The 72089-nt window shown below is 31.9% G+C and overlaps 2 protein-coding genes and 8 long non-coding RNA genes across 11 annotated transcripts; 5 read left to right on the top strand and 5 right to left on the bottom strand.

The window, feature by feature from the left end:
* The first annotated feature begins 26427 nt into the window (after positions 1–26427).
* On the top strand, positions 26428–29295 carry LOC146907697 (uncharacterized). The gene has a single exon (XM_085725408.1). It carries the CDS (start codon positions 26862–26864, stop codon positions 27519–27521), a length of 660 nt encoding a protein of 219 aa, XP_085581534.1. The 5' UTR covers positions 26428–26861; the 3' UTR covers positions 27522–29295.
* A 1324-nt stretch (positions 29296–30619) lies between these two features.
* LOC146907696 (uncharacterized) lies at positions 30620–31068 on the top strand. Its single transcript, XR_015019668.1, has 2 exons — positions 30620–30728; positions 30827–31068. It is a non-coding gene; the product is annotated as an uncharacterized LOC146907696 (long non-coding RNA).
* Positions 31069–33077: 2009 nt separating this feature from the next.
* Positions 33078–33969, bottom strand: LOC146907695 (uncharacterized). The gene is made up of 2 exons (XR_015020651.1): positions 33673–33969; positions 33078–33592 (listed from the first exon to the last, which is right to left on the bottom strand). It is a non-coding gene; the product is annotated as an uncharacterized LOC146907695 (long non-coding RNA).
* A 70-nt stretch (positions 33970–34039) lies between these two features.
* On the top strand, positions 34040–40101 carry LOC146907694 (uncharacterized). 2 transcript variants are annotated; one of them, XM_085730834.1, is made up of 4 exons: positions 34040–34268; positions 34373–34459; positions 38337–38440; positions 39671–40101. In XM_085730834.1, exons 1-4 carry the CDS (start codon positions 34178–34180, stop codon positions 39722–39724), a joined length of 336 nt encoding a protein of 111 aa, XP_085586960.1. In that variant the 5' UTR covers positions 34040–34177; the 3' UTR covers positions 39725–40101. The 2 variants fall into 2 exon arrangements, 1 of the variants encoding a protein (XP_085586960.1); XR_015020650.1 differs by lacking the exons at positions 34040–34268; positions 34373–34459; positions 38337–38440 and adding an exon at positions 39193–39574.
* A 9506-nt stretch (positions 40102–49607) lies between these two features.
* Positions 49608–50843, bottom strand: LOC146907693 (uncharacterized). Its single transcript, XR_015018255.1, has 2 exons — positions 50209–50843; positions 49608–49794 (listed from the first exon to the last, which is right to left on the bottom strand). It is a non-coding gene; the product is annotated as an uncharacterized LOC146907693 (long non-coding RNA).
* Positions 50844–54218: 3375 nt separating this feature from the next.
* On the top strand, positions 54219–55329 carry LOC146907692 (uncharacterized). Its single transcript, XR_015018678.1, has 3 exons — positions 54219–54360; positions 54531–54636; positions 54985–55329. It is a non-coding gene; the product is annotated as an uncharacterized LOC146907692 (long non-coding RNA).
* A 729-nt stretch (positions 55330–56058) lies between these two features.
* LOC146907691 (uncharacterized) lies at positions 56059–56481 on the bottom strand. Its single transcript, XR_015018254.1, has 2 exons — positions 56343–56481; positions 56059–56239 (listed from the first exon to the last, which is right to left on the bottom strand). It is a non-coding gene; the product is annotated as an uncharacterized LOC146907691 (long non-coding RNA).
* Positions 56482–57606: 1125 nt separating this feature from the next.
* LOC146907690 (uncharacterized) lies at positions 57607–58070 on the bottom strand. The gene is made up of 2 exons (XR_015018252.1): positions 57948–58070; positions 57607–57843 (listed from the first exon to the last, which is right to left on the bottom strand). It is a non-coding gene; the product is annotated as an uncharacterized LOC146907690 (long non-coding RNA).
* Positions 58071–59049: 979 nt separating this feature from the next.
* LOC146907689 (uncharacterized) lies at positions 59050–59793 on the top strand. Its single transcript, XR_015018253.1, has 2 exons — positions 59050–59411; positions 59557–59793. It is a non-coding gene; the product is annotated as an uncharacterized LOC146907689 (long non-coding RNA).
* Positions 59794–59964: 171 nt separating this feature from the next.
* LOC146907688 (uncharacterized) lies at positions 59965–60831 on the bottom strand. Its single transcript, XR_015018251.1, has 2 exons — positions 60290–60831; positions 59965–60196 (listed from the first exon to the last, which is right to left on the bottom strand). It is a non-coding gene; the product is annotated as an uncharacterized LOC146907688 (long non-coding RNA).
* Between the last annotated feature and the right edge of the window lie 11258 nt (positions 60832–72089).

Below are 72089 nucleotides of genomic sequence, written 5' to 3'. Positions count from 1 at the left end.
TCAGTGCTAACTCTTGAATGTGTTCTGTAAGTACATCCAAAACTAAAGTAAAAAGATAAGGACTTAGAGTTGAGCTTGGTGCAATCATATCATTAACAGAGAATCTTTGATAGCCCCATCCTGCGTCTTCACACTACTCGAAACTCCCTCATACATACCTTTGATAGCTCTAATATAGGCAATCCTAACCCCTTTCTTCTCCAGGGCTTTCTGCAACACCTCTCTAGGCACTCTATCATATGCCTTCTCGAAATCATTGAAAACTAAGTGTAAATCTTTTTTATTCGTCCGATATTGCTCCATCACACATCGAAGTAAGTAAATCGCTTCCATTGTCGACCTCCCAGACATAAATCCAATGAATAATGTCCGATCTTTGACTCAGAACGATACTCATATTTAATGTCCGAGATGCCTCAAATGAAATTATATATTAGTGTTCTTAATTTTTATGTTTGTCTATCACCACACTTACAACGCCTCAATTTAAAATTCCTTTTAGGCCTACAGCTGCATTGAGCTAGCTATGTCTCATGGTCTCAGGTTTGAAAAAACTGTAAAAAATTATTATTTTCTGGGTTAAGTTTTTGAGTTTCAGATCCTAATCGTGTAGTGTTTTTTAATATGAATGAATTGAGTTTGTGGTTGAAGGAGCATTGTATATGTGGTTGAAGGTGATGAATTTCATAAATTGATGGTAATTTTGATTCTTATTTGGAAGATGACGGTGGTTATAATTATTGACTTTGTGCTTTTTGAAAGGAAAATTTTTGAGTTTTTTTATTTTATTTTATAAAGATGATGAAAGACGAATGAAGATGAAGATGGGGAAGAACATGAAGAAAGTAAATAAATCAGGTGTTGGTGACACACTATGAGATCTGGTAGACCTCCTTTATCCAACGATCTTCTTTTTGAGGGAACCACAGTGATTAACAACAGATGAGTTGAGAGACCAGTTTGTAAAAATTAAAAGTTATGGGACCAAATGTTAACAAAGAAATAAGTTATAGGACCGGTGGTTCAATTAAGCCTTTATTTTTTTATTTTTCTTTGGTAATAATTGTCGGTTCTAAAATAAATTGTTCCAACATAAATTGCTTCTCCCGGTCATAGTTCTCTGATTTCTCTGATAAATTCTCTGTTTTAAATTTTAGTCCCTCATTTTTTTTACAAATTAAACATATAAGACAATATAATATCAATAATTCAATAATTTAACTTGTAATCTTGAATTTAATAATTTAATCTTCAATGTGAATTTATAGATAAATTAATAAGGTTTAAAGATTAAATAGTTAAATTATTAAACTTAATGATATTTTAATGTCTTATCAATTATAAGTCGTAAAAAAAAATCCATCCGGAACATGAAATATGAAATTTTGTAAAAAAAAAATTGGTTTTAAAATTAAAACCATATAATTTAGAAGGGCCAAAAATTGAAAGACGATTTTAGAGAAACTAAAACTTAAATTTTTATATTTAAAGTGATAAAAAACATATTTAACACTTGTAATTTATAAATAAATGTGTTGTCACACTTTTATGCGTTATTTATCAACAAATTTATTTCATCATTAACTACTATTATTTACATTTTCATATTTTTCTCATATCTATTACGAAAGGCTGAAATCTCTATTATATATATTTGCCTTATTTTTTTTTGAAAAGTACACTTGGCACTCCTTCTTGCTTCATCTCATTAATTGCTTGATCAAAGATTCAAATCACCATATATTTACTCACATTTTATTTATGTGATTTGCATCACTCACACAAATTTAATTTATTTCAATTAATTTATTAAAAAGCAAAATGGAAATTATAAACATTTTAATAGCCTTATCATGAATATGTTTTGTATTATCAACCAATAAAAATTGACCATGATTCATAATTTAAATTATCAGCCAATCATGATTCATGATTAAAATTACCAACCAATCAAATTTGAGCATACATGTCATCCTTTTAACTTTTACTTAGGTTTTTTCCCCTTCTATATAGTCAATATGTCTATCATGATTTTCATCTTCATCATACCACACATCCTTTCTCTCTATCTTCATTGTGACACACACCTTCTCTCTCTCTCTCTCTCTCTCTCTCTCTCTCTCTCTCACTCTCTCTCTCTCTCTCTCTCTCACATATGTTTATAATTTTAGTTGTTTTCGTTTCCTTTATTTTTCATTTTTTATTACAACAATTCTTTTTAAATACGAAGAGACAACTCTCTAAATTTTTGTAACGCCTTCCATAGTTTATGCAGCATGAAAGGAATGATATGGTACATAATATGTTTATACACATTTTTAGTTTTTTTTGTTACACATTGAAATTAAATAAAAATATATTTGGTCAAAAAATAGTGTGCGTACGTAGATGTCAAATATATGGTTATCAATAAAATAAAATTGTCAAAAAAAAAAGTTATCAATAAAATAAAATCATTTGGTTTGAATTACTACGATTTTGTTTCTAAGAACAAATGCACCAATTGATGAATATAAATGTACAATTTTTTTTTTCCGTTACAAGATGCATGAATCAAGCACTTGATTATTTTTGTTACTTTATGTCTTTGGCTATAAATATCTGTTTTGACTCACACTTTTCACACCACTCTCTATTCACAAGAAAGTCTTCTATGAACCTCTATTTTCTCTCTTTGTTACAATGTCAATTTTTTACATATTTCTCTTATTAATGTACATGACCCATGTATTGTAACAACTTATTTGATTTCTTTGATATATGTAAGAGAAACACGAGTTTTGGTAATTCATATTATTGAAAGTCTTTTCTGATTATGTTTTTCTTTCTTTAACAAATATAATGTAGTTTTTCTTCTTTGGTATAAAGTTGTGTTGTTGAATATTTTATAACTTTTTTGTTTGTTTTGACTTTTTAACTTGCAGAAATTATTCATGAATAGACAATATTCATGAAGATTGAATTATGGAAAGAAAAAAAAAGTATAGTTGAGATCCAAAGAGAACAAAAGACAAACGTGCTTCTTTATTCTTTTAATTGGAATTTTTCTTTGGCATTGAAAGAGATAATTATGATAGTAGCTACACTACCTTTTCGGTTGTAAGATAGATGTCAATTATAATTATAATAGGTGATGACGTTATAAATTGAATCAATATTCTATATTTTTAGGAAATTGTCTTAAGGATGTATCTAGCAAGGGCAGGAACAAGACGATAGAAGACAATACTACTATTGTAATTGATCACACATTAATATGACAATTGATTCTTGCACTTAAATTCATGATCAGAATAAAACCTATTTACTACGTTGACTACCTTGCCTTAATTATATTAGAGTAAATAATTGTAATTACTGTTTATTAGGGTATTAAATTATTTTGATATTGATTGATTTACATTTATTAATATATATCTTTTCATTAATGTGCACTATTTTTTTTAGAGAAGGAAATTTGTATTAATGATGTAATTGTGTTATTATCTTTTTTTAAGCAAAGAAAATATATTAAATAAAAGCAAGTATAAATGCTGAGAGTATATAAACCTGACCCAGCAACCACGAAATCAACCTTAAAAGGATATTAAAACATATGATAAACAACAAATTGTATTGCTATCAATATTGATTAAACTCATAAAAATAAATAATGTAGAATAAATTGATTTTGATATATCAGGAACTAAATTAAAAACTAATTATTAACATGATCGTAAAATAAATCAAAATTAATCAATTTAAGAGTAGTACTCATCGCTTTAAAAAAATGTAGCACAATTGCCAAAAACAAATGTAACATTCATCTGGCATATGGGAGTATCCTTTTTGATGGATAATTTTCAAGTATTTGTATAAACGCTCTTTGAATCATGAGACATGTTATGATCCCGGTGAGCAATTGAGAACCAAACTCATCTACATTTTTTATCTTAAAAGAAAATGTATTGTTTAAATTTAAAAATTTAAATTTCAATATTGGTCATTGAAAAGCCTCAATTTTTTTATCCAAAATGAAAGCCTTAATTTTGATATTCTAAAAGAAAAAAGATTACTCAAGAACATAGAAAAGTCATATAATTATAGAAATGTAATAACAACAAGAGTATAAGGAAGAGTTGAATGATACCCAAAATTAAATTTAAACAATAAATCCATTAATTTTTCAAATTCCAATTTTAGTTTTTTTTTTCTAAAAAATTGTCTTTAAAAAAAAAATCAAAGTACATCGTGTCTTTTAGTAGGATTTGGATTCTCTACATTGAAAATTCTCTCAAATTTTCTCCAGTGTAATCTCAACAATTAAACACGAGAGAGAAGTTGAGAATTAAATTATAAAAAAATGGTTTTTGTATTTTAATCGTGTAGATTGGAAATGGATAAAAATTGAGAAAAATTTCAATGGAGATAATCCAATTCCCTTTTAATAGCACAGTGCACATAAAAGTCTTTTATAATACAAAAAAATAATAACACATTTATGGTTAATTTTATAAAGAAAAATATAAATGGAATAAAACCTTAATGATCTTTGCGCTGTAATGATTTTTGAGGTTTAACATTTAATGTCGTTATTTAAATAAAATCAAAAACCACAATGAATTTATTTCTACCAAAACCATACAAGACATTAGTTATACTAGTATGGATACCCGTGTCAAGCACTGACTAGAAGTCAACCATACTTAAGTGAAAAAATGTTGTATCTATCAAGTGTAAGTTACATTTCAACATTGAATAAAAGAGTGGAGGTTGGACAACATATAAGTTGGAAGACTCATATATTTAATACCTTAAATATTCGGTGAAAATGTAATATCATTTTCACTTGGATGATTGCTCCAGCTTCAATGGATGGATCCACACCACCGTGAGTTCTGCCATAAATTCCAACGGTCGTAACAAAACTCAGTTCGACTTTGTAGCAGAAGCGCGAGTGGGAGAGTTGTTATTGTGTCAAATGTGAGTAAAAGTTCAACATTGAATTCAAGAGTAGATATTGAGCAACATAATATATCTATTGTCTTAAGATTTAGGGTGAAGATGTGGTGTCAATATCACTTGTGTGGTTTCTTTTAGTCTAAAGTGATGATTAAACTAAATGTATGATCCCCGGTAGTAAGAAAATTATGAACTATTTTGTTTGTTTTTTTTTTTTTTTTTTAAGTTTTTAGATGTCATGTATTTCTTTCAAATAATTCTTAATTCATTCTTTCAAACATTAATTTTAAATGAAACATGAATTAAATTTGTATGAATAAAAGCTCTCGCCAATTTGAGATTTTGAATGAGTCGCTTATACACATTACTCATTAATCTTTTAATAATAACACTTAATAAGAATGTAATTTCTTCAACAAATGAGTTCCACAAATAACTATATTGTTATATTCCAACAACACTTATTTATTTTAAAATAATTTATTTAATTAGATCTGTATAAAAGTGAAGAGAGTCGTTTCATAAACATTATTCTCTGTTAGGCCCACCATTGTTTATTATGGTGTTAACCCTATGGCTTTAAAGGTAAAGGGGTCCTAGTAATCTTAAGTTAAGTCGGGAGGTTAGTAAAGTTTGACCATTAACTGTTCCACCTAGAATCAAACTCATGTTCTCCATAATAATTCGTCGTTGATGGAGCTAATTAACCACATGAACAAAATTTCTTGTTTTATTTATTTAATTTTTTAATTTAACATCGTGGTGATTTTGTTTGAATCTACAACAATTACTAATCAACATTTATTTATCCTCTGAAAAAATTAACATTTATTTTTCAATATTGGTATTAGCATTTTCTTTCTATTTTCATAAACTCCTAAAACATACAACACTCATGACATTCATATTTAAAAATGGTTTCCATTTTTTTTGGAGAGAATATCCTTTCCATTTATATAAATTAGAGCAATTAGAAAAATATACTCATGAGATATTTTGTGTTTTTTCTCTCAAATTAGAGCAATTAGAAAAATATACTCATGAGATATTTTGTATTTTTTCTCTCAAGTACTCCAGTGGTTAAATTCACACAATGAGGGGTATAAGTTTGAACATTGACACATGCATATCAATATGAATGGAGCTTCCAACCAAGTTGCAATTATAGGACTGTAAAATTTATTTGAGCATTAATATGAATTATGAAACTATAATTATTTGAAATATTTTTACTAAAAAAGCATTGATTGTAATGTGATTGAACTCAAGTGGTTAGTGAGTTCCAAATTAATCAGGAAACCCGAGTTTGATTTTTCAGTAGAACAATCTTTCGATCAAACTCTGGAATACCTTTACAGCAAAAATATTTTTTTTTCACAAAGAAAAAAATTCCTATTTTGAGAGGTAAAAAATTAATTACTTCACAAATGTTTATAATTTAAATTTAATTTCAATTGAATACCGGTATTAATCATATTTATGTGGTTAAAGGTCACTGCATGAAATATATTAACAATATAAATATAAATATAAATTCCATATTAATAAAAAATGGGAATACTTTTAATTTCAAAGTAACTTTTTAAAAATTAGCAACAAATTTGCTTAATTTTTTTTTGTAGCAATTCTCATGGTCCAAGACAAAAAATTGTAAATTATAATTAGTGATGATGGTGCTATGAATAAGAAATTTCTATAATAAGCTGAAAATTTTTAATGTATATAGTATAATATTTAAGGCTTTAGTAAAAAAATTAAGACATTTTTTTACAAAAGTTTAATGCATTGTTGTATACTTAGAAATATTTTATCACAAATTAATTTTAGCATATGTGGTCATATCAATGAACAGAGTTCATTTGATTAAATGTCATAATATTTTCGAATGAAATTCAAGATGATAAAAACAACAATTGGGACAAAGACTATCACTGTAATGAATAGAAAAGACCATGTGGGCTCTTTTTTTGGATTCGATTTATGTTCCTAATTTTTTATCGGGTTAGATTTACGTCCCCTACTTTTTTTTTCTCCATAAATTTTATTTTTATCTTAAAAAAACTTGTTAGTGTAGATCCTTAAAATGTCAATTATTTTTTATTTTTAATTTGCAAAATGTCTTTTTTTAGGGAATTAGCAAAATGTCTTGAATACTATTTAAAATGAAAGACATAAGATTTTATTGATTATCATAGTTTAAAAGTTATATATTTAATTAAGAAAAAAGATATACTATAAAACAAATGCTTTTTTAATGTTAAATGTTAGTAATTAGTTGTTACATTTTTTTTCCCGAAACAAAATTAATTGTTTTCTTCTTCATCCAATTTTGTACCAAAAACCTATAACATCATGGAAAAACACATTCAAACCAAATCAATAAATACATTGAATTAGACAATTGATATAACATTAAATTCTTGCATGGTTTTGCATCTTTTGTAGAAAAATAAAAGAAAAAAATGTCATATCAACATGCTATGTTATGGTTGAAAGTTGAGTGGAAAAACATACATTTTGTTAAATCTATTTGGTCAAAAATTAAGACAAAGGGTGGATGAATTCATTTATTTGTTGAGAAATCAAACAATCATAATAATTTGATGGTTGTCATTGAAACATGTTTTTTTTTTGAGGGGGCAAAGTGCCATTGAAAGATATTAATAAGAAATCAAAAATTCATTTAGTTTTACAACTTTGCACTTATAAATAAGGTAGTTAATAATAATATTAATGCAGTTTTAAAGCATATGTGATTATTAATTTTAATAATAGAATGAATGATGGATACAAAAATATGACGTTGAATAAAACATAATATTTTTTCACTTAAAAAACATAATAATTTAATAATCTTTAATTAGGATATTAATTTTAAAAATAGTATAAACTCATTTAAATATTTAATTAGGATGAAGGAAATAAAATATAAGTGATTGTATGGTTTACTATTTTTTTGAAAATGCACTTAAAATTTTAGGGTAGCACATTGCTCCCTTTTAGTTAAAGAAAAAGGAACTTTTTGACTCAAAAAACAAAAATCAAAGGTGCCATAAAATCGGTTTTCTATTATGTATTTCTTATCTTTTTCACTCCAAAGTTATCGATTCAATCAATTTTTTGAAAATATGATGCATTTCTTCTTGTCTATTGACTGGTTTCCATCTCAAGCATAAAGTCGCAAAAAAAAAATTCAAAAACCAAAATAACATATAAAAGAGCAAGATATTAAAAGTAAAATAATAACATAAGAAACATAAGAAAAATTAAACAAAAAAGAATAGATAGATAGAAAAAGTTTTGAGTATTGAGGGATTAAAATAAAACAAAAGGGGGATGAAAGTGATTATATTTGAACGTGGTAATAGAAATCCTTCGTATATATTCTAATTTATATGTGATGCATTTCTTCTTTTCTCTTGATTGGCTTCCATGTCCAAAATAAAAATCCGAACAAAAACAAAGAACATATAAACACCAAAAGAAAATTGAAAAGAGAATATGAATAAGAAACATCAACCTAAGAAATCACATAAAAAGGAACATAACAATAAGAAATGTTAAATAAACAATAAAACAATAAAAAAAATAAAACAAAAAGATAATGAGGTTGAAAGTTGTGATTTTTTATGGGAGGAAGAGGTAGATGAAAATAAAAAAAAATCAAATTGTCTATATATAGGAAAAAAAATCATATCATGATCAATTTTGATTGGTTGGTGAAAAATAAGTGAGTCATGATTCAATTTTGATTGGCTAATAGAAAATGAATGAGTCAAGATCCATTTTGATTGGTTGATGGAAAAACATTAAATGAAATGGGGAGTATGAAGATGCCACATGTACTTTTGCTCAAAGATGTAAGCTTTTGTATTATATAAAGATTGGTCTCCTCACTTATATGTTGTTCAAAATATACTTTTGAATTTAATGTTGAAGTTTCTCATACTTGACACGTCAACATCTTTCCCTTCAGTGTGAGACTCTTTATGTTTGTGCTATAAAGATATGAACAAATAAGATCAGACAGAGACACAACATGCTAAAAAAGGTGGGTTAGTTGTGTTTTCATGCAAGAAGATTTCCGTTCCTTTCTTTCATGAGAAGAGGGAAATAAACTTAGAAAATATAACAAAATGACAAATGAATTTACACCTAAGAAAAATGATAAAGGAAAAAAAAGTGTGTGATATGTACTTAAGAGTATAGGAAATAGCGTGAGTTGATGGTAATTTTATGAGTTTGTCAAATAAGCTGGAGATTTACGAGTAATTATTTTAACAAAAAAATTAGACTCATTTAGAAAATGCGACATCATTTTGAAATATCTAATGAGCATGTATTTCGTTAAATCAACATCATATATATGCCTCTTTCTATTTTCACATTCACCAAAGACAAAACGTGAAAGAATTTGAACTAATGGAGGTTAAATAGAAAAAATAGCATAAAAATGAATGACATTGAAAGACTTCATTTTAAGATAAATGAAGTAAACAAATGATATACAATCTCACTAAGAAGTCATAATGTTGGGGCTTCACGGGGAGTCTCGATCATCATATGAGGCTAAGAGCAATCACACAAGTGAGATTAATACCACATTTCACCTAAAATGTCTTATAAACATGTATTTGTGAATTCAGCACAACACAACTACATTTTGCCATTGTCAGATCCCACTACATATTAATAGTGAAGAAATTTGAAATAATATAGGTTGAATAAAAAAATAGCATCAAAATCAATGACATTCAAAAGCTAAAATTAAGGCGATCAAATGGAGCATGTTCAAAAAGGTGGGCTGGTGGTGGTTTAAAGGAGGGAGGTTTATGTTCATTCTTTTCAAATTAAATGAAAATAAACAGATAAGAAAAAATAATTTAAACATGAGAGAAGATAAGGGAAATAAAATAAGTATTGTGCGTTTTGTTTGTAAGAGTATAAGGAATAATGTGAGTTGCCTGTAATCTTATAGGTCTGTCGAAGGAGTACGAGATTTTTAGGTAATTATTTTACCAAAAAATTAGATCTAATTAAGAAAACCTCACATTATTTTTAATGTCTAATAAGAATATATTTTGTCAACTCAGCATAACACGTCTGCAATTTTCCACTCTCATTTGCCACCAAAGACAAAAATTGAATGAATTTGAAATAATAGAGGTTGAATTAAAAAAATCACATGAAAGAGGAAGACATCAAAAAACTAAATTAAAAAATAAAATAAAAAAATGACATCCGAAAATAAAAAATAAAATACCGTTCATCATAATGCTGAGACTTTCAAGGGATGCTACATTGAATTTGATCATTACATTAGACTAAGAAAACCCACTTAAGTGAGTTTGACACCAAATCTTCATCCTAAACCTTAAGACATTAGGTATATAGATCACATCACTTATGTGCCGCTCAACATACACTCTTACCTCCAATATGAAACTTTAACTCATACTTGACACATTAACTTAAATCCCTCAAGTATGAAACTATCCATTTCAGGGATCCACCACCAGGAACCTCTTCTGCTTCCTCATAGTCAAATCGGGATATAATGCCATCGTTGAACCTTATGGGGTAGTCAACACTGGTGTGCATTTATCCATTGAACAAAGATCAACCACACAAATGAAAATGATACTACACTATGTTTGGCGCATGTGTTCATACTAAAGAATAAACATTTAACTTACCAAAAATTGAGGCTCGATTAAAAAAAAAAACATTTAAAAGTGTCTAATAAACACGTATTTTGTTAACTCAACAAATCACATAAGAGTTTATCCATGATTAAATCCATCAAAAACCAAGAGTGAATGGATTTAAATTACTAGAGATTAATTAAAAAATATTGCATGAAAGTGAACAACATCTTAAACCTTAAATTTAATATAAAACTTAAACATCTACTCTTATATTGGTTATCTTTTTTTTTTTTTAGCAGAAAGAGGTAGCAAGATGACTGCTAACCTCTAAACTTCATTAAGAAAAGAGAAAAATACAAAAAAGAGACTTGATGCATCAACTATGAAACTTTATTGGTCATCTCACTTATATGTTTGTCAACATCTACTCTTGCATCAACTATGGAACTTTAAGTCAAAATTGACACATTAACATATTTCCCTTATGTGTGAGACTTGATGCATTTGTGATTTGGTGACATAGGCACAACATGGTAAAAAAGGTGGATTGATGGTGGTTTATGTAGGTTTATGTTCCCATATTTAATGAAAAGAGAGAAAGGAAATTAGAAAAGGAAAGAATATGAAAAAGCAATTTGAACATGAGAGAAATGATAAGGAAAAAAAAAGGTTTGTATTTTGTCCGTGGAGGTATTAGGAATAGAGTGAGTTATTGGTAATTTTATGGGTTAGTTGAAGAAATTGGAGATTTATGAGTAGTTTTTACCCAAAAAAAATAGATTCAATTAAAAAAGTCCCACATCATTTTAAAATGTCTCTTTGTCAACTCAACATAAAAAATTTGTATTTTTCATTGTCAGATTCCACGAAAGACTAAAAGTGAAGGTGCAATAACAACCAACAACAACCAAGTCTTATCCCCACGAAGTGGAGTTGTCTATAGAGATTCAATTTTTTAATTTTTTTTTATGTTTGTTGTAGATGCTGACACAACCTTCTTTTATTTTATTTGGGATTGGGACCAAGGCTACCATAAACAAGATTAAAGTTCAAAAGTGGATGTATTTGAAAGAACATAGGTTGAATAAAAGCAATTGCATGAAAGTGAGTGTCATCCAAAAACTTTTATTTAATATAAAAAATTAAGCAAAGAACATCCAAAAACTAAGATAACAATTTATCATAATGTATGGAGCTCCGAGGGAGCCTGTAATGACTTGGATCATCACATTTGGCTAAGAGAAACCCCATAAGTGAGATTGACACCACATCTTCATCCAAAACCTTAAGACATTAGGTATATTTGTCATTTAACTTATTTGTTGCTCAATATATACTCTTGCATCCAATGTAGAAGTTTTACTTACAAATGACACATTACCATCCCTCCCTTAAGTGTGAGATTCTTTGTGTCTATGATATGGTGAGATAGCAAAATAAGATAAGAGGAACAACATGGTAAAAAAATGTGAGTTGGTGGCTATTTCATAGAGAGGTGTCTTTGTTCCTTTCTTTAATGTGGAGATAGAAAGTAAATTAGAAAAAGAAAGAAGAAAAAGGAATTTGAACAAGAGAGGAATGATAAGAAGTAAAACTAAGGAGAGTGTGTTTTATCTATGACAATATAATTAAGAGATTCAATTGTTGGTAATTTTATGAATTTATTTATGGAATTGGAAATTACTGGGTAATTATGCTACCAAAATAATAGATTCATTAAAAATGTCGCATCAATTTAAAATGTCTAATAAACATGTATTTTGTCAACGTAGCAGAACACATCTAAATTTTTCCATTGTCAAATCATACCAAAGACCAAAAGTGAAGGAATTTAAAATAATAGCGGTTGAATAAAAAAATTCTTGAAAGAGAATGACATCCTAAAACTAAAATTTAAGATAAAAATTAAACAAATGACACCCAAAAACTAACAAAACAAATCATTATAATGTTATGACTTTCATTGGAACCAACATTGGGTTGTATCATCATATTAGTCAAAGAGCAACAACACAAGGAGATCGACATCACTTCTTCACCCAAAGTCCTAAAGCATTAGGTATATGGATAATCTCCCTCATATGTTTCTCAACGTCTACTCTTGCATCCAATGTCAAATTTTAACTCATAATTGACAGATTAACATATCTCCATTAAGAGACTCTTCGTGTCTGTGATAGACCACCAAGAAGCACTCCATCCGCCGTCCACAATGTTGAACCGGGATATGATACCACCTCTGGGCTTTATAGTGTTATACCCTAATTTTGGACCTAAAAATACTTGTTCAATTCTTCTTTTCTTGCATTATAAGTCATCTGATATGTCTCTGATCAATTGCATCTTTCTCTGCATTTTATTTCAATGTTATTTGCAAAATTCATGAAAAAGGGTATTTTAGTCATTTCCTGCATTCAACTCATTTTAATCTTTGAAAATTGTTTGGGTCTTTTAAATTGGTTTGTATAAGTCCTTGTTTCAGCCTCATGTCAAAATTCATTTCAAAAAATATCAGTTGAGTCATTTTCTAGTCAGTTTAGCCCCTAGGGGCATTTTAGTCATTTCCTATGTCAAAATTTCTTTCAGTCTTTTAAAATTTTGTTTGAGTCTTTTCAAGTAGTTTGAATAAGTCTTTGTTTCATTCTATGTCAAAACCCTTTCCAAAAATTGCATTTGAAGTCATTTCGAGTCAATTTTGCCCCTAGGGGCATTTTAGTCTTTTCATGTGTTAAAACCCTGTTTAAATTCTAAAAATTGTCTCTGAGTCTTTTAAGTTGTTTGTATAAGCTCTTGCTTTAGTTCCCTGTTAAAAATCCATTTTTAAATTGCATTTGAGTCGTTTCGAGTCATTTTAGTCCCTAGGGGCGTTTTGGTCATTTCACATAATATTTCTGATTCGTTTTAATCTGCTTTGTTGTTTTTAATCGTCTCGTTTTACGTTAATTTTCAATTTACTTTTTCAATTCGATTTTAGTTTTAATTTTCATTTTAGTCCGCGCACTTTTGTTATTTACGTTTTAATCCCTTTTAAGTTTGTTAGAGTCCAAGTGCCATGTGTCCAAATGTTATTGGTCCTTAAAAGTTTGTTACAAGTCAAGTGCCACATGGCATTATTTCATTGGTCCAGGCTCACCACATCACCTATATAAGTCAAACTTGTGGTCAATTTTTCAACACTAATCATTTTTCACAACTAATTATTTCAATCATTTTTCACAAAAAATCACAAAAACTCTTTCTCTCAATTTTTCCCTCCCATTCTCTCTCCACCATAACTAACTCTTCAACCACCACTTTCTCCACCATAACCAACACAAAAACCATTCTAACAAACTCCATAACAACCTTCCTCCACCACTCAACCACCCTAACAACCTTCATAACCACCTCTAACCACTTCAACCACCACAAAACCATCATCTTCAACCTTCAATTCACCACCACAATCCATCTCTAAACCTCCATAACCACACCTTCAATTACCTATTCATCCCAATTTTCCAATTCATGACGTAAATGCTTCTTTCGAATTCGCCATCGCAATCATTATCCACACCCACCTTCTCCAACACGATTATCCAAAAAAGCCAATCGGAAAATTAATCATAATCGGCGATGAGCGACCAACTACGGTTGCACAACGTGCGTTCCACTGCACAACTTTTCAAACAAGCAACCTCATCATTCACCTCAAATCTCTTCACATTTCTCTTCCTCTCTCTCTTAATTTTCTCTTTTCGCACCGTCGTTGAAAACGGTACCTCATGTTTCATTTCCTTCGCCGACGGCGATCCCGCCGTTAAATCTCTTCTTTCCCGTCTTGACCTTGCCGGTAACGCTGTTAACGCTGCTAATTATCAACACCGTCAACGTTCTTCTCAGTTTCATCCTCCTCCTCAATTCTCCGCCATTGCAGCCGCCACAACAAGCTCTACGGTGGCTCCACCGGTCGAAAACCTTGAACGATTCGGTATCACTGATGATCTTCGATCGTTTGTTCACGGGCTTACTTCCACTACGTTCAAACATTGTCCTGTTAATTCAGATGAATCTGAATCTGAAGGTTCCGATGCGGCTACTCCTAATGTTAGAAAGGATCTCAATAAGTTTCAGGAGAAGCATGCTACTCTTGTTTTAACTACTGTTAAGGAAATTTCAAGGTTGAGAAGAACTATGCCCACGTGCTATGGAGGAAAGACACTTTTGGAAGGTATATTTCACACTTGTTCAACGTTCATGTGGCTCTGTTTGAGAAGCAATCCATGGAAGAGCTGAGAAAGAAGAAGAGAAGAAGAATGTTGTGTGAGTTTGGGCCTGGGCTTTGTTCCTAAACACTGCTGCATTTTTTTTGCTACCTGCACCCTACTTCTTGCCAGGTACACCCCTGTTTGCTCCAAATTGATTGGTAGAATTACTATTTTTTTTCCTAGTTGTTCTTATTGATATTTTTATTAATTCTTGATGTGTTTTATATGTTAAAATTGTTTAGGAAAATATATGTGTAAAGCGTAATTGATATCGTTAGTTTTTTTTTAGTTCTTGTTGAATGTTTTGTTAAAGTGTAGATAAAAATTCCATATGCTTTGATCCTTTTGATTGTCTCTTGATCATTTTTAGGATTGAATCTTGTTCTTGAAAACGTAAAAAATGTGTGTACTATCTTTTGTTAGTTTCAATTTTCTTTGCAAGTTTGTTAATAATGATTCTTTTTTTTACTTGCACTTTGTTTGATTTTCTTGCCTATAAAAACGCTCCAAAAAATAGGTGCCATGCCTTGTAAATTTGTCCTATCTTTTACTTGTGATTTGGTTAATTTTTCTTGCACTCGAAAATGATTCTAAATGAATGTTATGATGGAATTCTTTCTACCCTATGTTTTGATACTTTTCTTGCCTTGAAAAATACCACAAATATGTGCTTAATTGCAATTTTCTTGTCCTATGACTTGGCTGAAATACTTGCTTCCAAGATGTGTGAAATGCCATATGTGAATTTGCCTCTTGTATGTTCCATGTTTCCATGCTTTTTACCATTTCATGTGCTTATAAAAATTCTCCAAAAAACTCTATATGATTGTATATACTTCTAGTGCATTTTGTTGGTTTTGTTCCTACCATTTCTTTTATATAATATTTCCATCATTTCATACATTTTTGTTCACTAACCCCCTTGTTTCCATCTTGTGTCTTTAGCTTTATTTTTCTCACACTTTAAATTCCATGCAAAAATTAGAATGTAATACTTAGGAAATTCTTGTATTTTACTTTCATGCACTTTTAATTTTCTTGGCAAAGAGGCCATAGAATGTATCTAGGGTATGATGTAATAAGGACAATGGACTCTAATGATGTACACCGACACAAGCACCGACACATGCACACACATCACTATATAGTTAGAATATGCATGCTTAGATGTATGTTTAGGATTGTATGTTTAGATGAATGCCTAGGACTTATACTTAGAAAAACCAATTTTCCAAACAAATATGAACAACATCACTCAAACCCTTTTTCTAAATAAACCTTGGGATCAAAATCCCATTGAATTTTCCTTTTCATTTTCTTAATCAAATTCCAAATGAAAATAATCATACTTTGACCATATTTCGCAAATAACTAATCCCACCTCACCTTTTCCAAATCTCATGCCCTTGAGGCCTCTTTCTATTCTTCAAAACTCTATTTTCAAACTTAAAATCAACCAACAAAAACAAAAACATTTTTGGAAGAGAACTACGGTGGATTTGATCCCTTAAACGGGTACGTAGGCAAGGAACAAAATTCCTTCAATTCAACTAAAATAAAAATCCAAAAACATTCTTCTCCCTCCAATTCTTCACTTAGAACATTCTTAGGTTAAATAACATCTTTCAAAATAGCATTTAAAAATAAAGCGCGCACGTAGAAATTAAAGACGGTTCCTATAGGTTACTATAGTCGTTATGGGTGCCTAACACCTTCCCGTAGCGAAAACAACTCCCGGACCTCGATTCTCAAGGGTTTTGCTTACTTTTTCCCTTCCCAAGAAAAAATAAGATATCACCGGTTAGAAAGGCTCAAACGTAATCAATGTTTGACACCCGAAAACCAAGATAATACAGCTGGCGACTTCACTGGGGAGATTCGAGAGTTACACCTAGTCTTTATTTCCACGCTTGCGCTTGTATTTTTACTTGCTTCTTTTACTTGTTTTCTTATGTGAATAAATGTTTAATTTCTTGCAAACGTGTGGGGTGAGAATATCAAAAGTCCTGCACCCGGGCTGAGTGAACTTAGGATTTAGGAGGGATATAATCGACAATTCATTCCGAGGGTTGCCTCGTGTTTTGGATTATGCGATCAATCCCACATAGCTGAGGCATTTTGGGGGTGATGTTGTCGGCGCGTGTTGTCGCGTTTAGGCACTTTACTTCCAACTGTTCTATGACGCTATGAACCGTAGATAACCAAACCCATCCATGGCCATTTTCTAGGATGTAGTGCGGAGGCTAAACCGAGTGTTGTCTCGAGTTTTAGTCGTCACGCGATACTACACTCAAGTTAGACCTTCCACGTATAATCATGGAGCGAGTGTTGTCTCGTGACACCGTGAGATACGTCGGAGAGGTTGCAGCTTGGGAACCTTTTTAGAACCCGGTTACTATCTCCTAAAACCCTAGTTTTACCGGACACCGTGTCCACCCATGACTCCTCGACTTTGAACTTCAACCCACCATGTTTTCTCCGAACTTGAACATAATCATGCATTCATGCATACATGCATAAACTTTTTCCCATGCATTTATCAGAGGACTTAGACAAGTCATCTTTTGAACATCACGGATGTAAACACCAAGTGATACCATCTCAACTAAACTTCTAGTTTTGCTTAAGATCTTCAAATAAAACCGTGTTTCTCCGTGATGTTCACAACCACTTTGACAAGTCTTCTGACAAAAAAGAGAGTCTTTTTGCATTTGCGTATCATGCATCATATGCATCATTCATCGGTCACAAATGGCTTCCCGTGCTCATTGTCTCCTGGTTTTGTCCGCCGCAGTCTGAAAAGTGGCTCGTGCTCGCAAAGTTTACCAACCAGATAGAGTTCATCAAACAAGATTTAGAGTTCATCAGACAAGATTGTACAAGAGAAGAAACATGGCTAACCTTGAGGAAAGAGAATGCCAGCCCCTCGGGCCAGCCCATCGAAGAGTCTAATCTGGACGAAATTCTGAGGCTTATTAAGAAGAGTGACTACAAGATTGTTGACCAGCTGCTGCAAACCCCGTCAAAGATATCCATCCTGTCTCTGCTCATGAGCTCAGAAGCTCACAGGAAGGTGTTGATGAAGATACTTGAGCAAGCTTACGTTGATCACGAAGTCTCTGTGGAGCAATTCAATGGAATAGTGGGTAATATCACTGCTTGCAACAGTTTGGGATTCGGTGATGATGAACTCCCCGAAGCAGGTAAACATCACAACTTGGCTCTACATATCTCGGTGCACTGTGGGTCTGATATGATATCCAACGTTTTGGTGGACACTGGATCATCGTTGAATGTAATGCCTGAGTCCACACTAAGGCAATTAAGTCATCACGGAATTTCTCTGAGGGGTAGCAGCTATCTGGTTAAAGCTTTTGATGGATCTCGCAAGGATGTTCTCGGGGAGGTGGACTTGCCAATTACCATTGGTCCCGAAACATTTCAGATTACCTTCCAAGTCATGGACATCAATGCTTCCTACAGCTGTCTCCTCGGAAGACCATGGATTCACGACGCTGGAGCAGTAACTTCTACTTTGCATCAGAAGCTCAAGTTCATGAGGAATGGGTCTGCTGAGGGGACGCCGTTTCAAGGCTTAACTGTTGAAGGAGCAGAGCCCCGGAGGGCTGGTACTAGCATGGCTTCACTGAAAGACGCCCAGAAGGCTGTTCAAGCAGGGCAAGCTGCTGGCTGGGGCAAAGTGATTCAGATTCTGGAAAACAAGCGTAAAGAGGGCCTTGGATTCTCTCCAACATCTGCTGTTTCAAAGGGAACTTTCTACAGTGCTGGGTTCATCAACGCTATTACTGAAGATGCTGCTGAAGGAAGTCACGTGCCTACATTTGTTATACCAGGAGGCACTGTGAGAAATTGGGAAGCCATTGATGTTCCTTTAGTCATGCATGCTTCCATGTAATGTGTTTTGTTGCTCATGTTTTTTGTTTTCGAAATAACAATCCTTTCGCTCTGCCCAAGGCGAAAGTGATATCTTTGTAAGGGCGTGTTTGTTTCGGCATTGCCGTTATCAATAAAAGTTGTCGTTTTTCTCACGACTCTTTGTTTTTTTTACTTTTTAGTGCCTTTTTCTTGGAAATAATGGTAATGCCAGAAAAAACCAAAACATCTGTATTTTTCTTATTAATTTCAAAAATCTGCATGAAAAACTTTTTCTAAAATCATCCCAATCATATTATGCAGATTGAACCACAATAAACCCGTTGAACACAGTGACCCTATGGTTCCTCCAAATTTTGAATTCCCTGTATATGAAGCTGAAGATGAGGATGATGATGAAGAGATACCGTATGAGATCACTCGACTGCTTGAGCAAGAAAGAAGAGCCATTCAGCCTCACCAGGAAAAGATTGAACTCATCAACTTGGGTACTGAAGAGAACAAGCGAGAGATCAAGATTGGCGCTGCACTTGAACCAGAAGTGAAAAGGAAGATTATTCAGCTTCTTCATGATTATCCAGATGTCTTTGCATGGTCTTATGAAGATATGCCGGGTCTAGATCCCCAGATTGTGGAACATCGGATACCGACAAGACCTGAATGTCCTCCTGTCAAACAGAAGTTGAGAAGGTCTCGTCCAGATATGGCTCTTAAGATCAAGGCTGAAGTGCAAAAGCAAATTGATGCGGGTTTCCTCATGACAACTGAATACCCTGAGTGGATTGCCAACATCGTACCAGTACCAAAGAAAGATGGGAAAGTTCGAATGTGTGTTGATTACAGAGATCTGAACAAAGCCAGTCCAAAAGATAACTTCCCACTACCTCATATTGATGTGCTTGTTGACAGTACTGCTCAATCCAAAGTGTTCTCCTTTATGGATGGTTTCTCTGGTTATAATCAAATACGAATGTCTCCCGAAGATAGAGAAAAGACGTCCTTCATTACTCCATGGGGAACGTTCTGTTATAAAGTGATGTCGTTTGGCTTGATAAATGCTGGTGCTACCTATCAAAGGGGTATGACCACTCTGTTCCATGATATGATTCACAAAGAGATTGAAGTATATGTTGATGATATGATTGTGAAGTCAAGTGATGAAGAGCAGCATGTTGTATATTTGAAAAAGATGTTTGAAAGATTGAGAAAGTACAAGCTGCGATTGAATCCTAATAAATGCACATTTGGTGTAAGATCTGGAAAGTTGCTAGGCTTCATTGTCAGTCAAAGAGGCATTGAAGTTGATCCTGACAAAGTCCGAGCCATCAGAGAGATGCCGGCCCCTCAAACTGAAAAGCAAGTCAGAGGTTTCCTCGGATGTCTGAATTATATTTCAAGATTCATATCTCATATGACTACTACCTGTGGACCAATTTTCAAATTGCTCAGAAAGAATCAGCCTGTTGTATGGAATGATGAATGTCAGGAAGCTTTTGATAGCATTAAAGAATACTTGTTGGAGCCACCTATCCTTGTCCCACCGGTGGAAGGAAGGCCCTTGATTATGTATCTGTCAGTGTTAGATGATTCAGTGGGTTGTGTTCTCGGTCAGCAAGACGAGACTGGTAAGAAAGAGCATGTTATCTACTATCTGAGCAAGAAGTTCACCGACTGTGAGACTCGGTATACAATGCTTGAAAAGACTTGTTGTGCTTTAGCCTGGGCTGCCAAACGCCTGCGTCATTATATGGTGAATCATACAACTTGGTTGATATCCCGAATGGATCCAATCAAGTACATCTTTGAAAAACCTGCTGTTACTGGAAAGATTGCACGTTGGCAGATGTTGTTGTCTGAATATGATATTGTGTACAAAGCTCAGAAAGCAATCAAGGGAAGCATCCTTGCTGAGCATCTTGCTTGTCAACCTCTTGATGATTACCAGCCAATTAAATTCGATTTCCCCGATGAAGAGATTATGTATCTGAAAGCAAAAGACTGTGAAGAACCATTGATCAATGAAGGGCCGGATCCCAATAGAAAATGGGGATTGGTGTTTGATGGTGCTGTTAATGCTTATGGTAAAGGAATTGGAGCCATCATTGTAACTCCACAGGGGCACCACATTCCTTTCACTGCTCGAATAACCTTTGAATGCACAAACAACATAGCTGAATATGAAGCATGCTTCTTGGGCATCGAGGAAGCCCTTGACCTGAGAATCAAACACCTTGACATTTATGGAGATTCTGCACTTGTTATTAATCAGATAAAGGGTGAATGGGAGACTCATCATGAGAAGCTGATCCCATACCGTGACTATGCAAGACGTCTGTTGACATACTTTACAAAGGTCGAGCTGCACCACATCCCTCGGGATGAGAATCAAATGGCTGACGCTCTTGCCACTTTGTCTTCCATGTTTCGTGTTAATCATTGGAATGATGTGCCCGTAATTAAGGTACAACGTCTCGATAGACCAGCTCATGTGTTTACCATTGAAAATATACCAGATCGAGCTGATGAGGTTGTGAATGATAAAAAGCCTTGGTATTACAACATCAAACAATTCTTGCAGAATCGTGAATATCCACCTGGTGCTTCCAACAGAGATAAAAAGACCCTGAGACGATGGGCTAGCAGATTCCTTCTGGACGGAGAAATCCTATACAAGAGGAACTATGACATGGTCTTGTTGAGATGTGTTGACAAGCAAGAAGCTGAGAAATTAATGCACGATGTACATGACGGTACCTTTGGGACCCATGCTTCGGGCCACACCATGTCAAGAAAGCTGTTAAGAGCCGGCTATTACTGGATAACTATGGAGCGTGACTGCCACAAACATGCTAAAAGATGCCACAAGTGTCAAATTTATGCTGACAAGATTCATGTGCCTCCACATGCTCTCAATGTTATCTCTTCCCCATGGCCTTTCTCTATGTGGGGCATTGACATGATCGGAAGAATTGAACCAAAAGCTTCCAATGGACATCGTTTCATTCTAGTGGCAATTGATTACTTCACCAAGTGGGTTGAAGCTGCTTCCTATGCAAATGTGACCAAACAAGTGGTTGTCAAGTTTATCAAGAATAACATCATCTGTCGTTATGGTGTTCCCAACAAGATCATCACTGACAATGGTTCCAATCTGAACAATAGCATGATGCGAGCTTTATGTGAAGAATTCAAGATTGAACATCACAACTCTTCTCCTTATAGACCTCAGATGAATGGTGCAGTTGAGGCCGCTAACAAGAACATCAAGAAAATTGTTCAGAAGATGGTCACTACTTACAAAGACTGGCATGAGATGCTATCTTTTGCCTTGCATGGTTACCGTACCACAGTGCGCAGCTCAACCGGGGCAACTCCTTTCTCTTTGGTGTATGGTATGGAAGCAGTTCTCGCTCTAGAAGTGGAGATTCCATCTCTTCGAGTGATCATGGAAGCGAAATTAACTGAGGCTGAATGGTGTCAAAGTCGGTATGACCAGTTGAATCTGATTGACGAGAAACGTATGGATGCTATGACTCATGGACAGTTGTATCAAGTGCGAATGAAGAATGCCTTTGACAAGAAAGTCCGACCTCGAGAATTCAAGGAAGGCGAACTTGTATTGAAAAGAAGGATAAGTCAGCAACCCGACCCAAGGGGCAAGTGGACACCTAACTATGAAGGTCCTTATGTTGTCAAGAAGGCCTTCTCTGGTGGTGCTTTGATTCTTACACACATGGATGGTGTCGAACTCCCAAATCCTGTTAATGCCGATATAGTCAAGAAATACTTTGTCTAAAAAGAAAAGAACAGCGTGGTAGGTCGAAAACCCGAAAGGGCGGCCTAGGCAAAAATGCGCTTCCCGGTGGATCGAAAACCCGAAAGGGCGATCCAGGCAAAAGTTAGGGACAAAAAAAAATTAATATGAAAAAGCTCGCTGAGATTGTACGCAACTCAGGCAAGAATGAGCGCCTCGATGAGCCGAAAACCCGAAAGGGCGGTTCATGCAAAAATGAGGTTGATAAAAGACAAGTAACTATATCTGGCAAATCACCATCACCCCTTGGGGCATCTGCAACTGTCAATGATCTTCTTCATCAGAGGCTTCTGTACTTGTGAATTCAAAATTTCTATGAAATGTAGCGGTCATCGTGTTCAATGTATCACCAACCAATAAAATTACCATTTTCCAAGCTTTGTAAATCCGTGAAGCCATGCCTTTGGCTGACTTTCACTCTTCTACATCAACTTGAGCCTTTCTATTGTTTGAAACTCTATTTTTTCTTTCCACTTTCAATGCTATATACAAAACATTTTCTTTCTATTTTGATAATGTTAATGTCTGAAACAAACATTTTTGAAAATTGAAAAATCTTTTTCTGTCTATTTTGAAAGCAAACCTGAGCAATAAAGTACATTTCAATGAAACATGCATGAATGAATGAATGTCAATGTCTATTTCAATACATGTTACAAGCAGGTTACTCCCCAGGATGATCTGTGGTCAATGGCAAGAATGAAAAAAAATAGAATGAAAATGAAAAATGAAAAATGAAAAGCTCGCTAAGTTGAAAACCCGAAAGGGCGGCTTAGGCAAAAATGAGCACCCCGCTGATTGACAACCTGTGCAGGCAAATCAGGCAAAAATGGGGCAATGAAAAGAATCTTATTCCCCGGTGAATCGAAAACCCGAAAGGGCGGTTCAGGCAAAAGTGGGGTTTGGAAATGAAAAATGAAAAGAATATTGAAAAGCATTGACCACAGATGCGAACATCCAATGATTACCCAGCGCTGACACGCCTAGCAACGGCGACCTGTATCCAAGAACCTTCCAAGGGTCCTCCTTTACAAGTTTTATTGCCCTCAGCCATGGTTTTAATACGTCTCGCAACGACGGTCTCTCCAAAGAGGTTTTTCCCCTGTGAATATGTTACAGCACGAGCCACTACGTGCCCAATCTTCCAATGTCTTGTCTGCCTTTGTGAAATTTTCTTGTCAAGTTACAAACCAATCATGCATTTCAAGCATTCATACATGCATAATCATGCATTTTATGTGCTCATACATCCAATAATCTTGCTATACCATACATACATGTTGCATATCCAAATGTCAGCTGTCAAATGCCAATGTCAATGTCAATGTTAATGTCAAATGCCAATGTCAATGTCAATGTTAATGTCGAATGTCAATGTTAATAATGCCAATGTCAATGTTAATGTCAAATGCCAATGCCAATGTCAATGTCAATGTTAATGTCAAATGCTAATGTCAATATCAATGTCAATGTTAATGTCAAATGCCAATGCCAATGTCAATGTCAATGTCAATGTTAAATGCCAATGCCAATGTCAATGTCAATGTCAATGTTAATGTCAAATGCTAATGTCAATGTCAATGTCAATGTCAATGTTAATGTCAAATGCCAATGCCAATGTCAATGTCAATGTCAATGTTAATGCCAATGACAATGTCAATGTCAATGTCAATGTTAATGTCAAATGCCAATGTCAATGTCAATGTCAATGTTAATGTCAAATGCCAATGTCAATGTCAATGTCAATGTCAATGTTAATGTCAAATGCCAATGTCAATGTCAATGTCAATGTTAATGTCAAATGCCAATGTCAATGTCAATGTCAATGTCAATATCCAATGCTAATGTCAAATACCAATGTCAATGTCAATGTCAATGTCAATATCCAATGCCAATGTCAATGCCAATGTCAATGTCAATGCCAATGTCAGTGCCAATGTCAATGTCAATGTCAATGCTGATGTCAATTTCAACTGTCAATTCAGTTCAAATCAATGTCAATTTACTTTTGGGCCAACAAAAATGGTCATGTCTATTTTCAAATCAAGTCAATGACAATTTACCCTCAATTGGTATCTTGTTAAACCAGACTTTCAAATTGTATCTTGTTATCGGTCAAGTGCAAGGTTCAATCCAAAAAGAACCGCTTGTACCTGCGTATATGTCTATGTTTCCGGTCAAACGGCAAGTTCGATCCAAAGAACAGTTTGTACCCTTTGCTTATGTTTTGTTATCAGTCAAACGGCAAGTTCGATCCAAAGAACAGTTTGCACCTACTTACATGTTGTGGTATTAATCAAGCGGCAAGTTCGATCCAGAGAACAGCTTGTACCTATCTTTTGTTTGTATTCTCTCGGTCAAGTGGCAAGTTCGATCCAAAGAACAGCTTGTACCCGTTTCTTGTTTGTATTTCCTCGGTCAAGTAGCAAGTTCGATCCAAAGAACAGCTTGTACCCGTTTCTTGTTTGTATTTCCTCGGTCAAGTGGCAAGTTCGATCCAAAGAACAGCTTGTACCCGTTTCTTGTTTGTATCTCCTCGGTCAAGTGGCAAGTTCGATCCAAAGAACAGCTTGTACCCGTCTCTTGTTTGTATCTCTCGGTCAAGTGGCAAGTTCGATCCAAAGAACAGCTTGTACCCGTCTCTTGTTTGTATCTCTCGGTCAAGTGGCAAGTTCGATTCAAAGAACAGCTTGTACCTGTCTATTTTTTGCCCGTTCTTTCTACCTTGATGTCTATAAATCCCGTGGTGGTGTGACACAATCCGTAGATTCCGGTTCGATTGTCTTGCATTCATAAATGAAATGTTGCATGGCATTCGTGTTTGTTTGAAAATCTGAAAGCGTATTTTTATGTCCAAAAGCAGTGCAAATGTTAATATTTAAGTATCTTCGTCCCGTCAATTCTAAGACTTCGTCTCTTGACTCCCCGGACAAAGAAACTTAAATAGGGGCAGCTGTTATACCCTAATTTTGGACCTAAAAATACTTGTTCAATTCTTCTTTTCTTGCATTATAAGTCATCTGATATGTCTCTGATCAATTGCATCTTTCTCTGCATTTTATTTCAATGTTATTTGCAAAATTCATGAAAAAGGGTATTTTAGTCATTTCCTGCATTCAACTCATTTTAATCTTTGAAAATTGTTTGGGTCTTTTAAATTGGTTTGTATAAGTCCTTGTTTCAGCCTCATGTCAAAATTCATTTCAAAAAATATCAGTTGAGTCATTTTCTAGTCAGTTTAGCCCCTAGGGGCATTTTAGTCATTTCCTATGTCAAAATTTCTTTCAGTCTTTTAAAATTTTGTTTGAGTCTTTTCAAGTAGTTTGAATAAGTCTTTGTTTCATTCTATGTCAAAACCCTTTCCAAAAATTGCATTTGAAGTCATTTCGAGTCAATTTTGCCCCTAGGGGCATTTTAGTCTTTTCATGTGTTAAAACCCTGTTTAAATTCTAAAAATTGTCTCTGAGTCTTTTAAGTTGTTTGTATAAGCTCTTGCTTTAGTTCCCTGTTAAAAATCCATTTTTAAATTGCATTTGAGTCGTTTCGAGTCATTTTAGTCCCTAGGGGCGTTTTGGTCATTTCACATAATATTTCTGATTCGTTTTAATCTGCTTTGTTGTTTTTAATCGTCTCGTTTTACGTTAATTTTCAATTTACTTTTTCAATTCGATTTTAGTTTTAATTTTCATTTTAGTCCGCGCACTTTTGTTATTTACGTTTTAATCCCTTTTAAGTTTGTTAGAGTCCAAGTGCCATGTGTCCAAATGTTATTGGTCCTTAAAAGTTTGTTACAAGTCAAGTGCCACATGGCATTATTTCATTGGTCCAGGCTCACCACATCACCTATATAAGTCAAACTTGTGGTCAATTTTTCAACACTAATCATTTTTCACAACTAATTATTTCAATCATTTTTCACAAAAAATCACAAAAACTCTTTCTCTCAATTTTTCCCTCCCATTCTCTCTCCACCATAACTAACTCTTCAACCACCACTTTCTCCACCATAACCAACACAAAAACCATTCTAACAAACTCCATAACAACCTTCCTCCACCACTCAACCACCCTAACAACCTTCATAACCACCTCTAACCACTTCAACCACCACAAAACCATCATCTTCAACCTTCAATTCACCACCACAATCCATCTCTAAACCTCCATAACCACACCTTCAATTACCTATTCATCCCAATTTTCCAATTCATGACGTAAATGCTTCTTTCGAATTCGCCATCGCAATCATTATCCACACCCACCTTCTCCAACACGATTATCCAAAAAAGCCAATCGGAAAATTAATCATAATCGGCGATGAGCGACCAACTACGGTTGCACAACGTGCGTTCCACTGCACAACTTTTCAAACAAGCAACCTCATCATTCACCTCAAATCTCTTCACATTTCTCTTCCTCTCTCTCTTAATTTTCTCTTTTCGCACCGTCGTTGAAAACGGTACCTCATGTTTCATTTCCTTCGCCGACGGCGATCCCGCCGTTAAATCTCTTCTTTCCCGTCTTGACCTTGCCGGTAACGCTGTTAACGCTGCTAATTATCAACACCGTCAACGTTCTTCTCAGTTTCATCCTCCTCCTCAATTCTCCGCCATTGCAGCCGCCACAACAAGCTCTACGGTGGCTCCACCGGTCGAAAACCTTGAACGATTCGGTATCACTGATGATCTTCGATCGTTTGTTCACGGGCTTACTTCCACTACGTTCAAACATTGTCCTGTTAATTCAGATGAATCTGAATCTGAAGGTTCCGATGCGGCTACTCCTAATGTTAGAAAGGATCTCAATAAGTTTCAGGAGAAGCATGCTACTCTTGTTTTAACTACTGTTAAGGAAATTTCAAGGTTGAGAAGAACTATGCCCACGTGCTATGGAGGAAAGACACTTTTGGAAGGTATATTTCACACTTGTTCAACGTTCATGTGGCTCTGTTTGAGAAGCAATCCATGGAAGAGCTGAGAAAGAAGAAGAGAAGAAGAATGTTGTGTGAGTTTGGGCCTGGGCTTTGTTCCTAAACACTGCTGCATTTTTTTTGCTACCTGCACCCTACTTCTTGCCAGGTACACCCCTGTTTGCTCCAAATTGATTGGTAGAATTACTATTTTTTTTCCTAGTTGTTCTTATTGATATTTTTATTAATTCTTGATGTGTTTTATATGTTAAAATTGTTTAGGAAAATATATGTGTAAAGCGTAATTGATATCGTTAGTTTTTTTTTAGTTCTTGTTGAATGTTTTGTTAAAGTGTAGATAAAAATTCCATATGCTTTGATCCTTTTGATTGTCTCTTGATCATTTTTAGGATTGAATCTTGTTCTTGAAAACGTAAAAAATGTGTGTACTATCTTTTGTTAGTTTCAATTTTCTTTGCAAGTTTGTTAATAATGATTCTTTTTTTTACTTGCACTTTGTTTGATTTTCTTGCCTATAAAAACGCTCCAAAAAATAGGTGCCATGCCTTGTAAATTTGTCCTATCTTTTACTTGTGATTTGGTTAATTTTTCTTGCACTCGAAAATGATTCTAAATGAATGTTATGATGGAATTCTTTCTACCCTATGTTTTGATACTTTTCTTGCCTTGAAAAATACCACAAATATGTGCTTAATTGCAATTTTCTTGTCCTATGACTTGGCTGAAATACTTGCTTCCAAGATGTGTGAAATGCCATATGTGAATTTGCCTCTTGTATGTTCCATGTTTCCATGCTTTTTACCATTTCATGTGCTTATAAAAATTCTCCAAAAAACTCTATATGATTGTATATACTTCTAGTGCATTTTGTTGGTTTTGTTCCTACCATTTCTTTTATATAATATTTCCATCATTTCATACATTTTTGTTCACTAACCCCCTTGTTTCCATCTTGTGTCTTTAGCTTTATTTTTCTCACACTTTAAATTCCATGCAAAAATTAGAATGTAATACTTAGGAAATTCTTGTATTTTACTTTCATGCACTTTTAATTTTCTTGGCAAAGAGGCCATAGAATGTATCTAGGGTATGATGTAATAAGGACAATGGACTCTAATGATGTACACCGACACAAGCACCGACACATGCACACACATCACTATATAGTTAGAATATGCATGCTTAGATGTATGTTTAGGATTGTATGTTTAGATGAATGCCTAGGACTTATACTTAGAAAAACCAATTTTCCAAACAAATATGAACAACATCACTCAAACCCTTTTTCTAAATAAACCTTGGGATCAAAATCCCATTGAATTTTCCTTTTCATTTTCTTAATCAAATTCCAAATGAAAATAATCATACTTTGACCATATTTCGCAAATAACTAATCCCACCTCACCTTTTCCAAATCTCATGCCCTTGAGGCCTCTTTCTATTCTTCAAAACTCTATTTTCAAACTTAAAATCAACCAACAAAAACAAAAACATTTTTGAAAGAGAACTACGGTGGATTTGATCCCTTAAACGGGTACGTAGGCAAGGAACAAAATTCCTTCAATTCAACTAAAATAAAAATCCAAAAACATTCTTCTCCCTCCAATTCTTCACTTAGAACATTCTTAGGTTAAATAACATCTTTCAAAATAGCATTTAAAAATAAAGCGCGCACGTAGAAATTAAAGACGGTTCCTATAGGTTACTATAGTCGTTATGGGTGCCTAACACCTTCCCGTAGCGAAAACAACTCCCGGACCTCGATTCTCAAGGGTTTTGCTTACTTTTTCCCTTCCCAAGAAAAAATAAGATATCACCGGTTAGAAAGGCTCAAACGTAATCAATGTTTGACACCCGAAAACCAAGATAATACATATAGGGGAGTCAACATTGATGTGATTCGACACATTACAGAAAGAGAAACCACACAAGTGAGAACAATACCACATCTTCATCGAAAAATTGAAGACTAAAATATGAGTTTTATTAATTTATTTATTGTTCAACCTCCACTTTTTTATTCAATATTGAACTTTAACCGACACTTGATACATCAGAGCATTTTCTCCCTCAAATATGACGAAATTCTAGCCTGTGCTTGACATGGGTGTCCATTTGGGGCGTTTGACACTTGATAATGCATCGTTATTGTTTTGAGGCGTTTGACCGAACCATGCGCGATATAATGTCTTATGACGGCGTCGATAATACAGACAAACCATTTGGGCGTCTTTCTGTGGTTTTGGACGGTGATTTCAGACAAATTTTGCCAGTGATAAGAAAAGGATGCAGAAAAGACATACTTGCTTCATCCATCAACTCATCAATGTTGTGGAGTCACTGTAAGGTTCTCACACTTACAACAAATATGCGTTTACGTGCTTTAACCGTTCGTGTCGAGCAAGATGAGATAAGAAAGTTTGTCGATTGGATGCTTTCAATTGGAGATGGAATAGGATCCACCAACGAGAGTGGAAAAATTAACGTATCCATTCCTAATTACAGGAAGAACACAAAAAAAACAATAATCCATTTATTATCGATATCCATATAACAAATATCTACTTGATTTTATTTATCGCGTGAGATCTTTCAACATTAAAGATTACTATTTTAGTGTTACATGCGTTTTTTTTTTGTGGTGGCCGGGATTTGAACCCCGGACCTTGCATATATTATGCATTGTCCCTACCAACTGAGTTAAGCTTACGAGGACCAGTGTTACATCCGTTAAATTGTTGTTGTTTAGCGATACGAAAATCTAAATATATATATATATATATATATATATATATATATATATATATCTGTGTGTGTGTGTTAGTATATTAATATACAATGTTTAATTAATAAAACAATAATGATATGTACCATTGATATATTATATATAAAAATAATGAATTTGACATATAATTAATATTTATATAATAAAAATAAATAGTGACAATCTAGCCCGTGCTTGGCACGGGTGTCTAAACTAGTATAAGTAAAATATTACTAATGAACTTTGCACTAAAGGGGTAATTGATTAGAGACATTTAACATTAATTTCAATTTTATAAATGGTTTTTTGCAACTTCTAAGAGTTGACCACTATCTAATTAAAGTTTACAAACCAAGAAATTTGAACTTATAAATAGTTTGGAAAAAAATTCTATTTATTTACATGCAAAGGAGGAAACAAATGGCTCAAATTTTCACGTTCGTTTATGTTTTGATTATATTTCTTTCTCTATTTCTTGTTGTAATAAATGGTGGGATGTCATTTTTCCCAACATTTTCTAATTTATCTTATAAACAAAGTTATATCTTCTATTAGTAAAAAATTTCTTTTTCTTATTTAACAATGCAGGTCGCATTCCCTGTATTACTGATGCTGATTGTCCACCGAAGGCTTTACCTATAATTCATAAGTGCATTAATAATTTTTGTAAGCAGAAGTTGAAGTTGAAGACATAAGGTTTTTTGGTTACATAAGTTAAAAAACAATCAAGCTTAAAATTAATTATGTTACCTCAAAGCATATAATGTTATGTTTAGGCCATAATAATTGTATTTTTATAATTACTTCAAAATTTGATTTATGTTTCTCTACCCTTTAAATTTTTATTAAGAGTTCAAAAGTGTTGTCATAGTATGCAAGTATTCATATCTTCGGTTGCTCATAGGATGTATATCGCAAACAAAAATGAAATATAAAAAGTATGTAAATTTTTAAGCAAAATTAGAATGCACAATGAATAGTATATTAATTGGATATAATATATGATTGCCTACACTTTCAAAATGATGTATATTAATTAGATATTTACACAAAAAATGTAACACCCTAAATGATTTTCTAGAAAACCCTTTAATATGTTATAAATTAGTACCGGATAAAGGAAATTAAGACTGAAACACATGGTACGATCATGAAACCGTCTTACCCCCTCTGTTTCAAAATACATGTCCAAGTCAACTACTTCACATATGCCAATGCACAATTTTGACCGTTAATATCTTTAATTATCTAAAGTAAAAAATTTTAAAAATTTAATTTTTTGAAAATATTTGTCGAGACAAATCAAACAACATCTTAAATGCTAATATTTGTATTTATACATTAGTTAAAAAGTATGGTCAAAGTAAGTCAATTGAATAGTACACATTGCAAAAATTGAACATGTATTTTGAAACGGAGAGAGTAAATCATAAGTACAATGTACACTAAAATGAAAGCGTTGACCAATGACTTGATGCTTTAAAGCTTCGTCTCCATATCTGAACTTGTCTTCATAACCTGATGCATACTTGATATGAGCTTTGAATTTTTGTTGACCATCTTCAGATCAGAGCTTTGTCATCAAAGCCTTACTTGAGCATCAAAGTTGTTATTCTTTGTTTAGAGTAGTGTGTTTTCATAGACAAAATGTTAATTTAGAGTCATATTTTAACTCTATGGTCCAACACACTTGAATAAACTTTAGAGTACTTAAGACATCTCCAATGGAAGAATATTAAACATTTAAGACTTGGTACCAATTAGGTACCCCTATAAGGGAGAAAAGTTGTTGGGGGTCTTATAAGACCTAAAGGCTCACTTAAGACCTCCAATCTTAAGGGGAACCCACACTTTTATAATATTCAAAAATTGAAATGTAATGATACAAAATTATTGATAGTTGATTAATAAGTCCCATTTAAGAAATTTGCGTGAGATGTTGGGTTGGAGGGATTGAGTGCTTATTAGGTAATATTATTAAAAAATTATAAATGACTGGTGTGTACACGGGTAGAGCTGTCCAAATGGGCTATACCCACCGGGCTGGCCCATCGACCCCCTATTTTTGTGCTGGCCGAACCGTTAAAATGGCACAAAAAAATGACCCTATATTTTTGGGCTAGCCCACCGGGCTTGTATTTTACATGGGCCGGCCTGGGCTGGACCACTGGTCTTGTGGACCTGCCCTTTAAGAATACTAAAAAAATATATAGTTTATAAAATAGTTTTACTAGGTAAGATTGAACTATTTTATCATGTAAGAATGAATTTGATCATCTTCAAGGTTGTACTTTGTGAGTTATACTAAATACTCTTTACTTTTACATTGATGTTTTTGTGCTACTTATCCATTGTGGATGTTGATTTAGTAGATGTTTTATATATCATTTGATTAAGTTTACAAACACATTGATTTATTTGATAGATAATAATTTATGTATTGTCCGTTGCATCTTTTTTTATAAAAGAAAAATAATACATTTTAAAATATGGGCCAAGATGACCCATCTGGCTATGTAGCCCACTAGTAATTGGGTTGAGCTCAATTTTGGTAGCTCGTGAATCAAGTGGGTTGACCCTCTCTAGCCCATTTATATCAGCTGGCGCACCGGACTGAGGTAGGCTGGGTCGGGCTAGCCCAATTGACAACTCTATACACATGGGGCCTATTTAAGTAACAAAATTGAGTCTCTCTATTGTGGATGTTCTAATTGTTCTTCTATACGTTATTATTATTATTATTATTATTATTATTATTATTATTATTATTATTATTATTATTATTATTATTATTATTATTATTATTATTATTATTATTATTATTTTGAAGAAGTCAAAATGGAATATAATAAATCACCAAGAGTGATTCATCTCGCACAAGGTGTGCGAAGATAATCACTCCATAAAAATTACAAAGTCAAGTATCTGTTGTCAAAAAGACACAACGAACAAAACACAAAGAAAACTACACCATAACACCCATACAAATTAATGGGTACCGCCATCAGTCATTATAACTGAAAGCATAAGTGAGCATATTAGCCTTTAACCAAGAAAAAGACAAGAACTTTATATTGTCTAATAATTGAACCAAATCCCGAGCTTTGGGTTTGAAAATCCTGTTGTTTCTTTCCTTCCAAACTGTCCAGACACAAGCATGCTAGATCACTTTGAGGAAAGGATGTGTAGATCGAGGTAACCACGCCATATGACCAAACTGATGAAGATGATCGCGAACGAAGTCTGGAGAGATGAATGAAATACCAAGCCACTGAAATATACCTTGCCATACACTGCCAAAGATGTCGCATCGAAAAAGAAGATGACTCGTCGTCTCCTGACAACCGCACCCACCTATGGAATAGATGTCGTCATTACTAAACCACATTATTCTAAAACTCATTGATTCAACAAGAGGGGCATCACTTACTTACCTAATTATGTTCAGACTTATCAAAATAAGTGGCTTATTTGAAATGGTAGTCTATATCACATGACATATTATGTTCAACTTAACTTCTATTCGACTTGGGCAGTTTAGCTCCATACCATTACAGGTATGTAATAATTTTAATTGTTTTTTTCAAAACAAAATTATCCGATGGTATTTTTAATTTATAAATAAATATTTTGTTACCTTTCTTTTTTGAAAGAGATATTTTGTTACCTCTTGATGCATTAATTATACAACTGATATTTTTTTATATTTATTATTGTTGTGTCTCTTGTGTTTTCCCTTATCTATTACGAAAAGCTAAAAGATAAATAAAAAAAAAATTGATTTTATTAAAAAAAAAAAAACAAAGAACTTTGGTGTTCATTTTGCGAAAGGTTAAGGGGTTAATTGACTCAACTAAAAACTACACATGACATATTAATTAGAGACAAAGTGAAAAAATTTACGTAAAAAATACATGGTAAAAATATTCTATTTATTACATGCAAGGAAGGAAAATAATGCCTCGAATACTAGTGTTTATTTTTGATTTCATCGTATTGCTTTCTCAATTTCTTGTTGTAACCAATGGATGTATGTTATTTTTCACAGCATTTTTGAATTTTCAAATTGATTTTATACACAATGTTATATCACCTTTTTTTTAGTAATATTTCTTTTTTTATTTTACAATGTAGCAATTCCCTGCGAGACTACAGCTGATTGTCCTGTGGCAGTTCCCCCTCCATATTATAAGTGTATGTATAAGGTTTGTGTCCTCATTCGTTAGATAATGTAACAATACACATGTGATATATGTTATTTAAATTTGCAACATATAAATTAGTTAAATTAGTTAATTATGGTTTTCTAATTGTTGTTTGCTAGTTATGTTATAAAACTGCACTCTTTTTTCCTTCATTTAGGTTTCATCTCATTTGGTTTAGTCGGTAAGGTTTTTAATGAGGCAGTTGTTCAAACTCTTTGTCGTATTTTTGTATTATATTTATGGGAAATGTTAACTTGTGCCCTTGAGGCATAAGTTAAGAAACCAAATGTGAAAATTTTTTCTTGGAAATTGTGCATTCAATACCTTAAAAGTTTCAAAAGTTATCTTCTCAATATACAATTTATTATTTAATTCTATTTTAACTTTCTTATCTTATGCCCTAAAGGCACAAGTTAACATGACCCTATATTTATCAATAAATTTATTACGATGCAACAATTGATAGAAACAAATTTGGAGAGTCAACTTTTGTTTGGAAGTCAAATTTTCCTTGTGATGCATTTACACTTTAATTATTACTTCAAAAGATATTTAATATGTTTATAATCCAAAAAATTTAAGACAAGAATTTTCTTTTGTCACTATTCGAGACCTGGTAGATAACGTTCTTCAAGAACTACCATACTAAAAGAAGGGGTCTTGTTAACGAGTGTCTTCAGAGCGCTCTTTAAGCCTACTAAATTAGGAAATTATTCTTTAAAAAAGTCAAATAGTTCAATTTCCCATGCATTGAATACATAATTTTTTTATAAAAAGTTTTTATTTAAGACCCTTAAAGAATGCCCCGGAAACACTCTTTGACATTTTCCTAAAATAAAAGGATAGACATTTGACTATATTTTTTAGAGTGTATAAAGCATATACATGTATAAATATTGATAATCTTCTTAAGAGATTTTTTATATTGATAATCTTTTTAAGAGATGATGATGATCTACTCTACGTAAAAAAAAGTCATTGACAAGACAACGACTTTAAACTTATAATCAATCATTTTGAATCGAGAGAGTAATAATCAGTCATTATGAATCGGGAGAGTAATGCTCTTGAATTTTTTAATTTTTTTTGTCTAGTAGTTTACTGGCTGGAGCTCACACAATTAAATGTGGAGAAGTGGGGTGTCCGGGGTTCGAACCCCAGTCCCTGCATAAATTATGCAATGTCCTTACCAACTGAACTAAACTCACGGGGACATGCTCTTGAATTTTATATAAACATAGAAATTAATACATTAATGAAATTGAAACACATGTGTTTAAATAATGGGTCATGCTAACTTGTGTCCTAAAGACACAAATTAATTAAAAAGCTTAAAATGAAAATTTAAAATAAATTTTACTCCCTCCGTTTTAAAATGAGTGTCGTTTTAGAAAAAAAAATGTTTCAAAATAAATGTCACTTTTGGTTTCTAATGTGATACTCCCTCCGTCTCTAAATTATTGTCGTTTAAGGTTTGTGCACGGTTATTAAGGAAATGATTGATTGTGTTGATTTCAATGGTAAAATTAATATCATTTACTAAAATACCCTTATTAATTGTAGTTAGTGGAGTAGTTAAGTTTGATGAAATTCAATAAATAAGGGTATAATAATGGAAAAAAATAATAAATGCTGCATTGGTATTCTAAAGTGACAATTATTTTGAGAAAAAGAAAAAATGCTAAAGAGACTATTATTGTGAGACGGAGGGAGTAATAATTTTTTCTTTTCAATTGTACTCTTCCATTAATACTATATACATTGCTTATAAAGTACTCCCTCTGTCCCAAATTATAAGCAAAAAAAACTCACTTTCCTTGTCCCATATTATAAGCAAAAAAGTTTAACTTTTATCATATTTAATTATGTTTTTTCAAAAAATCATCTTTTCCAAGAAGAAATTAAATGCAATTTGCATTCATTATGCTCTCTCTTTCATTTTCTCTATAACTAATAACCAATACAAATTGTTTTTACATCTTAATAAGTGTGATTTTTTTTTTTTGCTTATAATTTAGGACGGAGGGAGTATTATTTTTTCTTTAATGAAAAACAAGCCAATAGTTGATTAAGATAATTTTGTAAAATAACATTTCTCTTTCTTTTAATTAATGCATTTTTTAATATGTGTGTAAAAACTTAAAAGACATTCATTTTGAAACGGATGAAGTATATTGAAAATATAACTTTTGATACTTTTAAGACGTTGAATGCACAATTTTCAAAAAAAACTTCTACATTTGACTTCTTAACTTATGTCTCAAAGATACAAGTTAACATTTCCCTTAAAGAATTCATGAGATGTTACTACCTCCGTCCCTAATTATAGGGCCCTTATGAAAAAATAACGGGAATTAAGATAGTGAATATTTGTATTAAATATGTTTGTAATTACTAATGTTTTTACAATTTTATCCTTTAAGAGAAAGAGTTGGTTTATGTTTTCAACATGTTATTTATTGCTGAGGGAAGAAAAAAATGTATAATAAATAGGGGCATGTATGTAAAGAAATAATTAATGTAGTTGGAAATATCAAAGGGGTCTTATAAAAAGGGACAAAAAAATTTCTCAAAAGGGTCTTATAATTAGGGACGAATGTAGTATGATATTTTATCGTAAAATGCATATGTACGTAGCCGTTTTACCTGGATCACACATTACTTCCACATCACAAGAAATTTAATGAAACATTAAATTCATTTATTTTAAGTCAGGGGAAACAGCAAAGCTCAAAAAAACACGTGGAAATTAGTTGAAGGAATCCTACAGAAGAATATACACTTTGATCACTATTATAAACAAAAATCAACATTTTTGATTCATTAATTAAATGATGTATCTGGTCTATAATAAAGATCACTTACATCATTAATTGAATGAATTTAAAATGTTGATTTTTACTTAAAATAATGACCGAAGAGTGTGCATCAAAAACTGGTTTCTCCAATTTTCTTTTCAACTGAGTGTCTTCCTACGTAGAAAAAATATTTATTTGCAACATATTTTCGTGTCTCAACATTACAGTACTATCTTGTCAAAAAACATTATAAGTAGTACTATATTTATTAACTTTCTAATTTTATTTTAAACAAATTACGTCATTTTTTATCCCTCAAAAAAAAAAAATTACGTCATTTTTTGGTTATAAACATAGAAGATAAGAAAAATAATATGTATATATATAACTAATTAGGATTATATAATAAAAATAATATAAGTGAAGTGATTAACAGTATGCATAGCACTATTTTGCAGAGTTAATCGATCGTCAATGGAACCAAAGTAGTTAATGTTCAATGACAAGTCATTATGTCAAAGAAATGTGCCACATTCGTTATGCCAATTCTTACTGTATAGGTTTGGATCTTTACATTTTTCACATTTAATGGTCTATACAATTACACAGACTAATAGAAGTATACTTACAGGAATGAATTGTTAACTCCGAGGTCACAAAAGATGTTTGTTTTTGGTTTTCTCTTTTGGGAGACCATTGAGATATAATTGCATCCCATAATGATCCAATTTGTTTTTCATGATAGAAGTTTATATCATTATTCAATGTGATAGAAGAAAATATGATTAGTCCTAGAAAATATCTTAAAATTCTTAGCTACTATTGGGTAGTTATGCATTTCCTATTTTGCAGAACTAATTATGAGATCGTTTACATGTAACTCAAACCTAGTATTGCACTGTTAATATTATTTTATATATTGCGATGAGACTTTTCCATTTGATTCTAGAGTTTACTCTAACTTTTCCATACAGGAACAATGTTATATTATATTCCTAGATGATTAATTTAATGGTGCTTCAATTTTATTTTAATTTGATTGAATGGTGTTACAATATCTAACATGGTTGTTCTTTGTTAGATCACATATTTGAGATCCTCGTAAGCTTAACTCAGTTGGTAAGAATAATGCATTATATATGCAAGACTCAAGGTTTGAACATTGGACACCACAAAAAAAGATCACATATTTGAGCATGGTTTGTACTTACCATGTTGATACCTGACCTACCACTCTAACAAGTAATTAGGCCATTTAGATCCTAATCAAGATTTTATATTGTGTCTAACACATCCTTAAAATGTATAAACTTGGGTTTTTTATTTTTATTTTTATAAACTATACAAACATGTGTTGTAAGGTGAAGAATGTCTCTCTTTATAAACTTCAGTCAAGTCTTAGCTTTAAAATATGTAGCATATTCGCAATATACTCCACACCAACCCAGCACTATATATTGATTTTGGGGCATGAATATAAATGGTGGGTGATCCGAATTGATAGACTACTATGATATCATTTTGAGTTTTTATATTTGGCCTAAATCATCCTTACGAAATTGGTTTGTTTGGTGAGGAGTGTCTCTCTCATTAAACTTTAGTTCAACATTATCTTTAAGATACGTGAGACTTGATTTTCACATAAATATATACAATTCTAAAACAAAATTGTCAAGAAATCATTTTATGGTACATATATTTTAGGGTTAAATATTTTTAGTCCCCATAAAATTACCAACTTTTTGTTTTAGTATCTTAAAAAGTTTCTTCGATTTTTCGGTCCCTTTAAATTTTCTATTTTAAATTTTAGTCCCTCATTTTTTACAAACTAAAAGTTCATGTTTCATGTTTACAACAAATATTTTTTATGACATATTTTAATTTATAAATAAATGTGCTGTCACATTTTTTATGCGTTATTTATACAATAAATTTATTTCATCATCGATTACTATTGTTTATATTTTTCATATTTTTCTCATATCTATTACGAATGGATAAAATATAAGTAAAATATTACTAATAAACTCTGATTATCATCAATATTTTATCAGAGATCTTTACTAAGGTTAATTGATCAATTGAGTGCACTAGAGGGGTAATTGATTTGAGACATTTAACATTAATTTTAATTTTATAAATGTCTTCTTGCAATTTCTAAGTGCTAACAACTATCTGATTGAAGTTTACAAAGCAAAAATTTTGAACTTATAAATAGATCAAAAAAAATTCTATTTATTAAATGCAAAGGAGGAAACATATGGCTCAAATTCTCAAATTTGTTTATGCTTTGATTATATTTCTTTCTCTATTTTTTGTTGTAATAAATGGTGGTATGTCATTTTTCCCAACATTTTCTAATTTATCTTATAAACTATATTATATCTCCTTTTATTAAAAATTTTTATTTTTCTTATTTGACAATGCAGATCGCATTCCCTGTTCTACTGATGCTGATTGTCCACCAAAGATTTTACCCATAATTCATAAGTGCATTAATAATTTTTGTAAGCTTAAGTTGTATAATTAAGGGTTTTTGGTTACACTTGAAGAAATAAGTTTAAAAACAATTAAGTATAAAAGTAATTTTTTTTTTGAATAAGTATAAAAGTAATTACGTTACCTGACAGCATATAATGTTATGTGTAGACCATACAAATTGTATTTTTTATAATTGCTTCAAAATTTGATTTATGTTTCTCTATCCATTCAATTTTTATTAAGAGTTCAAAAGTGTATTATCATAGTATGCAAGTATTCATATCATCTATTGCTCATAGGATATATCGCAAACAATAATGTCACATTATTATTATTATTATTATTATTATTATTATTATTATTATTATTATTATTATTATTATTATTATTATTATTATTATTATTATTATTATTATTATTATTATTATTATTATTATTATTATTATTATTATTATTATTATTATTATTATTATTATTATTATTATTATTATTATTATTATTATTATTATTATTATTATTATTATTATGATAGTCTAGTTTTATAAATAAATGAAATATAAAATTATGTAAATTTTTAAGCAATGTTTTGAATGCACATGCATCACAAGGCACCTTCGATATTCTAATTAGGTAAACACCCCTAATTTACCTTTTATCATATCCAACACAGACATGTTTCCGAAATTCTACGATTCTATTGAATAATAAAAAGAGTATCAATGCACATGAGTTTTATGTGATTATCAATCTATTTTTCAGTTTTAATCAACTGAAAAGGAATAAGTTTGTTTGGTTTAAAATTCAGATATTAAAAAACATGTCATGGGATTGAGGTTCTCATTTTAATGTTTAATCCATTACATTTCCTATCTATTTCTATATTCAATAATGAAATGTTTGTAAGGCAAGACATTCAATTGGTATATATGTTTCATCTCAGAACACATGAACACATCTCAACAATAATCAAGCCTATTCTCATGGTTGATTATAATTGAGACCCATTGATCACAACCTTATTATCCCAAAAGCAATCAATCCTATCTTTGTAGATTTTTTGAGAGACTTGTCTAATCTCATTTGTTCTAATATCAAACTTGACATCTCGGTTCTTTGTTTCATATTTGAAATTTTATTCAATATCAATATTAAACTTTACTTTTCGGTTCTTCGGTTAATATTAGATATCAAATTGAAAAATGATGAGAATATATTAGAAAACAATTTCATATAAAATAATAGTCTAGAATTGGGTTTGTATATGGATCAAATCATTTGATTATTCCCACAATCCTAAGACTAGAAGAGCTACTCACTTATGATCATAGTAGACAAGGGATTAAAATGTAAATACATGAAATTAAAAGGCATAAAAATAAACAACTTGAAATGTAAAAAGCAAGAATATAAAGAGCAGAAATGTAGAGAACAATATAAAGTTCAGAAAAATAAGAACTAGAAACTTAGAACATTGAAAAACTTTACTTTCAACATTAGAGTAAGAATACAAGTGTTCGAATATGCTTTTAAAGTCTGATATGAGGCCTATTTATAGTCTAAAACCATAGACCAAACATTAAATTAGATTTACTAGCTTTAAAATAGAGAATTCAAAAAGTTTGTAATAACAACTATTTTCTGACCGCACATGACGCACAATCGTGCTTAGGGGTCATGCTCTAGGTCGTGTTCTTTCCCAACTTTTCAGATTTCTGTGTTCAGAAGGCACACGGTTGTGCTTGAAGGGTGCACAAGTCGTGCTTGAAGGGTGCACAATTCGTGCTTAAATTTCTGCCCTATCTTCCTTCTTTTCTCTGCACATGCACACGGGCATGCTCTGGGCCGTGCTCAGTTTTCTGGTCTTAAAAATTCTTCCTTTTCTTCATTTTTTGTCTTAAAAATTAAAACTAATATTTTGTATTAAACTAGCTATAAATAAGACCAAAGCTCCAAAAATATTATTGAATTCAAATGCTATAACCACACTAAATTAAGACTTATCAAATTTCCCCATGCTTAAATCTTTGATTGTCCTTAAGCAATAAAAACAATCAAGATTAGCAGCACAATTTAGCATAAGTAATTTTTTCAAGAAAATTTCAAAATTTATATTTCAAAGGCTTTGTTCTTAGGGTACACTTATCACATCACCTTGAGCTATTCATGATTATTTTCAACCCAACAACTATTTCAAGTGGGTGTATGTGTGAAGTCCAACTTCTTATTTCTACTGTGTAAACAACAATATGAGGAAAAGTTCTAACCTTGTTAATAAACATACAACTAAAATGGCACAGTTATTTCATATAACCTAGGTGAGAATTTTTTTTCTTACTCACTTGGTGTTTGTTACTACATGGGAAAACTCAGAGCAACTTTTTGTTAGAGAAAAACAGTTTTATAGCTTTTTCTTTTAATTTTTAGGACCACCTACACTATATTTGGTTGTGATCCTAACTTTTTTTTTCTTTTATGCTCTGATCCCCTCTACGTTTTACACCTTATTACGATTTTATTGTTCCCCACTCTAGTTTATACTACTTTATTTGTGTACATTTTAAACTTATGTTTACTATCAAGGTTCTTATTGTTCCTTAAAAGTGTTTATTTACACACTTACTCAAAGTCTGCAACTTTGTATATCTCCAAGAGAAAAATATTCACAAAGAAACCGATGTGGGTTTAGAGAAATATTCAGGTGGTTTGTGTATCTCCCGAATTCATCATAGAACTCAGCCCTTTTCTTATTATTATTACTTTTTCAATACTATTAAAATCTCCTACTTTAGAACAACTATTTCAAAACAAGACTCAAACAAGGAGAATTCAAAACAACTTAAAAATTAAAACAAAATGAATTAAAAGCCAAAGTAAAAGCCCCCCATGCATGCTTGGAAAGCTCGCATGATTCAATGTTGCTCGGGTAGAGGCGCCTGATGGATATGGAACTGATGCATCCGAGACATGTCTGTCATGCGCCTCATTTATTAACTTTTAGTAAACTGCTCTTATCCAACAAAAATACAAACAATAGAAATAATATTAACATGTGGGCCGGTTGTCGTTGCCTCCCTCAAAGTTCTCTTTTAAAATTACTAGCTTGACGGATAAAAATAGCTTCTTTTGGTCAGGCTGGGTCATGCAGACCATTTTTATGTAGATGATGCTAAATAGCATTCTTTGACACAATGGTGAGTAACATCAATTATACAATTTGGGTAGGTAGCTACATGTACGATGTTGTTTTTCACAAAAATCGCATCTTAAGACTTAAACCTATTGTTGTTAACTGTGCTTCTTCTAATATAACCCCAAACTTGATGGTCAGGATGCACCACTTGCATGATCTGGTTCACAAAAGTCACACCCTAACCCCTTTGATGAGATTTCAGCTAGAGTTTTTCTTCTAGTTTCTTTAAGTTGATTTCAATTTGAATACTAAGAAGTTTATTTCTTGCAAGCAAAACATCATGAGAGTTTAGACTGAAGATACCTAAATTGACTGTTATGACTACCTATTAATGTTACTGATTATTATGACTTAATGCTATTATTACTAGATGTTAATCCTAATCGTAATCCAAATTGATCCTAGAAATTAAAATGACTCCAAGAAAAAATTACCTATTGTTAAATCTACACTCGATCGCCAATCCACATTGGCTCAGTTGGCAAAAGGAGCGGGCCACTTCCTTGCAGAAGGTTGTGTGTTCGACTCCCGCTGCCGATGTGAGGATGGGATTGGTGGGTGATCTGTAAGTACCTCTATAAGCGCTCTTGGGAAGAGATTCCTCTGAGCCCTGAGGCCTGCCCTGACCCTGGTGGTTACCGGAGCCGAACCCACCTAAACTTTTTGTAACCAAAAAAAAATCTACACTCGATCTAATGACTGTAGTTATTATAACGACAGTAGTTATTACTACGACTCTCTAAATACATGATTATTTATTATTACATAAAACCACGACACTAAAATAATGAAAAGAAAAAGAAAATAAACGGTTAGTTCCTAATGAGAAAAGTAAGAAAAGAAAAGAAAAATGGTCGGTACTAAAAGGAAAATAAAAACACACACGACAAAAATAAAAATAAACCATGCTAAAAAAGAAAAATTCTACGGTTAGTAACGACTAAGAAAAATAAAGTAACTAATAGCAACTAAACTAGACTCTTGATAATGACTCAACTAGGACTTATTTTTTCGGATTTTTTTTTATGACAGAAAAATAAAGGCAAAATTAAGATAAAGGACAAGTTAATCCTTTTGTTCTCAGTTAAAATGTGCACAAGTTAATCCTTTTGTACATTTTTCTATTAAAAAAACATGAAAATATTAATTTTATTAATAAATTTATTTTATAAAATATTTTTTGATAAAAATAAATAAATTCATTAATCATATGAACATCTTCATCCTCATCTTCATCATCTTCTTTCTTAAATAAAAAAAACTGTCCATCCAACTACATCTTCAAATTTCTTAAATATTTTCACTTCCATCTTCTTCTAAACACAAAATTCAAAATCCCCAAATTTCATAAACCCTACTTTTACCAAATCCATAAATCCATAAATTTTGGACTTAAAATAAAGAAATGAATTTGGATTTAAAAGCACGCGACCCTTGTTTAAAAATTGAGTAATGATATTTTGACATCCATTTAATGACAACTTTGTTGACAACCTTAGTTTTCTCACTTCTTATTGGTCAAAAACAATGGAGAGAGAAAAATGAAGAGAGAGGATAACAACATCATGTGAGTATGAGAGAGAAAGTTGTCCAAAAGTTGTCAAAAAGTGGTTGTCAAAATATCATTTCTCTTAAAAATTTAGAGTTTTCGTACTATATATGACTTTGTGGTGTAGTTGATGATTCAATTTGTGTGGTAAAATGGAAGAATTGAAACTGTGTTAAAAATTAGCGGATAGGTATGCGGCGTGGTAAAATGGGAGAATGGTGTCGTTTTCAAAGCAATTGATACCCAGGTTGTTGGTTCTGAATACTGATCTTTGCAAAATTTTGGTTTCTTGCTTATTGATACCCAGGTTGCTTATTCTGGTTTCTTTCTTTAAATCCAAAAAATCCAAATTTATGGTTTTTTTTTTTTCGATTTTAAACTTATGGGTTTTTTAAAGTTAAGTTTATGAAATTTGGGAATTTTAAATTTTATGTTTAGAAGAAGATGGAAGTGAAAATATTTAAGGAAATTGTAGGTGTATTTGGATGGACAATTTTTTTATTTAAGGAAGAAGATGAAGATGAGGATGAAGATGTTCATATGATTTATGAATTTATTTATTTGTATTAAAAAATATTTTATAAAATAAAGTTATTAATAAAATTATTATTTTCATGTTTTTTAATAGAAAAATGAACAAAAGGATTAACTTGTACACATTTTAATAGATAAAGGACCTAAATGGGACAAAAAAAAAGATAAAGGACTAAAGTGTTACAAATAAATAAGATAAATGACCATTAGTGTAATTTTGGCAAAACTAAATGACGGAAAATTAAATTGCGAAAAATTAAAATAAACGACAGAAAAATAAATAATAGATACGAATAAGTAATTTAAATAGCTTATCTGAAAATATTAACAATTCCTGGAAACGGCGCCAAAAACTTGATAGTCGGATTTAGGCAAGTGACCAAATCGTTTACCAAGTAATAAAGTGATAAGTAGAGTATCGTATCCACATGGATTGTCGTTTCAACCAAACAATTCGCGTTACTTATTTGGGAACAATAAAAAGAAATAAAAGATAAGAGTTTAGAGTTCTGCAATTTAATCTGTTTTCAGCAGAGCAAAGTCTACCTATTTTTATTGTAGAATGTTAGCGGTGGTTAGGATTCTTTGAATCCATTCTATTTAATTGTTGGAATTACGTAATAGTCAAGTCTTATTCATGATTTTAACGTTATCTATCTAAGTTATGAGTTCGTGGGGTTTTACTACCTACCAGCTGTCAAGTTGAACCTGTTGATCACATGGGTAGGTACGTATGGGGTCTTACTCTCTCAGAGGTCTGGTTTACTCCCCTCCAGCTGTCAAGTTGCAAGCTAATGATCACACTAAGGTTATAGGCGCGCTGCAGTATAAAGTTGTCAATCCTATAGGGTCCATACACCTTAAACATTATTAGTGTGGGTTTCTTACTCTCACAGAGGTATTTGAAACATAGACTTAAATTAGAGTTCCTAAATTTCCAATGTTCCTAAAGGTTCCTTCGTTTATGAATCTTAGAAGCACATATAACACTCTTCCTCTCTGTAGTTTGACAAACGGGCATCCCTATCAGCGTCTACCTTACCAAGGTTTGAGGAGAATGAAGTTACTAGGATGATCTAAGTCGTGAAGTCACTTGTTTCACTAATTACTAACTAGTTACTTTATGATTGGAGTAGGTTTTCACCAATATTAGGTATGCCACCTCCCTAAGTGCCTATGTATCATGGTTATGCTTTAGAGGAGACAAATCTTACGCACGACAGTAAAATTAAATAGCATAAAGAAAATAACTAAATAAAGACTTTAAATTAAATAAATTATTGAACAACCAGAATAGAGGTTCATCTTAGAACGTTAGCCTAAAAAGATTTAGTTCAACATGGTAACTTGATGACACCTTGTCATTACATAATTTTTTATGTAATTCCTTGATATTTTGAGTTCACAAGCAAGCTTAGACAGCATGAAAAGCAGAGAAAACTGAAGATTGGAAAGAATGTGAAAACATGTCACGATTATTGAAAATCGTGACACGATTGGAAGACCAGAAGAAGATGTAATCTGTCTGAGAAATCGTGTCACGATGCTAAATCATGACACGTTTCTAGAAACCCTAATTTTGGAAATGTTGTTATTGAAGGCGAACCGTGACACGATTACTGAAAATCGTGTCACGATTGGAGGCGCAGATTTGCCTTTTTAAGCTGAGTTAGTTTCAGAATTAATGGTTCGGAATTTTGGAGACCTTAAGTGCGATTTTGAGAACAATATGACCGAAGAAGAGGCTGTCTAACCAACTCATAATCAGTTTATGTATGTTTTAATTATTCCATTGATTATTGATAGGGCCAAACCGCAAGTGCACGGCCTATCGAAGTAATAGTAGTAAGTAGAGTTATCGTTCCGCTAGGGAGTTGGTCAATCCAATTAGCTTTTAGAAATTGATTAGAAGAGAAAGAAATAAGAAGTTGGAGAGTGCAGTTTTTGAATGTAAATAACAATAATATTAAAAAGCCTTGGGATCATTGGTCCATCATAATAACGAATCCTTTCACAAGCAAGCCTTAAACTTATAATTAAACGTTAATCCTAATTACTAAGGACAAGTCTCTCTTTAGCATATCACAGCTCCTCTCGAAGTCAGTGAGTGTATCCCTCCAACAACCACACCTATTCTCATGGGTGATTGCCTTTGGGACCCTTGAAGATCGAAACTTTATGTGTCCCAAGGTTTGCTAGACTATTCTCATGTTTCGCAAACCTTGTCTAAATTCACTTGTTCGGATATCAAAGCTCCGCGTTCACTTTATGAATTGATATCTGTGATGATGAATTAACCATTATCAAACCCTCCGCGTTCGCTTCCACAGTTTGATAATAATTAATTCATGTTAAAACGGTGAATTTAGATTAGGAATTAGGGTAACAATTAATTAGGGTTTAAGACTTGGCTTGATCCGGATTACGTCATTAGACTTATCCAACGATCCCAAGACAAAGAAGTCTACTCACTCATGTTCATCGTAGACATGGGGGAAGAAGAGAGAAAATAACAGTAAAGTAAATTGCAAAGAAAGTAAAAGGGAAATAAAGACTTTTATTAAAATAGCAATTGAAATAAACAAAGTAAAGGTTCATTGTTTATGGTGGAGAGCTACTCTATTTATAGCTTTACATCTGACTTAGAAACTAAGCAACTAAAGGGATAAAACGGTAAAGCTACAACAGGGTAACTTGGGCCCGAAGAAAAGCAGCAAAAGAGCATCCTGGGGACGGGCACGGCCGTGCCACATATTGGCACGGGCCGTGCCAAGCTTCTGAGTTTGGGGGAACATATTTTTGTCCCGTATCTTCGTATTCTTGCGCTGTATTTGCTCCAATCCTCTTTCTTTCACTCCAAGGCACCTTCCACCATATATTTATTCCTAAAATAAAACAAAAGACAATTTGAAGTAAAATATTCTAATATAAAATAAAATGCAATAAAACTAAATCAAATCTAAAATAAAACTAAACTAAATAAGGCAATAAATATGACTATCTATGACTCATCAATTATGTTATTTATGATTTCGATTATGAGTAGTTAAATCTCTTAGAGATTAGGCCTGAGATGAATCTGATGTAACTCTATTTGAGACATGTTGCTGTGAAACTCTATTTCATGTGAATATCAGTCTTGTTTTATTCAATTCAATTGTTCTTAATGCTTTTTATATATTGACACCATGTAATCTGAATCGGTAAGATTGAATGACTACTGACCATAGCTTACAACTTAGACCTGATTGAATTGTTCAAATAAACAGGGTTAGTCTATGAATGGATAATCGTTTATTTGTGATATTAGGTTAACGTTCTTAAGACCTTCAAAGAATATTAGATCACCTAAGGAATTAGGGATTGTAATCTGAGAGGAGGGTCCTAAATAACCTAATATCCCCATGTCTTTTTTTTTCTTCAATCATAAATAAATATTTAACTAAAAAATATAAAATTGTAACACTCATACTAAATTTGTCTAGAATATTTAGATTAGTGCTAAACATAAATATTGGATGTATTAAAATTATTACAAAAAGTTTATCCGATTAAAATACATTAACATGAAGTCTCATACAACTAGAAATTAAGTACTACTCCCTCCATTCCTTTTCTTTTGATGTTTTAGAGTTTCAATTATATTCCAAAACTTTTGATGTTTTAGTGAATTTATTATTGTTTTCTCAAGTTTACCCTTGTTGGAAAACACCATAAACTATTAAAGTAGTTGTGACATTTGGTTTATCACATGTGAATTTAATGATAAATAAGGACATTTTAGTCAAAAACACATAAATATTTATATACTTTAATTACTCCTTAAAACTTGTGTCAAGAGTTAAAACATCAAAAGAAAAGGAATGGAGGGAGTAACTAATAAGTACATAACATAAATGCATGACTGGTTTCTTAATACAAATGATTCAACACATGATAAAGAAATAACTAGATAACTAATATGATACACGCAATGCATATATTCATTTGTCCTCCGTCTGCCTAAAAGAAAAAGAAAGGATTGGGATGAGACAAACAATCTCACTGAGTTCCACATATCCTAGACTGTTAGTTATTTTGAGAGAAACTTATAATTACTATCGATCAGTAGTCATTCTAGGATTGATCATTCATATTATAAATATCATATTCAAATTCATTTATAATCAATTAGGGTGAAATCATACAAGTTGTCTAAGTTGATTTTACGGAATGGTCAAGGTGAGTAGTCCCGAAATATCTCATACATAATCTGACTAAAATCCTACCATATCAAACTAGAGTTCGTAACTTATCTTGTCGTCATGTAGAATTTCCTCTCAGAAAAATCTCATCCAACATAATTTTAAGCCTCAAAAGACAAGACTTATCCTATCATATTTTCTCTAAACATATCATGACCAAACTATATAGTCACAATCTATTCTTAACTGTAATTTAGTATCTTATCTAATTCTTGTGTTACTCTCTTGCTAATGCACTAATCGTTAGGTTCGTACTTGCATTCAAAAAAATTACATGGTATCGATTACCAAAATAGTTATAGAAAATATTTAAAAGTTATAGAAACTAATATATTAAAATGTTTAAATAGATATGTAAATTTTATGTATTCTTGGATTTAAAAATACCGTTTTTTTATAAATATTTTATAAAAAAATAATGTAACTAATATTACAAACATTCATAACTTATCTGATATATATTTACATTACATCATTATTAGACACTCTGACCAACACAATTTTTAAATCATATATACTCCTACTAAACATCCGAAGAAAACACCAATTGAAAACCTGTAACAGGGTAATATGGATGTATGACTTTAGTGTAACATCACAACATATATTTTTGTAAGTATTTGTTATCCTTGGACTATCTTTGGGTAGTACTTCACTAGCATAGCCATTCATCTTTTCATGGAAAAATTAAATGGATATCGTTGAAATATATATATATATATATATATATATATATATATATATATATATATATATATATATATTCTTGTAGGGTCGTGTTAATGTGTGCCTTTTTTAAAAAAAATTATCAAAAGTTTGAGAAATAAATCCGCACAATTTTCGATTCCTTAACATGTGTCTTTAGGGCACATGTTAAAATTTTCTATTCTATATACTATATATTCATCAATATGCACATGAACTAGTTTGTGTAAAAAATAAAATAATAATAAATACAATAGTGCTTACATATGTTGAATTGGAAGAAAAAAATCGAGACATCAAAATAAGTTGAACCAAAATATTTTGAGATAGAAGTACACTCTTTGGAAAGAAAGATGATGTAATTTTGTGGATTAGTTCAAATATTTTATGTTGGGTTTTAACTCTTCGATCATCAAGTACATCGTCCCAGTTAAACAGCTCACAACCATCATCAGTCAGCAAATTAGAAACAATGATGGTATTTTCAACATAGAAAAGGGAGCTATAATAAAAGTAGAATAATTTAATTTTACTTACCACTCCATAAAATTGACATCTCCAAAACTTTCTTTTCGTATTTTCATGTTTTGGAAATCCACATCCTCATAAATTGCCCGCATCCACATATGAGTAGTTTCCTTCCACTTGAGTTACAGATTGATGATGTTCTGCTTTTACCCATTCCAAGCCCAAACTTTGTTGAACTTGGTAGTGATCGATTCTGGTGAAGAGAGACAAAAACGACAATTTTTTTCTTCCTATAGATTCGAAAATAGTTAGGGAGGAGAATAAGGAAAATGGTGAGGGAGGATGGGTATGAAGGAAGCTTGAAAATGAAGAAGCAGAAGAGGGGCTCAAAGATTAAGAAGGAGAAGAGGGGCTTCGATTCAAAATAATATGCATTACACTAGTACAAAAAACACTTATTAAATCAAGGATTTTAAATGGGTTGCTATCCACATGACTTAAAAAGCTGGGTGTAAGAAAAGTTTTTAACTTCTAATGATATTAAATTGTTTGACCCCATTTAAAAACTATTTATCAAAAAACCAAATGTAAAGCGCTAACCCTGCTAAAAAAAATTCACTTTTCATTATCCCTCACTTTCCCTTTTCCCTTTCGTGAAACGTTCTCAATCGACCTCCACCAACAACCCAATCGACCTCCACCAACAACCAATCCAACTCCACCAACAACCAATTGAACTCCAAACCCCACCGTTCTCATTCATCACCAAATCCCTAATTGAATCCCTAATTGTTGTTCTCATTCATGTGAAACGTTCTCAATCGACCTCCACCAACAACCCAATCGACCGCCACCAGCAACCAATCTAACTCCACCAACAACCAATCGAACTCCAAACCCCACAGTTCTCATTCATCACCAAATCCCTAATTGAATCCCTAATTGTTGTTCTCATTCATCACCAAATCCGTAATTGCTCTTCGCATTATCGCTATCACCGATTCTCAATCTCATTTGAATCATTCATATCAGACTCGTTCTCAGATTTCGCATTTGAATCGTTCATATCAGACTCGTTCTCAGATTTCACAACTGATTTCGCATATTCGCCGCACTCGCCGTAATCTAGGTAACCTAACTCAAATTCTTTTTCAACTAACTTCAATCTATGTTCTTTTGTTTTGATTTTTGTTTTGAAATTGTTTCTCAGCAGCTATCGCAAGTCGCTGAGTTGCCGTGAAACCGTGTTCGTCTTCGTCGCCGTGAAACCGTGTTCGTCTTCGTCGTCGTGAAAGATTGACTCAGTTAAGGTTTGAGTGGTTGTGTGACAGTGTGATCTTATGCTACCACGACTTTTCTTATGATTCTGTCACGCGCATTATAAAGGCCCGAGCAACCTCCCAGGTCTATCTCTCATTCTTCGTTTTAAAGCTTTGACCATAAACACATGATTGTTCGTGTGCGCTTGTATTCTCTTTTACAAATTTGAATCTCATATCTATTTGTTTCAAGTTGCTAATTGGAAAATTATGTTAAGCACTATACCATGTGTTCATTTTTATATGTAGTTCAATGCCTAACAATTATGCAAAGTTATTTTTCAAGTTCTTTTATTTAATGTGCTTTTGTTTAAGGTAAAGGAAGAAGTAAGGTAAATAACTTGGTGAATAATTATAATGTAAAAAACATCTATAGTATTTAATAGGAGAATAAATAAGATCATCTACTTTCAGCGAGAGCTTTTCACAAGTCTGCTCATCCTTGATAATATTACTATAATGAATTGTTCATTATTCTCCTTCAGACTGATACCAGAGGCTCATTACATCTCAAAAGGATTTATGTACTCCCACACATTTCAATGCATAGAAAGAATGGCAGAATCATAATTTGCAGAGCAATGCTGAAGAGTCGTCATACCTTTAGAGATGGAGAAAGTATTGGCTTGAGGCATACTATGAACAATATTAAAAGTCAAATCAGTTCTACAAAATAAGAATCAAATTCCACCTGAAAATCCGCTTTAAGACTTGACTATAACTAAGAGAATGCCAAAAACAACCCACTCGAGTGAACAAACCATGATATTCTTTTGAATTATCTATTTCAATGTCATTACTTGTATAATCCAAGTTTGAGCATAAACTTTTGCAAGATACAGTGGCAGTGGATTCAGCTGTAATATTTGTGTGTCATGCCACATTGTCCTGGTTCAACTGTCAAAGCTTGCGAGTGATTTTGTTATAGTCTTATAATTGAATCTATTATATGATTTCTCAACTTGCTTTGTCTTGGTTATTAGATAACTTCACATATTCCAATTGTTATATAATGCTATATGTTATGATTCGTAAAACCTGATTATGCCTATGGATTGAAATGATGTGACTTACTATATCTGTAAATTTTTGTATCATATTATAGCAACCCAGTTTAGGCATTTGCAGATTCTTCGTTTTTTTTTCCCGTTGGTTGTAAACTTTTTGGACTTTGAATAACATTTTCTCCTATATGGTTGGAAGGGCGCGTATGGAATGCCATGATTTCTGAAGCTGGACGAGTCATGTTTGGTGAGATGCTTGGGGTTCATTAAAAAGATATATTGAGAGCAAAACATATAAATTTTTATTGTGCATTTCAATTAGTTTGTTATTTTGGTTGGTGAACATCGAGACATGGTACACAAAATGTCTTAATTATGACCAATACCACTAGCTGGCCTAGTGATACGCTGTTTAAAATTGTTATTGCTTTTTTTTGTTGTGTAGAAGGTTTTCATTAGAAAACCTTATTTATCACCTCTAAATATTGGCATTTTGGATTCACTTACTTAGAGTTATTACTACAACCTTGTGATGTCAAACATAATATCATATGTGTCTTATACACTATAGATGAGAGAGAGAAAAAGCAGTTACTATATTTACCTAGTATTGTCTTACTCATGACTTTAACACTTAGGCATGTGACTTTTAACGTATTAGCAGTTACTTGAGCTTAGAGGTTACAGTGAGAATTGAGTAGATGTCAAAGGTTTAATTTACTGGAAAATCGTAGTAAAGCTCATGTAGGCTTGAATAAGATGGGAATTTTTGTTGTCATGGAGTTGTGTTGAACTTTAAATTTGTATGTTAGAAAAGGGTTATCTATGATTGAAGGAATCGTCTCTATTGTGGTCTGAGTGGTTGTGTGATGTTATGATCATTGTGAAAGCTGCGACCATGAAATGATGCTGCCATGGCTCTTCCTTTGATTTTGTTTGGCATATGGATAAGGTATGAGTAATCTCTCTATTATAATATTAGTATCCTCTCATTATGCGTTTGAATAGTTTTGCCTATAAACATGAGTGTCTACTTCCACTTGTATTCTTCCATTTACATATTTGTATTCTTCCTTTGATTTTGTTTGGCAAATGGAAAAGGTTTGATTAATTTATTTGTTATAGTATTACTATCCTCTCATTCTGTGTTTGAATAGCTTTGTCATAGTTGTTTGTCCAATAGCAGTTAAGTAACTGCTATGAAAAGATGTCCGTAGAAATTTTATGTTGTATAATTAATGCTATACGCCAAAGTATAGTTCTTTACCGGATTCTATAAATGAATTTTTTTAATGCAGTTAGGAGGCCATGACAAAGTTGCAGAAATTACTGGAAGGAAAGGAATGCTTGTGAGGGCCCCTAGTGGAACAGGTGTGTTTTATCAGACTCGAAATACGTGAGTTTCATAATGTCACCATATCTAATTGATAAACATCGTTTCATGCTTGCTTAATTAGTTGTGTTTTTCTTTCCCTTTAGAAAAGATGTCACTGCCGATATGGTCAACATGAATGAGAAAAAGCTCTTTATGGAAGGTAAGAAGTTAGTGGCTATCATCTCTGAAGCAGGATCAGCATCAGCTGACGTTTCCTTGCAGGCAGACCGAAGGAAGAGTGATAAATCAGGTAATTGAACTTTTTGAAAATATTTCTATCCCTTGAATCACCAGTGTTTTCTGTCATTATTTGATGGTTTTTGCAAATATTCTTCTCAGAAGCTAGTGATATTATTTTGTGAACTTTTCAATTGTTTTATTCTTTTTTTGCTGATTTTACCTTTGACCTTTACAAAATAGAAAAGAAGGGTTCACTTAACTCTTGAACTTCCATGGAGTGCCGACCGAGCAATTCAACAGTTTGGAAGAACTCATAGATCGAATCAAGTCTCAATAAACATGAGAGGTATTCAAATTTATGTATTTTTATATTGTAAAAGCATATCATTGTTGATCTTGTCCCGATCGTTGGATTTCATTTGAAGTTTGAGCCTAATATGCAGTACCATCTATATCTTAAAATATGTTTTGTTGATTACTTATTTTCATGTTAGATTGCTTTCTCTTCATAACAATGAACATGCTCATTTTTTTTTGGTAGATTACGTGCTCATTTATTTAATCTAGATCATATGAAAGGGGTGATGTTAAATGCCAACATGTTTAGTAGTCATGCCCCATTCTTTCATATAATGCTGAATTTATAAAATGAAAATATAAGTAGAGTCTAAAACATGTTTTCTTAATTGTACAGGTTCAAGTAATGATTACTGCAATTGATTCAGTTGATGCTTTGGCCCATAGTGAGGTTATTGGCAAGGAGGAAAAATAGAAGGCCGATGATAAGACTTTGCAAATTCTAGGTTCTAAAGCTAGTGAATTGATTTCTTCTAGTAAGCTTGTCCATGTCATGTTAATAGTTTATTTTGTTAGATGAACAATATTTCTCTTATTTTTGATGTTTACATGACGAGATATTGTGGTCTAGAATTATTTTGTAATTTGACATGTACTAGTAAGCACACAATAAGTTTTAGTAAATTAATATTATTGTTTTATACCTTCATTGATCATATGATATTTCATATTATATTCAGTACCATAATCGTGTATAAAAAAATTAAAATATAGAGAGAATTTAAATGGGGTGAACCGATTTAAATTCAAAGATTTTTAACTCTTGTTAGCCTTTTTTAAATGGTATCAACCGATTTAAATTAAAAGATTTTAGATGGGTTCAACCGATTTAAATTAAATGATTTTAAATCGGGTAAAGGGGGCTGGCTTAAAATCAAATACACTTTTTAAATCGGCCACCTATAAATCGGATGTTCACCCGATTTAAAAAGTCATATTCACCTGATTGAAAAAGTGTTTTCTGCACTAGTGTTAACATGTTTTTTTTTTTGAGTGCAAGCATTAACATGTTTTTTATTTAATTTTAATTATTTTATAGGACATGTACATCTATTTTTCCACGTGGATATTAAAAAAAAATGAAACTAATTATATTTACACATAAGCGTGCCACATCAGCTTAGTTATCCATTCAGATGGTTTGGGGTGGAAACTAAAGAATCTTCATATTTCAAGGGGGAATCACAAAGTGTTTTTTTTACAGCAGGGGTTCCAAATTTACTCTTTTAAGCCTAATAGTTTTATGTATAAATATCCATTATGATTCTTAAAAATTTATGCATTCATATCCTATGTACACTATAAAAATATTATAATAGGTCTCTCTAGTTATTTTAATAAATGTTGAGAATCCTAACTCATCAAAATGACGTTACTTAAAAAACATTATCTAATAGGTTTTAATTGAATATTAATAAAAGATATTTAATCTTAACTTTTATGTATTATCAATATATTAAAGATCTAAATAGCATACATCATATGTACATTGTTACATTATATAATCAGTATACAAAGATTTTTAATGCATTTATAACCTATAGGAAAAAACGTCTTGGGACAATCCTTTGGAGTAACACACGGTTTTGGAGCTGCATTGTCAGATAAGAAAAAAATGAATATTTTTAAAAATTAATTTAATATTATATATAAGATAAATTTGAAAATATGAAAACGGTGTGAAAGATAACATACCACCATTGGTTTCAACAAGAAATAGAGAAAGAAAGATGATGAAAGTATAAATAAACTTGAGAATTTGAGTCATATTTTTCATCTCCATGTAATAAATAGAAATTTTTTATGGCTTTATAAGTAAAAATTTCATGAATGCTTTGTTAACTTCAATTAAATAGTTTTTAGCCTTCAAAATTTCAAAAAAGCCATTTATAAAATTAGCAATAATGTTAAATGCCATAGATAAATACGTGGTTTTTACCCCTTTAGTACATTCAATTGATTGATTTACTTTAGTAAAATCTCATATAATTTTTTAAATGATTATCAAAGTTCATTATTTGTTTGTATTGAACTTCATTTTATATTTTTTTATTTATCATTTGTCCTTTCATCGTAAATTAGGAAAAAAAACCCAAAAGAGACACAACCATAATGAATTATAAAAAAAGTTCGTTGTATAAATAATTCATTGAATATTCTTAAAAAAATAATTGAAAAGGTAAAAACGTATTTATTTATAGGGTTTTGCTAGAAGGTAAAAAAATAAGAGATGATGTGTGTTCCAAGTCGATAACCACGTGTGCATTTTTCAAGTCATATCACGCTATCTCATAATTTCTTTAATATTTTTTCAATGTATATAATTCAAGAAACATATTATCTCAATTTAAAATGATTAATTACAATATTAAGTTGGTGTCATGTTAGTTGACTTTCCTGGTCTATACAGAATACGGATCACCTTCATTACTTAAAATGGTTATCATTTTTTTTGGTACAAAAGACGGATATCATTATTACTATAGTTTTGTGTAAAAATTTCAAATTAATGTCCCCCATTTTAAACATATGCATGTATATCCTTTATACACTCTAAGAATATAGTAAAAACTCTCCTTTTCTTTTAACAAATGTTGAGAATATTAACTCATACGTATGGTAATTCTTGAAAAACAATATTTACTAGGTTACAAATGCTAAAAAAATAAATATTATTGTCTTAAATTTTATGTATTATAAATTTATTTTGTTTTACACAAAAGTTAGAGTGCAAAGGTATCACAAGGCAAACTAGATATCTCAACTATGTTAACATCCCAAACTCGCCTCATAATATTTACAGGACCCTAATAAATTTATTGAATAATTAAAATAACAAAATACAAAAATATATTGGTTGGATTAGGCCAAAGCTCAAAAGACAACGAAAAGTTTGGATATCTACATCATTAAAGAGTATAGCTCAATAACATAACTAAGAACAAAAAGAAACTCAAAATAAAGTAACCAATAATTAGGAAGAAGTCTTATTTGGCACATGTTGGTAACAAATCTTATTTGGTAATACATTGGTAACAAATTTTACCAAATTAAGTCATAAATTTAAAAACCATGATTAACTAATTTATATATAAATATCTAACTGATATACATCATCTAAGGAGTACACAAATTTTATTAAAGCACATATATGTAGTGGTCTTTGGGCAATCATCACGAGTACCGCAGGGAATAGCTGCATTTTAAAATAAGAAAAAAGATTATTATTTGAGGTGATATAATATTGTGTATAAGATAATTAAATTTGAAAATTTGAAAATGGTTTAAAAAATGACACACCGCCACTGGTAAAAAAAACAAATAGAGAAAAAAAGATGATGAAAGCATGAACAAAAATGAGAATTTGAGCCATGTTTTCCTTGTTTGCTTGTAATTAATAGAACCTTATTGATCGCTTTATAATTAAAAAATTTTATTCTTTATTAAATTTATTTAAATAGTCTTTATCCTTTAGGTGTTTTAAGAAGTCATTTATAAATTTAAAATTAATGTTGAATATCTCTAATAAATATATTGTGTGTAACCTCTTTAGCTCACTCAGTAGATCGTTCGACCTTATTAAAAATCTCACATAAAAATCTTGATGATCATCAAAGTAAATTATTTCTTTACTACATTTCTTTACTACATTACTATGAAGTGGAATACCATTAATGAACATAGACTATTAATCGAGTAAACTTATGGTCATATCTCGTAGTTAGCTCTGAAAAACCTTACATTCTCTCCCTAATCTGGCATTCAACCCAGCTAGCTCTATGAATGGAATGATTTTATTTGTATAGATTGAGTAGAGACGTTGATGTTCGTGCAACACTCTTGATAAACCATTTTGGTTTCGACTACAATGATATTGCTCTACAAGTGGTAATCATCTGAACATAGATTCAAGATCGTTTGTAATGATCTGGATAAAGGAAATTTATATGGGAGAAGTTTGTGTGTGATATAAGTTTAAGTATTAATGTTATGACTTTATCAACATTGAAGAAGTTGTCTGGTCTTGTGGAAAAGCATACCTACATAGTTGCTGGCTTAGTGATGAGTCAGTAATTAGTGTTTTTTATATAATATTTGAGTTCGTTTTATTTATATTTTATTTAGTTTTATTTAATTTTATTTCCTTTTTAGAACTATTTTACTTCAATTGCAAGTTATTTAATTTCAGGATCAAATATTCTAAAGATTGAATCTTGGAGCAAAAGAAAGGAGAATTGAAGCTAATTCTTGCCAAAAATATGAAGATCTTATACAAAAATATCTTGTGCAAAGAATTTGAAGATCCTTCACCAAAATATGAAGATTTGGTACAAAAATATGAAGCCAACCAATAAAAGCTTGGCACACCCCCAATTTGCCTTTTGCTGCTTTTGCTTATTCGACAAGCTTTTGCAATTTGATTAACTTTTTAATAGCGGTTAGAATAATATATATATATATATATAATTTGTTAAAGCCCTAATCGATGTGAATCTCAAGGACATAGCTATGTGATTTAATAATGAATATACAACTTATAGCATATGTGCATAAGCTCGTATAGGAACAAAAGAAGATGAAATCTAAAAAATTGACAGAAGGGCACATTAGAGAAGAGAGACAAGAAGAAGCAAAAGATGGAAGTGCTTTGTAACTCTTGGGTACAAGATAAAAAGTTTAGAGGCCAGAAGAAGGAGAAGTACACCAATGTACCTTAGACATCAAGCATCAAGCTACTGGTGTTACAAAGTTTCATGATGGATGGTAGGAAACCCGTGATGTTTCCAACTATTTCTAATTTTATTTTTTGCTAAGACAACTTTGATTTAGTCATGTTGACATGATTTTTTTTATGATTATTATTACCCTATTTTTCAATAAATGTTGCTTGCTTCTTGAAATTTTTCAGTTTAACAACAAGATGCTTGACTGATCAGAATCCCAAAGTCTAAGTTCTATTTTGTGTAGACATAATTGAAATGTATTGCTCAAATGCCGAAAGGTGGGATTTGAGGGAATAAATAAGGAAGCACTTCAGGTGATAGCTAGCATAACTTTAACTAAATCAAGACCGGTGAGATCTTTTGAGCCCAAATATTATCTGAGTAGAAATTATAATCATATTGGTTGAGTAGAAATGTTACAATTCTTATGGAGACGAACTTATAAATTATACTACACAATTGATAGATCGATCATCAATACACTAACAATATATATAGTGATAGATCACCTCTCTAATTTTTTTAATAATAGTTGAGAATCCTAACTCATAAACATGGTAATGTTTAAAAAAGATTATTTACTAAATTTGAAATGGTAAGAAAATAAACATCTTGTCATAAATTTTATGAAATATAAGTATATTAAGAATGTACATAACATAAATCATATGTTCATTGTCAAGACCTTACCCTTGTAACTTCAGGGTATTGAGTTCCAACAATATGTTTATTTCTATCTAATGCGTACACAAATATTATTAATGCATCTAAAAGTTACAAAGAAAACCGCCTCTGGACAATCATCGTTAGTAACGCAAGAATTTTCTGCATTTTCAAAAAAGAAAAAAGGAATTTTACAATTACATGACATAATATTGTGCAAAAGATAAATTTGAAAAGGTGTAAAAAATGACATACCAGGATTGGTTACAACAAGAAATATAGAAACAAAGATGATGAAATCATAAACAAACATGAGAATTTGAGTCATGTTTTCCTCCTTCACATGTGATAAATAGAAGTTTTTGATCTCTTTATAAGTAAAAACATTCTTCTTTGTTAACATTAATTAAAAAGATTTTAGCTCTTGTGAGGTTCAAGAAGCCATATATAAAATTTCAATTAATGTTAAATGTCTCTAATCAATATTTTTTTGTTTATTGTCCAAGAGGTGTGAGCTCAAATGTTAGAGATTGAATTTGTAACATTAAAGGACAAATTTGAATTTCACCTAAGACAGTTTTAATATGGACATTCAAGCCATTATTAGTAATAAATCATCCTTTCCACAATTATACATACATACATACATATATAAATTTTTGTTTCAAAAATATATTTATTGTCCAAAAAGTGATAGCACAGAGATTAGAACATGAATTTGTATTATTATAAGACAGAGTTAAAATTTCATATAGGACATGTGTAATTTAGACATTTAAGCTGATGATATCAATAAATTTTCCTTTCCACAATTTCAATATATATATATATTGTGATTAACCTTTGATCTCACTCAATTTATTATTTAGCCTTAATAAATATCTCTTATAATAATCATGAAGATCATCAAAATTCATCATTTTATTTATCTTTTTGCCTTTCGTAATAGAGAGGGAATAATCCAAAAAGAGACACAATAATAATGAATGATTGAAAGAAAAAAAATAGTTATATGAATAATGAATTAAAAATTCGACAACACGTTTATTTATGAATTAATAGCATCATAATGTTTTTTACAATAATTGACATATATGTAGTATGGATAAAAGGCCCAAACCGAATGCCAGTTGAGCTTAGAAGTTACTAGGTGACCCGTTGTAATATTTTGTGAATGGATGAGAAGTGCAAAATGAATGAAAATGTTGAAGGATGAAAGACTATTGTGGCCATATAATGTCCCAAGATTGTAAATTGAGTCAAAAGGAATGTCTTTAGCATTTAAAACTTGATTAATACACCACAAATCTTCCTAACGTTTGGTGTAACGCCATCATCCACGATATGGGACGGTTCAGATTATATAATCCAAACACTTTAGAAACAATTCAGATTATATAATCTAAGTCGTCCCAAACTGTGTTTAAGCTTTAGCTTTGGAGAGTTTTCATGGTGCATAAGACAAGAAAAATTAAACGACATAATTCAACAGCGTAAAACAACATAATAAGACAAGTGATGATGAAAGTATTCTAAGAGGTTTTTTTTAACTTGATCCAGCTGCCTTGTCAACTGACATATTTTTATTAATAAACGACATAATTCAACAGCGTAAGACAACATAATAGGACAAGTGATGATGAAAGTATTCTAAGAGGTTTTTTTTAACTTGATCCAGCTGCCCTGCCAACTGACATATTTCCATTGGAAGGGAAGCAATATCAAGTTCACCACAACACCATCGTGTCCAAATCCACATAATAATGATGAAAGACAAGGTGTTTCAAGAAGTGTTTTTTAGCTTGATCTAACTGCCTTATCAACTGACATATTTCTATTGACAGAGCAGCAAGATCAAGTTCATTACAACCTTTTCGTGTTCAGATCTGCCGGATAATTTTTCATAGTTCTTATATGGATTTTACAACAAATAAACCAAACATGTCTATTTATACAAGTTTATGTGTGTCATAGACGACAGAAACTGTCGGTGCAATCTGAACCACATAAAAGTTATGTACTTGACAGGTTCGATTCTAATATCCGAATGGTCCTTCACCTTACAATGTATGAGTTTTAACACAAAATTTAATTTCAACGACATACATTAAATATTACAATCTCAAAAACATAAAATGACATAATTCAACAAATTAAAACACATAATAAAACAAAAGCAACAAGTCACATATCAACCAAACTAACTTCTACATCTGGTCCCTCCATGATTTCTTTGTATATTCAAGGCCAAATCATTTTTTTTCCAAATATCTTCGAAAGATCTGACCAAAGAAGAGTCCAACTCGGGTGGTTCTTTAGTATTGTACTGACCAAATATTAAGAACATTGTTCTCACGTTGTCGTTCCTGAGCTTCATCTAGTAGAATGAAACGCTTCCAGTTGAGTCGGTCAATGGACGTCGATATTTACATCGTCCACCCTCCTTATTTCTCTATGGTTAAGTCAACGATTGATTTGATCCAACTGATCCTTCAACCGATAGTGTGACATCAGATCAAACCTTGAACACATTTGGTTTTCCTCCGTTGTAGTAAACTATAGTTAGTTTGGTGTTCAGATCAATGACTGAATTGTCCATGATTATTAGTGTGGTTTGCAGCAAATGAAAACAAGCACACCAATTTATAATTTTTTGTTTGTGTCGTATACCACATAACTTATCAGTGCAATGTGGATCACATAAAAATTTTGTACGTGACTGATTTAGATTATACAAATTAAAATGCCCATCACCCTACAAAGTACGAGTTTTAACACATTCTTGAACCAATTAATATTATTTAATCCGAACATATCTGATATGGTTTCAGACTCTATATGTCGAACTAAATTGGAGTATCGATTATGGCTTAGTCAACAAGACTGACTCATTGAAAACATTTACTTTGAGTCCCTTGTCTAGTCTGACCAGTTTGACCACTTTTTTGACCCTAATTAATAAATCGGTGCACTCTATGCATCATCCTTCACAAATCCCCCTATAATTACACATCATTTCTACCTAAATTTGCAATCCATCTCACATTTTCTTTTTTATTTTCTTCTACAATATGCTTTCATTGTTGGCCTTTCATACAAAAAGATTACTCTAGTATTTTAGGGATTGTATGAATGGTAAAAGGGAATGGTGTCACTTTGTAGATTGACACAATATTTTGGGGTGTAAGGTTGATCTGTCTGGTTGTAAGATCAATCATCAAAGTCTTTTTATGCCTAAACAAAAAACAAACCTTACCCCAACGTCTTTCCCTCTCCATCTTCTTGCACCACAGATTTAACATCATATGTTTAATAATTTTGTGCAATAACCTTCAATATTAATGTAAATGCACAATGGAAGATATGATCTATTAGTAAAATGAGAATGTGATTCATTTTTGTCTCTTTACAGTTTTTACTATTTTAATTTTGGTCACTTTTATTGTGCATTTAAATTAATATTGAAGGTTATTGCACCAAATTATTAAACATCTGATGTTAAACCTGTGGTGCAAGAAGATCGAGAGGGAAAGAGGTTGGGGTAAGGTTTGTTTCCTGTTTAGGCATAAAAAGACTTTGATGATTGATCTTACACCCAGACAGATCAACCTTACACCTAAACATATATTGTGTCAATTTACAAAGTGACACCATGCCCTTTTACTATTCATACAATCTCTAAAATATTAGAGTAACCTTTTTGTATTTTTTTTTTTTGAGGGAAGAGTAACCTTTTTGCATTGAAGGCCAACAATAACTTTTTTAGACCTCGTTTTCGATTCACTCTATATGTTGAATCAAATCATATTTTTTGTTTTATTATGAATCAATTCACTACCAAAAAAAAAAATTCAACCAGATTTGGAAAACCAGACCCCACAATTTTGACATTACGAACCTAATCAATTAATTGAGAGAGATCGATTCCCTACATTCATAATGTTTTCCTGGTCATTTTAAAAGTCATAAGGGTGCGTTTGTTTCAACTTTTAAAAAAAATAGATTTTATGTTAAAAGAATTTAGAGTTTTTTTTTTAGAGATTTTAAAAAAAATATGAAGTTATTTTTGTTTGCCTACTACTCATAAAAATCCAATTTAAAAAAAATGAGTTTTAGCTTGTACATGTGTTACCGGGAATGGATCCTCTGCAGTCACTGCAGAGTCCAGTGAAATCTCAGCCTTTAAATAAAAATTAATGCTTAAAAATATAAGTGTTGAAAATTTAAAACTAGGAGAGATAAGAAATTTAATGGTATAGATTCTACACTGCAGAAAACTGGAGAAAAACACACCGGAGAGAATCCTCTCCCTGTGTTACCTCCTTGTTGTTGAAAAAAATAGATTTTGAAAAAAGCTAATCCTAATAGCTTTTCATTTTAGGATCAAAATAGACTTTTTTGATAAAATGTTTTTTCTAAAAATCATAAACAAACACTTAAAAATGAAAAAAATGATTTTTTTAAAAGAAAAAATAGATTTTTTTTGGAAAAAATCCAAAACAAACGCACCATTAATAGAATCACTAAATCGATTTATATACACCAAAAAGTTTTTCAGGTCATTTTTTAAAGGTAGAAACTTAAGCGCATGAAATTTTGAAGGATTTATCTTAGGCTTAGATACTATAGAGACATTGAGGGACACTCATACACATTTAATTCTAATAAACCTAGTTTTGCATCTAATCAAAACCAATCTATCCTAAGTATTGAAGGGAACATGCACTTATCGTTATGGATCCGCAACACATGTATAAGCCAGGCCTAAATACACAACCCAACTAAGAAGAACCACCAAGTTAGAAGCAAAGATTGAGAATGAATGACGTGACACAAAAACTACCTCTTACATAAACTTTGAGGTAAATGATGTATATGTATTCATAAATGTTTGAGACTTTCCCACTGTTCCTTATATGCAATTTGTTGGTGTGCTTCCATGTATCTTTGACTATAGTGACTATGGAATACAATCATCACTCATATATTCCATTTAACACTTGCTTACTCACTGCCTACATTTGACATCAGAGTGTATTTGAGGTTTACACCCCCTCATTTGGAGTACGAAGTACGAACATATGAGAAGATGAGGCGGAGAAGAAATCATCAATCCCAATGATCTTTTGTATTCATATATGAACATTGGCCTCCACGGTCGGACCCAGTAAAACTTACTTGGACTTCAAGATATATATATATATTCAAACAAGAAGCATCATCATGGGAAACTCTCAAAAAGAAAATATCAAAAACCAGTGTAACCTGGTTTCCATTCATATACAAGATCAACGATGAACCCATCTTGAGACGATTATTACTACTTACAATGGAGGAATATGGTGGAAATTGGACCCTTATGAGAATTTAACATCGTTCAATGGAAGGCAGAATTTGCTCAGGGCGCCTAATACTTGGAAGTGCAAATTCTTCACATGAACTTTTAAGAGGGAAGCACTTCTCTGGTTCTCAAACTTGCTAAAGTATCAACTATTGAAGGCAGATGGCTGAAATGTTTGTTTCCCTATTTACAATTAGAACCATAAAAGTATTTGATCCGTTTGGTCAAATTAAGGCAATGATATGATGAGTTTCTTCATTCATTCATGGATAATTTCAATGATGAGAAATATCGTCACCATTTCTTCTTCTTGATCTATTAAAGATGGGTGATTTAGGGTCAATTTTGACCAAAAAACGCTCATCCGAATTGTTTTTCTTTTGAGTTAAATAAGTGATTTTCACGTATTTTCAATCTTATTTCGTTTGTTTCTGTGATTTCGTCGTCTTTACATGACTCTATTTGTTTTTATTTCCCATTTTGTGTGATGTGTTTTTTATTTCTCGTCTTAGTGCGGTGTTTATTTGATTCAAGTTGAAAGATTAACTTTGACAAGTGCGAATTTAATCAATGACTTTGACATCGTCAACGTTGTAGATCACAAGACATGCGTATTTCAGAGACTTAAATGTAATCATATTTGTAGGCATAGTACTTTGTCATTTTATGCTAGAGAAATGATATTTGAACAACTATTTTCCGACAATTTTCTTTCTCATACTCACATTGTATTCTTACTTTCTCTCTCTATTGTTTTAGTTTTTGTGTTAATATCAACATTTCTTTGTATATTTTGGTTGTCCCATATGTTGTTCCAAAAAATGGTTGTTCAAATAACACTACTCAAAATAAAATGTTTGATTTAAACCAAGAGTAATCTAGGGCATTATATATTTTTTATGGGTGATTAAGTTAAATAGTAAATCAAACCCTAACTTAAGTAACTAGATAGTGGCAGAGATTTTATTTTATTTTTTTTACAAAAATTAACGTTATTCATTAATTTAAATAGATAGAGTACATATGATACAAATTCAAAGTTACTAAAACACAAGAATAATGATATCTGCGAACAAACTCACATCATCTAATAGCATAAAGAGTTGTGTTATTTAAACAACTACTTTTTAGCCCAACTTATGAGACAACTAAAATATACAAAGAAACTATTAGTTTCTCACATATCACTTGTTGTAATTTTGGTTTCAATTCATATCTTTGGCCCCACAAGTGGTGACATGATTTATTTTTTCAAATAACATGGTATAAATCATATTTCTAACGTAGCAAAAATATATTACCAAAAGGAACCGTAATTTCAAAAATAAAATTACAATTAAAGCAAATATAAAATGATCGTACACGGTGTTTGATTTAGCCAATAGTAATTTGTCAAAGTTTGACCTTTGATCATAAGAACTTGTCTTACGCAATAAACTAACTTATTAAATGTCAAACTCCTTCGCGTATTGACTAGTAAACCAAAGAATTATATGACGAAAAGTCAGCCCTATTGCAAAGTGCTATAAAAATGTTTAATTCGTTGGAGGATTTATTAGCAAGCCATAATATTTGAGATGGAACCATTCGTGATATTTATCATAATAGCTGTAAGCTTTTTCGTTTTAGTTGTAATTCTGAGTTTGTTGTGCCGAGCAATGGGAGTCCGGCCAGCATTTGGAAGTGGTGGCGGAGGTGGAGGTTTTGACGGCGGAGGTGGAGCATTTGATGGGGGAGGTGGAGCTGAAGACGGCGGTGGTGGAGATGGAGCATTCGACGGTGGTGGGGGAGAATTTGGCGGTGGAGGTGGAGCATTTGATGGTGGCGGTGGTGGTGGAGCATTTGACGGTGGCGGTGGCGGTGGTGGTGGAGCTTTTGACGGTGGTGGTGGAGGTGGAGCTGGGGGAGGAGCTGTAGCTGGAGGAGTTGGTGCATGTTGAATAGATTCCAAAGGAATGGACTATAGGATTATTAACCCTATTAAATTACTAAGTTCTATGCATGGCAAGGGTTGGTTTTTATTTAGGGTAGTGCACACAAGATAGGTATATTGATTTATTTTTTGACGGTATGATTGGCATATAGATATAGGAAAGATAATTCACTGATACTGGTAGTATATATTGTAATACTTATCATTCTTTTAATTTTTAGTGAATTATAGTATACAAATACTTATTGATCTTTCATATTCCAAATTACAAATTATATGTAGTAATAGATTTTCTATCTCCTAAAAAAATGTAGTAACAATAGATTTAATTCAAGGTAAATTCCACTAATATTCCATCGGATCTCCTGAAATAACAAATCCACCTCCTTCATATTAATATACTAATATTAATGGTGTTTACTTCTCTTGGTGGAACTTAATATGTTGCAGCCCTTAAACTTTATTCCCATGGCATACGAGAAAGTTCATAGCAAATATAGTCATCTCATATTACCTTAATCTGCAAACCCAAATACTACACAAGAACTATACTAAACAAATATTGTATTGCAATGTGAAAAGCATAAATTGTTTCAAACATAGATTACGAAGCAGAAGTTATAATATTGAGATTTTAAAAAATAAAATAGAAGATCAAAGCAACAATTGCATACTCAATTCATTACATCTGAGAAATTGATCAAATGATCTATTTTCCTCGAAACAAGTTGCAACCAACAAATTCAATTTCTATGTAAATAATTAGGCAATTCAAACACCAAAAACTTGAAGAAGAAGAAAAAATGCAAGGGGGGTCTTTGTAGCTTTGATAAAGGGAATTCAGCAAAGCTTTGAAAAATAAATAAGGGAGGTTAGTGTAAGTTTTAAAACTAGATGGGATGTGAGTGTTATTCTAAGATAATAGGCGAGTTGAGAGAAATTTTTCGCTTTGATTAAGGGGCGTCGTTTAAAAATGGTTAACTAATCCAAAACTGATTATAAACAACAATTCATGTCTCTTTTGATAGACTTAGACTGATTTCCTAAATAAAAACATATCATTATATTATGCCTTTTAAATATCAATAAATGATGGAGTGGTAACCGTTAAGAAAAAGGGTATCGAACAACAATTTGATGAGAAGTTAAGAGATCTCTTCCAGCTTAACTAGAGGTCTTAAATTTGAATCCAACACAACTGTGATAAATCTCTTGAGGGGAAACTTTTACACCTATTGAGGTTCTACCCAACTCGAGGGATTAATCTCTACAATTACACGCAAAAAATACATGGTTCACAGCAAAAAGAAAAGCAAAAGAGTTTTCAATTAAAAACCCAAGCCAAGATCTCTTCAATCACCAAAAATTATATTCTAAAATATATTTTCCATCATATACGTTGGTTTTGCCTCAAATTTGTTGAATTATGGAAGTAGTATATCATGACACGGTTTTCAAGTCAGAATGTGAGTTAGCTACTGAAAGCAAAACTGTGGCGCGATGGTAATAATCGTAGCACGATTTTGGGATAAGAATGTAGTATTGTGTACTAGCATTATCGTGACACGATTTAGGAGAATTGTGGCACGATTTTGCACTAGTTTGAATACTTGATTAAATCTAGGTCTATTATTGTTTTTGTTGCTCGAAGTTACTTTAATATTGGTTATACTTCCCTTTTGCTCCATACATCTAAGTTTATTGGTGTAATTTTGAGGCCGAATTTAGAACACCATCTTTTACATGGTATTCATTTTCATTGTTTATCCTTTTTTTTAGTCTTTTAACTGTTGTGATGTTATTACATGTTTGTCCTTTCACTGATTTCCGTTAATTAAGAGTTGAATGATCAATTAAAGTTGGATTATAGTTCATTGTTTTCTTTTAACAAGATTATTTATCCTTGTTTCCGATAGATAATGAGGATGTAAAAAGACATTCATTGTCTAACAGGACTTATTACCAATATTTGATAATTGTATTTAGAGCACCGTTTGCAGTTAATTCATGTCAATCAAAAGATTGCGGAATAACGATGTGTTTGGTATCTTGTCCTGGTCTTTTAAACTACAACTTGTAATGCTAAATATGTGATAATTCCTAAATTTTTACATGTGGGAAATGAGGATGTCAAAATGCACTCATTATCTGACATGACTTCTTAAGTTTTTTCATATGAGTAATAAGGATATCAAAAGACACACATTTTCTGATAGGGCTTATTACCAATATTTGATCATTACATTGAGAGTACCACTTGCAATTAGTTTACAATCAAAAGATTGTGGATTAATGGTGTGTTTGATATCTTATTTTTGTCTTTTAATTTACACATAAAGATAAATTGTGCATATGTTATAATTAATTTTTTGACATGTGTATTGCTGTTGTGTGAGGGTAAACTCATTCAAGTATTTAAGAGTTTACTTTCACACCTATGAAGGTAAACAAATGACGATTATAAGATCATATGTACTAGGTATTTTGGTGAGTATATTTCACTACTTTTGTTCTCTTTTGGCTTTTAAAGTTCTTTGTATCTGCTAAAATTCTTTAGCTTATAATTGTCATACGTTTACCATCATATTTGTGTATGTAAACTCTTAAATACTTGAATGAGTTTACACTCAAACAACAATAATAGACTTGTCAAAAAATTATTTATAAGACATGCATAATTTATCTTTATGTGTAAGAATACTTTGTTAGCTTTTGAAGAGTGGAGCTTGTTGAGTTTTGCTGGTTACAAGATGAAAGACAAAGTTGAATGCGTTTGAAGAAAACTTAGCTTGAGATGGAGTCATCCACTTCTACCGTAAGAAGACAACAATTGTGGCTCCCAGCTATTTTATATTGGTTCTCGTAAGTTGTATGCTTATGGAGACCTTGCGTGCAAGAAAATTATGTCAAAATTTGTCAAAGTTAAAGTTTGATTTTTTTACATCGTTATGGTGTTTGATTTTTTTAAAACATGTCTATTATGGTGTTTGATTTTTTTAAAACATTATAAAGTTAAACTTAGTTTGATTTTTTTAAAACATGTCTATTATGGTGTTTGATTTAGCCAATATTAATTTGTCAAAGTTTGACCACATACGACAAAGTTCTTGTTGGTCAATATTGATCAAAAGCACTGATATCCAAACCTCTAAAACTAGTAGGCAACGTGTGCTTAATTAGTTACTTGTCTTACACAATAAACTAACTTATTAAATGTCAAACTCCTTCGCGTATTGACTAGTAAACCAAAGAATTATATGACGAAAAGTCAGCCATATTGCAAAGTGCTATAAAAATGTTTAAGTTGTTGGATGATTTATTAGCATACAACAATATTTGAGAGATGGAACCATTCGTGATATTTATCATAATAGCTGTAAGCATTTTCGTTTTAGTTGCAATTCTGAGTTTGTTATGCCGAGTAATGGGAGTCCGGCCAGCATATGGAAGTGGTGGTGGTGGTGGAGGTGGAGGTTTTACCCACCATAACCACCACCACCATCGCGCTCACGATGGAGTAGTTTTTGGGGGTGGTGCTGGTGGTATTATTGGTGGTGGGGGAGCATTTGACGGCGGCGGCGGTGGAGCAGGAGGAGGAGGTGGAGCTGGAGGAGGAATTGGTGCATGTTAATTAAATTTCAAAACAATGGCCTATATATGGGATTGTTAAACTGTATGCATGGCAAAGTTTGGTTTTTATGGGTGGTGCATGACGAGATGGGTAGATAAGTATATAGGGAAGATTATTCACTAAGATTAGTCATTAGTGTTACCTTTAATTCATTTTATTTGTTTTAATTTTGGGGATGTACTTGTACATTGTAAACATGTAATATTTCTTTCATATTCCAATTTACTAATTATGTAGTAATAGATTTAATTAAGGGATGTTTTCATTTTATTTATAATAAATAAAGTTTGTCTAAAAAGTAAACTATTAAGTAATTTTATATATAATACATATTGTATATAAGAAAAAGAAAAGGAAAAAAAATAGAAGAATGTGATCCGGTCAAATTCAGAAATTGGAAAATGCTACTATGATTCAGTAAATATTTTCCAAACGAGAGGTACAAAAAATGTTCAATGGCTTGACTTTCTCATACTCGTCATGGGCTCGGTTTTGCAAGTTGGCATATTGATTTTTATTTTGAAAGGAAAATAAATATGTATATAAAAATAAAAAGCAGATACCTCCTGAAAGAGTTGGGACATATACAAATAATAAGTAGATTGAGTAATCTAATCAAACAATAACATACCACCTATAAAAAAACAAGAACAAAAAAACTTAAACAACAGTTTGGTGAGAGATACGTAAATCAGGCGCAAGATGTTTAACATGTAGTAAGATGCACACTGCACATGATAATTTAGTCAATATATAAGACACTTTATCTAACATTGATTTAGAGAAAATACAAAGTCAACCTCTCATTCCTCGGTTAAAGAGTCTCATCGGATAAATGATGGTCTGACAAAGTGTTTATAAATAGAGGCAATTCTCACTTCAAAAGCCAATTTTGTGGAATTGTGTTAGGTTAAACCACGATTCTAATATATGATATTAAAGTCTCATCCAATGTCAAGTGGGCAAAGTGCTATCATGTTTATGATATTCGATCAGCCACAATTTATATTCACCTCTAAATATCTAATCCTGGACATGAGGGTTTATTAAAGAGCCACACATTAGTTATATGATGGTCGGACAATATGTTTATACATGAAGGTAATCCTCATCATTTATAAGATTTACTTTAACATGTCATTGCCTAATA

This window comes from Medicago sativa, chromosome 7 (assembly GCF_051527215.1).
Source record: "Medicago sativa cultivar Bolivia chromosome 7, Bolivia_mono, whole genome shotgun sequence".
Taxonomy (NCBI): Eukaryota; Viridiplantae; Streptophyta; class Magnoliopsida; order Fabales; family Fabaceae; genus Medicago; species Medicago sativa.
Note: the sequence above shows the minus strand (reverse complement) of the source record. Positions and strands in the feature narration are given on the sequence as shown.

Excerpts from the sequence above, each read along its gene's own strand:
- LOC146907697 (XM_085725408.1), top strand. The coding sequence starts at position 26,862 with ATGAGCGACCAACTACGGTTGCACAACGTGCGTTCCACTGCACAACTT.
- LOC146907694 (XM_085730834.1), top strand. The coding sequence starts at position 34,178 with ATGCAAGGAAGGAAAATAATGCCTCGAATACTAGTGTTTATTTTTGAT. Across the intron at positions 34,460-38,336 it reads TAAGGTTTGTGTCCTCATTC|ATCCTCGTAAGCTTAACTCA; the intron begins GTTAGATAATGT and ends CACATATTTGAG. Across the intron at positions 38,441-39,670 it reads AGATCACATATTTGAGCATG|ATCGCATTCCCTGTTCTACT; the intron begins GTTTGTACTTAC and ends TTGACAATGCAG.